This window comes from Rutidosis leptorrhynchoides, chromosome 8 (genome assembly GCF_046630445.1).
Source record: "Rutidosis leptorrhynchoides isolate AG116_Rl617_1_P2 chromosome 8, CSIRO_AGI_Rlap_v1, whole genome shotgun sequence".
NCBI lineage: Eukaryota > Viridiplantae > Streptophyta > Magnoliopsida > Asterales > Asteraceae > Rutidosis > Rutidosis leptorrhynchoides.
In genome coordinates this window covers 205,361,327-205,433,415 of record NC_092340.1, presented here as the reverse complement: position 1 = coordinate 205,433,415, position 72,089 = coordinate 205,361,327, and the positions used below count along the sequence as shown (strand labels likewise).

The following is a 72,089-nucleotide window of genomic DNA, read 5'->3' as shown; positions in this document are numbered from 1 at the left end:
AGTTGTATTCGTGTGGTGTAATATATGTAATATAGTGTTCTTATGCTTTATGATATATGTAAAAATTGCTTGTATTAATAAGTATTTTTTTATGAAACTAACTCTTGTCTATTTTACAGTTTAAAAACACAAAATGGATAGACAACCCAATATTTTAATAGACCTACCCGGAGACATGATTGATGAAATCTTGTCTAGAGTCGGCCAGAATTCTTCGGCACAACTATTTAAGGCGAGATCAGTTTGTAAGACATTCGAAGAACGTTCCAAGAATGTCTTGGTTTATAAGAGACTTTCGTTTGAAAGATGGGGGATATCACATTGGGAAACCCATAAGTTACGATGTGTTTACTTTGACGCATATATTGCGGGGAACCCAAATGCTATTTTACGCAACGGGTTAAGAAATTATTTTGACTCAATATATCCGAATATTGGACTTCGTGATTTAGAAAAAGCGGCTAACATGCAACATAAAGAAGCATGTTATTCTTACGGATTAGTAATGTTCGCTTCTCACCAAAGTGAGAACAAGAACATCGGGCTACAACTATTAAACAAAACGTTTCCACAAGTGACAGAGTCGGTAATTGGGGTAAGAAATGAGGTTTTTAGATTATTACGGGACTGTTGGACATTACGTAACCCTCGTCCCTTTGATGACGTTACAACACGCTGTCTTATCAACGGCCATAACGGTTATGTTGCACAAGACCAAGGATGGGAAGTAGTCCTAGTAAAACCAGAATGCATGACTTGTTTCTGGACGTATGAATTACGTGTCTTTATTGCCTTTGCTGAACGACTTGTGTACTAGCTAGAATTGTCTTCACAACTATCTTGTATCAAAGTTATTGTGTGCTATATTTCATGCTTTATGTAAAATAAGCGGTATTGTAAGTTTGTAAAATATTGTATAAAAGTTTGAACGCGAAATATTATTACAATCAGTTTTTCATATAGAATTGTAGTAGTTGAATTGTATATTAGCTACTAAGTATGAACTTAACGGGTAGGTACTACCCGAATTTAAACTTATAAAACGCTAATATGAAGAAAAAGCTTTTATAAATGAGTTCATATTATGCTACGAAATACTATTAACTACTCTTAATATTCTGTATGATTAACTTGTTCCATTTAACTATTTTGAAGGAAATGGCACCGACTACTCGACACACCGTGAATATGAATGAAGAGGAATTCCGTACTTTTCTAGCTTCAAACATAGCCGCAGTACAGGCTGCGCTACATACCAACAATAACCTTGGATCTAGCAGTACAGGAAATCGTGTAGGATGCACCTACAAAGAATTCACTGCCTGCAAACCTTTGGAATTTGATGGAACCGAAGGACCGATCGGATTGAAACGGTGGACCGAGAAGGTTGAATCGGTGTTTTCCATAAGTAAGTGTACTGAAGAGGACAAAGTGAAGTACGCTACGCATACCTTCACAGGTTCTGCGTTAACATGGTGGAATACCTATCTAGAGCAAGTGGGACAAGATGATGCGTACGCACTACCGTGGTCAGCATTCAAGCACTTGATGAACGAGAAGTACCGTCCCAGAACCGAGGTCAATAAGCTCAAGACAGAACTTAGAGGGTTACGAACCCAAGGATTTGATATTACCACGTACGAAAGACGATTCACAGAATTGTGCCTATTGTGTCCGGGAGCATTCGAAGATGAGAAAGAGAAGATCGACGCGTTTGTGAAAGGATTACCGGAAAGAATCCAAGAAGATATAAGTTCACACGAGCCCGCCTCCATACAACAGGCATGTAGAATGGCTCACAAACTAGTGAACCAGATTGAAGAAAGAATTAAAGAACAGACTGCTGAAGAGGCCAATGTGAAGCAAGTCAAAAGAAAGTGGGAGGAAAACGGTGATAAGAATCACCAATACAACAACAACAGCAATTACAACAATAATCGCAACAATTATCCCAACAATCTCAACATCAATCGCAACTACAACAAACGGCCCAACAACAACAACAACAACAGCAACTACAACAATCATCCCAACAACAATAATAACCGCAACAACAACAACAATCAGAAGCAGCTATGCCAAAGGTGTGAAAAGAATCACTCGGGGTTCTGCACCAAATTTTGCAACAAGTGTAAAAGAAATGGTCATAGCGCAGTGAAGTGTGAGGTCTACGGACCAGGGGTTTATAGAACGAAAGGAACAAATGGTGTCGGAACGAGTAATGGCGGAGCAAGTAGTGTCGGAGCAAGTTATGCCAATGTAGTTTGTTATAAATGTGGAAAACCAGGCCACATTATTAGAAATTGCCCGAACCAGGAGAACACGAATGGACAAGGCCGTGGAAGAGTTTTCAATATTAATGCGGTAGAGGCACAGGAAGACCCGGAGCTTGTTACGGGTACGTTTCTTATTGACAATAAATCTGCTTACGTTTTATTTGATTCGGGTGCGGATAGAAGCTATATGAGTAGAGATTTTTGTGCTAAATTAAGTTGTCCATTGACGCCTTTGGATAGTAGATTTTTACTCGAATTAGCAAATGGTAAATTAATTTCAGCAGATAATATATGTCGGAATCGAGAAATTAAACTGGTTAGCGAAACATTTAAGATTGATTTGATACCAGTAGAGTTAGGGAGTTTTGATGTGATAATCGGTATGGACTGGTTGAAAGAAGTGAAAGCGGAGATCGTTTGTTACAAAAATGTAATTCGCATTATACGAGAAAAAGGAAAACCCTTAATGGTGTACGGAGAAAAGGGCAAAACGAAGCTACATCTTATTAGTAATTTGAAGGCACAAAAACTAATAAGAAAAGGTTGCTATGCTGTTCTAGCATACGTCGAGAAAGTACAAACTGAAGAAAAGAGCATCAATGATGTTCCCATTGCAAAAGAATTTCCCGATGTATTTCCGAAAGAATTACCGGGATTACCCCCACATCGATCCGTTGAATTTCAAATAGATCTTGTACCAGGAGCTGCACCAATAGCTCGTGCTCCTTACAGACTCGCACCCAGCGAGATGAAAGAACTGCAAAGCCAATTACAAGAACTTTTAGAGCGTAGTTTCATTCGACCAAGCACATCACCGTGGGGAGCTCCTGTTTTGTTTGTCAAGAAGAAAGATGGTACATTCAGGTTGTGTATCGACTACCGAGAGTTGAACAAACTTACCATCAAGAACCGCTACCCACTACCGAGAATCGACGACTTATTTGATCAACTACAAGGCTCGTCTGTTTATTCAAAGATTGACTTACGTTCCGGGTATCATCAAATGCGGGTGAAAGAAGATGATATTCCAAAGACTGCTTTCAGAACACGTTACGGTCATTATGAGTTTATGGTCATGCCATTTGGTTTAACTAATGCACCAGCTGTGTTCATGGACCTTATGAACCGAGTGTGTGGACCATACCTTGACAAGTTTGTCATTGTTTTCATTGATGACATACTTATTTAATCAAAGAATGACCAAGAACACGGTGAACATTTGAAAAAGGTGTTAGAAGTATTGAGGAAGGAAGAATTGTACGCTAAGTTTTCAAAGTGTGCATTTTGGTTGGAAGAAGTTCAATTCCTCGGTCACATAGTGAACAAAGAAGGTATTAAGGTGGATCCGGCAAAGATAGAAACTGTTGAAAAGTGGGAAACCCCGAAAACTCCGAAACACATACGCCAGTTTTTAGGACTAGCTGGTTACTACAGAAGGTTCATCCAAGACTTTTCCAGAATAGCAAAACCCTTGACCGCATTAACGCATAAAGGGAAGAAATTTGAATGGAATGATGAACAAGAGAAAGCATTTCAGTTATTGAAGAAAAAGCTAACTACGGCACCTATATTGTCATTGCCTGAAGGGAATGATGATTTTGTGATTTATTGTGACGCATCAAAGCAAGGTCTCGGTTGTGTATTAATGCAACGAACGAAGGTGATTGCTTATGCGTCTAGACAATTGAAGATTCACGAACAAAATTATACAACGCATGATTTGGAATTAGGCGCGGTTGTTTTTGCATTAAAGACTTGGAGGCACTACTTATATGGGGTCAAAAGTATTATATATACCGACCACAAAAGTCTTCAACACATATTTAATCAGAAACAACTGAATATGAGGCAGCGTAGGTGGATTGAATTATTGAATGATTACGACTTTGAGATTCGTTACCACCCGGGGAAGGCAAATGTGGTAGCCGATGCCTTGAGCAGGAAGGACAGAGAACCCATTCGAGTAAAATCTATGAATATAATGATTCATAATAACCTTACTACTCAAATAAAGGAGGCGCAACAAGGAGTTTTAAAAGAGGGAAATTTAAAGGATGAAATACCCAAAGGATCGGAGAAGCATCTTAATATTCGGGAAGACGGAACCCGGTATAGGGCTGAAAGGATTTGAGTACCAAAATTTGGAGATATGAGAGAAATGGTACTTAGAGAAGCTCATAAAACCAGATACTCAATACATCCTGGAACGGGGAAGATGTACAAGGATCTCAAGAAACATTTTTGGTGGCCGGGTATGAAAGCCGATGTTGCTAAATACGTAGGAGAATGTTTGACGTGTTCTAAGGTCAAAGCTGAGCATCAAAAACCATCAGGTCTACTTCAACAACCCGAAATCCCGGAATGGAAATGGGAAAACATTACCATGGATTTCATCACTAAATTGCCAAGGACTGCAAGTGGTTTTGATACTATTTGGGTAATAGTTGATCGTCTCACCAAATCAGCACACTTCCTACCAATAAGAGAAGATGACAAGACGGAGAAGTTAGCACGACTGTATTTGAAGGAAGTCGTCTCCAGACATGGAATACCAATCTCTATTATCTCTGATAGGGATGGCAGATTTATTTCAAGATTCTGGCAGACATTACAGCAAGCATTAGGAACTCGTCTAGACATGAGTACTGCCTATCATCCACAAACTGATGGGCAGAGCGAAAGGACGATACAAACGCTTGAAGACATGCTACGAGCATGTGTTATTGATTTCGGAAACAGTTGGGATCGACATCTACCGTTAGCAGAATTTTCCTACAACAACAGCTACCATTCAAGCATTGAGATGGCGCCGTTTGAAGCACTTTATGGTAGAAAGTGCAGGTCTCCGATTTGTTGGAGTGAAGTGGGGGATAGACAGATTACGGGTCCGGAGATTATACAAGAAACTACCGAGAAGATCATCCAAATTCAACAACGGTTGAAAACCGCCCAAAGTCGACAAAAGAGCTACGCTGACATTAAAAGAAAAGATATAGAATTTGAAATTGGAGAGATGGTCATGCTTAAAGTTGCACCTTGGAAAGGCGTTGTTCGATTTGGTAAACGAGGGAAATTAAATCCAAGGTATATTGGACCATTCAAGATTATTGATCGTGTCGGACCAGTAGCTTACCGACTAGAGTTACCTCAACAACTCGCGGCTGTACATAACACTTTCCACGTCTCGAATTTAAAGAAATGTTTTGCTAAAGAAGATCTCACTATTCCGTTAGATGAAATCCAAATCAACGAAAAACTTCAATTCATCGAAGAACCCGTCGAAATAATGGATCGTGAGGTTAAAAGACTTAAGCAAAACAAGATACCAATTGTTAAGGTTCGATGGAATGCTCGTAGAGGACCCGAGTTCACCTGGGAGCGTGAAGATCAGATGAAGAAGAAATACCCGCATCTATTTCCAGAAGATTCGTCAACACCTTCAACAGCTTAAAATTTCGGGACGAAATTTATTTAACGGGTAGGTACGGTAGTGACCCGAACTTTTCCATGTTTATATATATTAATTTAGATTGATATTTACATGATTAAATGTTTCCAACATGTTAAGAAATCAAACTTGTTAAGACTTGATTAATTGAAATATGTTTCATATAGACAATTGACCACCCAAGTTGACCGGTGATTCACGAACGTTAAAACTTGTAAAAACTATATGATGACATATATATGGATATATATATAGTTAACATGATACTATGATAAGTAAACATATCATTAAGTATATTAACAATGAACTACATATGTAAAAACAAGACTACTAACTTAATGATTTTTAAACGAGACATATATGTAACGATTATCGTTGTAAAGACATTTAATGTATATATATCATATTAAGAGATATTCATACATGATAATATCATGATAATATAATAATTTAAAATCTCATTTGATATTATAAACATTGGGTTAACAACATTTAACAAGATCGTTAACCTAAAGGTTTCAAAACAACACTTACATGTAACGACTAACGATGACTTAACGACTCAGTTAAAATGTATATACATGTAGTGTTTTAATATGTATTTATACACTTTTGAAAGACTTCAATACACTTATCAAAATACTTCTACTTAACAAAAATGCTTACAATTACATCCTCGTTCAGTTTCATCAACAATTCTACTCGTATGCACCCGTATTCGTACTCGTACAATACACAGCTTTTAGATGTATGTACTATTGGTATATACACTCCAATGATCAGCTCTTAGCAGCCCATGTGAGTCACCTAACACATGTGGGAACCATCATTTGGCAACTAGCATGAAATATCTCATAAAATTACAAAAATATGAGTAATCATTCATGACTTATTTACATGAAAACAAAATTACATATCCTTTATATCAAATCCATACACCAACGACCAAAAACACCTACAAACACTTTCATTCTTCAATTTTCTTCATCTAATTGATCTCTCTCAAGTTCTATCTTCAAGTTCTAAGTGTTCTTCATAAATTCCAAAAGTTCTAGTTTCATAAAATCAAGAATACTTTCAAGTTTGCTAGCTCACTTCCAATCTTGTAAGGTGATCATCCAACCTCAATAAATCTTTGTTTCTTACAGTAGGTTATCATTCTAATACAAGGTAATAATCATATTCAAACTTTGGTTCAATTTCTATAACTATAACAATCTTATTTCAAGTGATGATCTTACTTGAACTTGTTTTCCTGTCATGATTCTGCTTCAAGAACTTCGAGCCATCCAAGGATCCATTGAAGCTAGATCCATTTTTATATTTTCCAGTAGGTTTATCCAAGGAACTTAAGGTAGTAATGATGTTCATAACATCATTCGATTCATACATATAAAGCTATCTTATTCGAAGGTTTAAACTTGTAATCACTAGAACATAGTTTAGTTAATTCTAAACTTGTTCGCAAACAAAAGTTAATCCTTCTAACTTGACTTTTAAAATCAACTAAACACATGTTCTATATATATATGATATGCTAACTTAATGATTTAAAACCTGGAAACACGAAAAACACCGTAAAACCGGATTTACGCCGTCGTAGTAACACCGCGGGCTGTTTTGGGTTAGTTAATTAAAAACTATGATAAACTTTGATTTAAAAGTTTTTATTCTGAGAAAATGATTTTTATTATGAACATGAAACTATATCCAAAAATTATGGTTAAACTCAAAGTGGAAGTATGTTTTCTAAAATGGTCATCTAGACGTCGTTCTTTCGACTGAAATGACTACCTTTACAAAAACGACTTGTAACTTATTTTTCTGACTATAAACCTATACTTTTTCTGTTTAGATTCATAAAATAGAGTTCAATATGAAATCATAGCAATTTGATTCACTCAAAACGGATTTAAAATGAAGAAGTTATGGGTAAAACAAGATTGGATAATTTTTCTCATTTTAGCTACGTGAAAATTGGTAACAAATCTATTCCAACCATAACTTAATCAACTTGTATTGTATATTATGTAATCTTGAGATACCATAGACACGTATACAATGTTTCGACCTATCATGTCGACACATCTATATATATTTCGGAACAACCATAGACACTCTATATGTGAATGTTGGAGTTAGCTATACAGGGTTGAGGTTGATTCCAAAATATATATAGTTTGAGTTGTGATCAATACTGAGATACGTATACACTGGGTCGTGGATTGATTCAAGATAATATTTATCGATTTATTTCTGTACATCTAACTGTGGACAACTAGTTATAGGTTACTAACGAGGACAGCTGACTTAATAAACTTAAAACATCAAAATATATTAAAAGTGTTGTAAATATATTTTGAACATACTTTAATATATATGTATATATTGTTATAGGTTCGTGAATCAACAGTGGCCAAGTCTTACTTCCCGACGAAGTAAAAATCTGTGAAAGTGAGTTATAGTCCCACTTTTAAAATCTAATATTTTTGGGATGAGAATACATGCAGGTTTTATAAATGATTTACAAAATAGACACAAGTACGTGAAACTACATTCTATGGTTGAATTATCGAAATCGAATATGCCCCTTTTTATTAAGTCTGGTAATCTAAGAATTAGGGAACAGACACCCTAATTGACGCGAATCCTAAAGATAGATCTATTGGGCCTAACAAACCCCATCCAAAGTACCGGATGCTTTAGTACTTCGAAATTTATATCATATCCGAAGGGTGTCCCGGAATGATGGGGATATTCTTATATATGCATCTTGTTATTGTCGGTTACCAGGTGTTCACCATATGAATGATTTTTATCTCTATGTATGGGATGTGTATTGAAATATGAAATCTTGTGGTCTATTGTTACGATTTGATATATATAGGTTAAACCTATAACTCACCAACATTTTTGTTGACGTTTAAAGCATGTTTATTCTCAGGTGAATATTAAGAGCTTCCGCTGTTGCATACTAAAATAAGGACAAGATTTGGAGTCCATGTTTGTATGATATTGTGTAAAAACTGCATTCAAGAAACTAATTTCGATGTAACATATTTGTATTGTAAACCATTATGTAATGGTCGTGTGTAAACAGGATATTTTAGATTATCATTATTTGATAATCTACGTAAAGCTTTTTAAACCTTTATTTATGAAATAAAGGTTATGGTTTGTTTTAAAAATGAATGCAGTCTTTGAAAAACGTCTCATATAGAGGTCAAAACCTCGCAACGAAATCAATTAATATGGAACGTTTTTAATCAATAAGAACGGGACATTTCAGCGGTGAACGGAGGTCGGAGGAGATCCTTGAAAGTGAAGGAGAGAAGGGCCTGAAAACGCCTGACCCAAACTTTACTCCATTCGATGAATCTGAGTTTCATGAAGATAGGCCGGAAGGCAACTCTGCTTATCATTCTCCTCCTCCTAATATCACTAACCCAGCTATCACATCCTCCAATGTGCAAGAGCCAACTCTTCCTGCTCATGTGAAGGCATTGCAGGCCATCATTGCAAACCCTGCCACTAAGGATAAAGAATTTGCAACTCTTCTTCAGGTATGAATGATAAGATCTTCTGCATGTATATGTTTGTAATTTATTGATGTGAGTTGCCTGAAAGTACTCATAAAATTTTTTTTCTTGTACAGGGTTATGTTATCCCTGAGCTGAAACCCCAATTCACTGCTCTCCATTCTGATCAACTCAGGGAATCAACTATGGCAGCTCATGTACTGCTAACCAATCATCTGGACTTTGTGCTGCAACTGCAGAAGCATCAAGAGTCTATTCTTGCTATAGCCCGTAAAGACATAACTGAAGGTGCAAATGCTCGTAAAAGAGCTGCTGATGCTGAGCGTGCCTTAAGTGATGTGCAGAAAATAATAAAGGCTAAAGAAGCTGAGCTAAAAAGTGCTCAAGATGCTGCTGTTGCTCTGCAAGGGGAAAGGGATGCTGAGAAGAATAGACTTGAAGAGGAGCAGGTGAAAGTGGGTGAGCTGGAGAAGCAGCTGAATGCAGAGAGAGAAAAGTCTGCTGAGCTTCTCCGGAGGGCGGAGAAAGGCGAAGGTAATTTTACTGAGCTTAAGAAGGGTATACCAGGTCTGATAGCTAAGGTGCTTGGATCCAGTCTTGTAGGGAATCCCTACAATGATTATGTTGATGCTGCCTGCACCCATGCTATTGCTGATGTGAACGGCAAGCTATTTAAACGCCTTGCTCCCAACCAGACCCCTTCTGCTGCTATTGCCAAACTTATGCCTCCTGGTACTCAGGAAAAAGTTGATGAGACTAAAGACAAATTGATAAATTTGAAGATAAACGTTTATGATGAAGTATGCAGCAAAGAAGATTCATCTGCTCAAGATGTGCTTAGCGTGCAGTTTGATTGATTTTTGTAAAAATGTCAAACAATGTTTTGTAATAAATTTCCTTCTGACCTTGACATTATATACATACTGACTTTATTGTGATGACTACGTGTGTTTACATGCTTGTTGCAAATATTTTGATGCTTAATGCTTTAAAACCAATCGATTATGCACCTGATCATAAAATTTCTATACACAATTGTGCAGTGTATAATTGAGCAAATCATTTTGAAAAGTGTATAAGGTAATTCATATGTAGACGCCTTGCAATATTAAGTTTTGCTAAATGAATATGATGTCTGAATTCTGTTACACGCTTTCCGTCATAAAATTAATGAGGAAGAATTATGAAGTGTTTTACAATAATGATTACAAATCAATAGACTCTCCGTCTTACGCCTTCCGTCATAAAGTATATGAGGAGGAATTGCTAATTATTTTGCCTTCATACATAAAATATAGAACTTCGTTCTGTGAAGTAAGTTTTTTATAATGTTTGTCATGACAAGTATCTGAGTTTTGTATCATGCCTCGGTGCGTTCTAGTAAAACTTAAACGTTTTCTAGCCGATCCCTTGTGCCTTTACTAGCCGGCACAAAAGCTTCCTCCCTCGGAGATATTTTAAAAATACACTCCTTCTATGGGCAGGTTATAAATGTAATGTTTTACATTTGTCACGGGCAGCACTTTGTTTAAGAAAAATATAAAATTTATTGTTCGGTACTGTGCAATACATAAACGATTGATGACGAATTTAGGTGGATCAAGCCTAATTAGTACGCCATGAATGTTTAATGTATGCAATTGCTAACATATGCACTGTAAACTAACCACAATGGTTCACAGTAAATTGATAAAAGTTGCTCTTCATATAATGCGAAAATATGTTCTTCAAATGCCAAACATGTGTATTTTGGCATGAATATAATGATTGTAAAAGGCAATGTCTTCATAAAAATGCTAAAAACTGCTCTGATAATAAACTTTTGTTCTTGATAACATGCTGAGATTTACTTCTTCACACGCCGAGCACCCAGCGCTATCCGGCCTATACACTTGATTATGGAATGAAAAACTCCTGAACTTCATCATCACTAAACAACCGATCATGCTTTCTCCAGTTTACGTTGCCTTTTGGTAAGTTCACAAATGTGGATCTCTCCCTAGCCGGTGCCACATACTGTGAATGTATGGCTGCTACTCCGTTAGGAGTTGGGAACCTGATCTCTGCATGAGCTATCGATGTTATTGCTCCAAATTTAGTCAACGCTGCCCTTCCAAAAAGGACGTTAAACCGAGAATTTCCATCTATGATTGTGAAATTAATTGTTTCTGTTCTCAACAATGGGAATGTGCCCATAACAACTTCCAAACGAATCTGCCCCATGGCATTTATCGGTGCTCCCGTTAATCCAAAAACTTTCAATCTCGTTTGCCTAGCTCTGTCCTGCACATGCCTTGGAAAAGTCTTCAAGCAATGCCAGTAAATGATGTCAGCTTCACTTCCCGTATCTGTGTAGATACAGTTGACAAACTTATTTGCTATTTCTGCTGAAATGATCACTGGCTGAATGGACAACGCCCAATTCTGAATTGGCTGAAAGATAATTGGAGCATATCTCCAGCTGTCCAAATTGCTATTTGATGATTCACCTTCTGCATAATAACTGTCGTTGATCCAAACCATCCTAATTACAACTTCTGGAGTTGTCTCACGCTCTGTGACCTGGTCTCCGTACTGCGGTTGGTTTCGATTATCTCTTCCGCCATGCTGCTCTCTTCTGTTCTCTCCACGGCGTCCTCTGTTACCATCATTCCTTTGCCACGCAAATTTCCTGCGAGGATCATTCCTCCTGTACTGTTTGCCAGGCAACAAATGATTCAATTCTCCTGCCTTGATTTTCGCTATGATTTCCCTCATCAAAGATTTGCAATTGTCCGTATCATGGCCCCATGCCTCATGGAAATTGCACCACAACTCACTTTTTGGACCCTCCCTTTCTTCCATAGGTGTTGGAGCATTGAATGTGGTCCGAATTAGTTCAGTGAAGAGGATCTCTTTCGGAGTTTTGGTAAGCGCCATAATCAACGGGTGCCTTTCTATTGGCTTTCTGTTGTGGTGAAAATCATTAGGGTGATTGTTTCCTCTCCATCCTCCATTTGAATTGTCATTCCTTCTCTGATTTCTGTCAAAATACCGTCCTCCGTTGTGCGGCTTGCTACTACTGCTAGTATCAATCTTGTTCAACCCACGCTCACCAGCTCGAACATGCCTCTGTGCAACCTCCAACGCTTGATGCAATGTTTTTGGCAAGTCATACCGTAATGCATGAACAAGTGCACTAAACCGTCGCTGGTCCAAACAGAAAATGAAGCCAGACACAAGCTGTGATTCTGGACAATCAGGAATCTTCTGTACTTCAAGTGTATAACGCTTCATAAAATTGCTCAAATATTCGTTATGATGCATTGTGATCTCGTGTGCATCAAGATGTGTCAGAGTACAGCTCCGTAGATTTTGGTATTGCATCACAAATTTTGCTCTCAAATCAAGAAAACTGGTAATACTCCTTGGCGGCAAACTAGCAAACCATTCGCGTGCCATTTTCTGCAATACCATAGGAACCATATGGCACGCAGTTTCATCCTCCTAATGCTGCAACCTCATAACACCTTCAAACATAGTTAGAAAATCTTCCAGATCCGTTGTGCCATCATAAACTCCAATTGCTGTTGTAGAAGATTTCTGGGCAATGGATAATTAGCAATTCGATCAATGAAACACTGTGTAGATTCTGCCATGGCCGGTGGCTTGGTGGCTTGCTCTCCAGTAATGAGGGCAAAGAAATTGTCCACGGCCACAGCACGGACGGCGGGCTGCGCTAAGCGTTGCTTATATTTTGCCGGAGCTGTCTGCTTAAGAATGTCATTCAAAAGCAACACTGCCTGCTTCTCTGACATGAACTCATCTTTGTCAGTTTCATCATCAGAGTCATTATTATCATAGCTCGGGTCGTTATCATCCCCAGAATCATCAATAAGACTGCCCAGCTTGTCGAGTAGCCTAGATAACTTGTATTTTGATATAGATTGCCTTTTCATTATTTTCTTGTCTCTCCCATCCGCCATCCGCCGAAGAGGTATAAATGATGGACATCGCCGTGGTTGCATCAATGGTCGTCGTTCTGGATTAGTAACAAAATTTGAAAGTCTTTCTGCACTTCTGGCTGTCGTTTCTTCGATTACTGGCCTTTTCTCCGAATTAGTTGCCAAATGTTTAAGCCTTTCTGCAGTTTCAGCAACTGTTTCTTCAATGGTACCATCTAGTGGCTGAACGGGTACATCTTCAACAGTTATCATGTCGTTAGTTGATGGATTGTTGACTGCTTCAAGTACAAATGGAGCTTCAGTTGTTTTTGTTCCTTTTCCGTTTCGTGTGTTCTTTGCATTAGTGGATGGCGCCATTGTTAACACCTATTTCCTTATGAAGTAAGACTTAGTGTGCCAACAAGATACTAGAAGTAATCTAGCTCTAGGAGGGTGGAGTGTTTTCGATTGATTTTTACCCTTGGAAAATAATCCCTGCAGACCCGGTTCACAAGTGTAGAAACTTTTGGGGTGGCTTAATCAATCTGTCATCCGTAAAGCGTAGAAATGCTAGCCGGATGACTTCTAGTGAGAGAAAGTAGAGAGAGAAAAGAGAAGTGAAGTCTCAGCTCTTAAAGTTGTCAGAATCTCTGAACTGTGTAAAATGACGACCCAAGGGGTCTATTTATAGTGTCAGATCCACCAGATTGCTTGGGGACACGTGACAGATGATGATACGTTCTGTTATTCGTGATCCAAAATTTATGCTGAAGGTGGCGTTCTCCGGCCAGGGCTTACGCGCTAGGCGGCCTTCAGGGCTTATGTGTGACGGAGCAGCCTGTACAGCGGGGAATGCTGGACGGACCACTCTACAGAACTGTTGTTTCCAGCCTTCTTGATGCTACTTTTATGCAACCATTATGCCTTTTATGCGTGTATACGATAGGATACACCATTAATAATATTTATCCTTTATCATAATATATTACAAATAGAAATTTATTTCAAGGTTTATATATGATAAGAATATATATTTATATTAATTAATATATTTTATATATAGCTTACTTAATGTCATAAAAATTTAGTAATATATAATATTAATATATTTGTAATGTATTTTTTTTAAAATAATATTAATTTGTAATAATAACAATAATAGTGATAATAAAAATGATACTTTTGAAAATGATAATTTTTAATATAAATGATATTAATAATAATTTCAATAATGATACTAATAACAATAACCTAAATGATAATAATAATGTTAATTCTAATATCAATGTTAGTAATAATAATAACAATAATTTTATTAATCATTTTAATACCAAGGATAATAATTTTTAATAGAAATGATAATAATAATAATAATAATAATAATAATAATAATAATAATAATAATAATAATAATAATAATAATAATAATAATAATAATAACACACCGCGTATTTAACATGTATCATTATTATTAAACTTTTTGGCCCAACTGCAAAAAGGATCCCGGCCCAACTGCAAAAATCATATACGGCCCAACTACTCACCCACCTCTTGGCCCAATCTTGTATAAACTAGTTCCCGTCCCAATAAAGAAAACAAAATTGCTGGGTTTGGATTTTGGTTCAACAACAAAAGGAACGGACCCATCTTTTTAATTCGTATGTATCAAACACGATCATCAATGTTACTTCCATCATTCTCGTTAAATTTTTGGTTGACACAAAAACCGTAAGTGAGAGTAACAGCGGCGGTAACAAAAATAACAGCTACAGCTAGAATCGAGTACAAGCCGTAACAGTCTTGATTAACAGCCCTTTGGGCTTTGTTCGTGAGCAGGAAGAAGAAAAAAAAGATATATATATATATATATATATATATATATATATATATATATATATATATATATAATATCAGCTGTAATTTGCAGCTGTAATAAAGTTCTATAGCTTCGGTTCAATGGTGGTTCTACAACTGTGGTAATGGAAACCTGAGGAAAGACAATAGTAGTCGAGTAATAATTGTTGTGGGTTGCAGATCATATGTGAACAATATGATGCAGTACCAGTCGAAAAAAAAAGTAATAAACGCAGAAGAGAAATAGCAGTAGCAACAATGGTTTTCATCTTCATTACTAATCTCCTCTCATCATCATTCTTCTTTTCGATGCACTGAACCAGAATAGAAAGTTGCAGCCATTATATATACTTCGAATAGTAATTCATAGTAGCATTTTCTGAGATGGAAAACAGGAATAATGGTTGGTTTGGTTTCGGCTTGCTGTTACATCTAATTTAAAACTGAAACAGGAAGGTGGTTGTTTGGGTTGTGATGTTCGAATAGGAAACTCAATAGGCAACCGTATGATCACATAGAGTATCAACAACAATAATTTGTTATTTTCAAGTTTTAAACTGTTACCAGTTTCATATCTTTTGCGAATGGACCTAGATTTAATTCGGCCCAACAAAAATAATAGGCTGGATCTTAGCCTACAATACAATCGGTACACTTTGCAAAGAAAAGAAAAAAATTACGGCCCAACTATATATAATAAACGATCGCATGAATATGTGTTTGTTAGATTTTAAATGTGGTGTATGATATCAATAAAAAGAAAAAGTCCTTCCACGTGCCTGTTGTTTTTCTTGTCCCCCATCACAATCATCAACAAATATAAATAAGATAAAATAAAAATCATTGCCTTCTTTATATCCCAATTTGCGGGATACCACCAATAATATCAACAATTATTAAATAATTGATTCTTAAAATTAACAATAGCAACATAAACGGTGAACTGAAACGGCCAGAGGTTTTGATGATAAGTGGGTCCATAGCCATGAAAACAATAGAGCTTAAGCTGTTTTGGCGATGGTGAAGGTGAAGCAGTCGGCGGTTAACAGAAAAAAATGAGGTTTGCTAAGATGAGTTCAACGAAAAACAAACACAGAAGCAGAAGCATGCAGTAGCAGCTGTTCGATACAGTGGTATTAACTGAAACAATTTGGTAGTGTTATGATGAAGGTAATGGTTGTTGTTTGATTTGGTTGTTAATCTTACTTTGAATCGAAATAGGAAATAGATAAGAGAGATAGAGAGGATGAGAGAGATGTAGGATGATGGTGGCGATGTTCTAAAGGAAACAGAAAACAGAATACACAATGGCAGCAGTTCACGATACCTTAGGTTCCTTGTCGACTGAAAAAAGAGAACATAAAGCAGTTGTAGCAGCAGGTTGTATCAGAGAGAGAGAGAGGAGAGAGTGAGATGGTTGCATCGTGATTTCCTGGTGATCTGAGGTGGTGGTCTTTTGGGTGTTTCAAATGGTGGTTTGCTACTGTTTGAAATGGAAAGACAGAAGTAGCAGCGATATTTGATGGGTGTAAGAAGATGATGAATATGGTGGGTTCATATGTTGAAGGTGATTCATGACTGAAACTGAACAGATAAAGAAAATAGTTAATGAGTAGCACAATTATTATGATGGTTTAAATGGGTGGTCGATGAAGGTGATTAAAATAGAACAGTAGAAAGTGGGTGTTGTTATATTTGAAAAGAAGAAGCCGAATAGAAACTCCATTGGGTTTTTAGTTCTCTTGTATGCACATATATGTATATATTATATGGCTAATAGATGGGTGAGATAGGATTCTGCATAAGAAGTTAGGAATAGACAATCCACTAGTGGGTACGAATCTATATGTGGATATGAAAACAAAAGAAAACAAAAATCTCAATTCCATAATATCAATTTAGTGCATTTACAGTTCACGGGTATACCTTCAACCAATGAGAATAAAATAATAATAACATAAAATAATAATAATTAGAATAGAATAATATTATAACAAGCCAATTAGATTAAACGTGTGATTTAAATTAGCCGTCGTCTTTTATGGACTGGATTTCGTACTTCGTTGTTAAACAGTTTCAAATAATAAGTTTGAATCACTTATTTAAATACCAACGAATCGACAAACGAGTATTCTATTATTTACTAATTATATTTGATGTACTTTATATATATATATATATATATATATATATATATATATATATATAAATTCTTAACAACTTTTATTATATTATATTATTTTAAATTACAATTCCAATTATTATTATTATTATTATTATTATTATTATATATATACATCTATTTACAAATAGCTGTTCGTGAATCGTCGGACACAGAAAAGGTTAAATGATTTTATGAAAACAGTTCAAAATTTTTGAGACTTCAACATTACTGACTTTCCTTATCGTGTCGGAAACATTAAATTATTTAAAGATAAAGTTTAAATTTGGTGGAAATTTCCGGGTCATCACAGTACCTACCCGTTAAAGAAATTTCGTCCCGAAATTTGATTGGGATGGTCATGGCTGACAATAAGTATGTTTTCATGACGCATACGAGCTGAAAATTAGAGTTTTATCATTAGCGAGTAATATGGATAAAACAATTCGATTATTCGAAGAGTACGAGTGAAGCTATCACAAAAGATTGGAATAAGGTAATAGATATTCGTCTTTACCTTTGATGTACTCACGTTTGAATTCCAGAATTCAAGGGATTAAAGAAAATCTTCAAAATCTAAAAGATATGATTCTTCGGTAAATGAGGAAATTAGGATCTCTTTAATTAAATGCGATGATCTGCCTCGATTGCTTTTATCTGATATTTCACTATAAATTGACTCCTTCTGTTTTATTATTTTCACCACTCCTATATTTTCTTCCTCAGTTCATACTTCCAAAAGATTTTGAAAATGCTAAATCCAGTTCTGATTCTTGATATTTTCCTGACTATCGCATCTGTCATTCTTCTTTTAGATTTACCACCGGAGGAATCTATTCACTTCTACTATTACCTTGGGGTTATAGTATTTCTAATTCTCTCGTGTCTTTATCTTGCTATTCGCATAGATATACACGATTTGTAATTTTCTTGTTTGATGCCGCTCCTATTCTTATTTATATTCAGAAGCACCATATTTTTGTTTTCTCTTCCCGACTTCAAGTCAAGCCAATAATGGTCCAGAATTCATAAGTATGAAGTTTTGATTGATCATAATGTTTTAAGCAAGAAGGAACGTAATAGCACGATTTATTAGCAACTGTTGGAATTACGGAAGAACAGAAACATCAAGGAAATATTTTCGTGATATGCTTAGGGATTAAGTAGAATGAAAGAGTCGTGTAACATGGTACATGATGACGGTATTGTCTGTTAACCATCATCACATTCCATTAGAAACTCAGCATGACTTACCGTAATATAACCACGTTGGCCTGACGTCATTATATTATACTAACTCTTGCTTCAATTCCCAACACTACTCCAGAAACATTCATAATTTAAACTCAAATTTTACAGAATGATAGAAACTAAAACAGTTTCTTTTATGATGTAACATAGATAGCACGAGGAGATAGATAATTTCGGATGAGAATGTTTATGAAAATATCTTCATAAATATCTAAGATATTTATGATGATATTTTGGAATTTCTAAGTTCAAAAGTTGATGAAGAAAAATTTTCCGCAAAATTTTAACATGACTTCGGAGCAAGATATTCTCTAAAGATTTCATCGGATCCATGATTACTTAGATTCTTTGAATATAAGGTTTGGTCCTTGTATTTGTCCTTGGTCTCCTTCATGGTTAGCTCAATCCATTTTTCAGTACCAAATTTTCTGTCGAGCGTTCTCAACATTCCATTTTTTTTATTATCAAACTTTTGGCTATTTAGACCATCTGCATTTTTTCTGTTTCCTCTGCATTTAATGCTACAATATCTAAATCATCAGTTATCAATCTGAGGTGGTTTCAAGAGAATTGTGTTTTTAGATGATTAAACGCTGATTGTAATCGTCAAGATACAAAGGATGTTTAAGATGAAATCAAGTGGCAAACTTGAAGAAATGTATAACTGTAGAAGATGTAACTTATTAACGATTATTTTAAATCAAAATGTGTTATAATTTATATTTCCTACTCTTTTAATACTTTTAATTGTCTAAGGTTAATAGTCCAATAGTCCAATAGTCCAATATATAAATTAATTAATCAAGATTATATTATATTGTTTCGGGATTAATTAGTATATTATGACAGTATTTAAATGACGATATTTAAAGTGCGTAAAATAAATAAAAGTATTTAAATGACGATAAATAAAATTGCGAGTATTAAAATTTGCAATAATTAATTGCGATAATGAGAATGACAATAAATAAAATGTAATAAGGAAATGGTCATAACGGATATAGGAACAGTTAGCTAGGGTTTGGTTTGTATAGATTTTAAATTTTTTGTAGTAAATTAATTGGTTACTAATCACTTTTATGTTGTCCATTATTTTTTTCATTATGCCACTTGTCAAATCTTGACTTGGATTCTGATCAGTCAAAATCCGAATATGAAATTGAATTTGAATGAAAATGGTTGTTCTTCGGTGAACGAATATATTTGTGGATGTAGGTAGGATAGTTCAATGACTGTTGAATCGGATTTGAAGGATGTACAGTATAACATGTTAATGTGAAATCTAAATATTCCTCGGGTATCACCTACCTGTTAAAATATTTTTATCATTAATAGTTTGTACACAAGAATCTTTGATGTAGAATGATACATAGAACGCATATTTTTAATGTAGAACGAATATTTTTGATGTAGAACGAAGATAATAAATCTTCACGAAAATAAATGGTGTAGAACGTCATGTAGAACAAGATTGTACTTGAGGTACAGATTGTGATATTGAGGCATGTGATGTTGAGACTTGTGTTGTTGGTGGTACTGGTGTGGATGTTGGTGTTGATGCTTGTAACAACCCAACCCGATAACCAACCAAAAACAGTCCCAAAAAAAAAAATTTAAACTGCTGCTCAGGTGTGGTGCGCGACGCGCTCCACTGAAAGTGCGCGGCGCGCACAAGGCGTTCCAGGCTCTGATCAAACTGTTTTTAACTCTTAAAAAGATGGACCACTTCCCGACATATTTAGACCGAACGCTTTTCACGACAAACTTATATATGTAAAACTAACACGAATCAAACATAAAACGATGTTTTACAAGCGGGGCCCACACGACCCAAAATACAAGTTTAATACAAGTTTAGAGTTTCGACCACCAAAAAGTTTAAGTTCCAAACTACACAATGAGCATGGCGTTTGGGATTAAACTACCCAACTATCAGTCAAACTCCAAGAGCTACTAAAGCCAAAAGCGTCCCCTAGCATCAAGCGGGATCTCTAGTCCGAACGAATGCCCTTACCCTTATCCACGCCGGAACCTATAAAATGGTAAACAATGAGAGGGTAAGCTAATGCTTAGTGAATGCAATACCTATACATATACATATGTAATTTACCTACACGCATCCACCTACAAAACCATTACATACAACGAACAAACGAGTTAGCATCAACAAACACACGACTAGCAACAACGTTAGTATATAATTCAACACGATAATATACTAAACATAAAAGGGCATAAACACGCTAACCGTTCACCGCTTACTACTACCGACTTGTAGCCGACCAAGATCATCGAGTCTCACTCGTACCATGTCACCGACTTGTGACTCGTCATATGGTGTCACCGACTTGTGAATCACCATGTAGCATCACCGACTTGTGAAGCCCCACCTAGTGTCACTGACTTGTGATCACTAAGAAATGTCACCAACTTGTGACTCATCATAAGGTGTCACCGACTTGTGAATCACCACTATTACTTATGGGTCACCGCCTCGTGAACGCCATGTGGCATCACCAACTTGTGAAGTACCACCAAGTGTCACCGACTTGTGAACACTATGGGGTGTCACCGATTAGTGCACCACCCGTCAATACATATGAGGTCACCGACTTGTAAACCTCCAAGAGGTGTCACCGACTCGTGAGACACCTAGCGAGATACTACCGACCCGTAGTTCTCTTCACCCGAATACCAAATAAGCCACCAACTTGTGACATAACGCCCAACACTCACGATGTGGCGCCAAAGGCCCACATCGCGTACGAGTAAATAAACCACATACATACATGTATAAATATTCCACTCACCTTGATTTCAAGTAAGGCAACTTCCGCTTGATCTCCTAATCGTTCGATGCAAATACCTAAGTAATTTACAACCGAATAAGCTAAATACACTAGCTTATACACAAAACACCATAAGTGCAATATCGACCCATTTGCACATGCATCACTTTGACTAAGTCAAAACTCGCCCAAAACACCCATAATCAAAATTAACTAATGATTATGTTCAAACACCCCCTTATGCTCAAGGTTCAACATCAAAACACTTACTTGCATTATTAGGACACAAAAATCCATTTTGACCCAAACTCAAGTCAACACCCATTTGCAAATTTACACTTCTAATCACTTATAATCTTAATTAACTAGTGATTCCAACAACCAAACATGATTAACAACTAATCATCTTCATTAACAAACCCAAACCAACCAACAATGGTTATTAACACCATTTACTAGCTCAAACATCCAATTAACAACTAATGGGTTTATTTCAAGAACACCCATTTCAAAACCCCAATTATGAACACTAAATCAAACTATGAAAACTCGGAGTTAGAGCTTACCAATACCACCACAACGTAGCCGTGAACAAGGTGAACAACTTTAACACTTGCAACTTCTTTTGATTCAAGCTCCTTCTTCTCCAAATGAAGCTTTCTCTCTCTAAGCTCTATTTCTCACTCTAGGGTTTGAGAGTGTGTGGAAGAGATGAAGATAAGATTGTGGACTTGAAAGAGTCCACCAATCTGCCTTTGTGGCCTAAAACCGACCCTCAAGTGAAAAGACCATAATGCCCTTCATTAAACTCAAAACAGAAAAACTGGGGTTCTGTCGTAGGGACAGTGCGCAGCGCGCACCATTACCCCTGCGCGGCGCACACGAAGGGCTGAACAGGTTCTGTCTTCGGTTTACTCACACAATTTTCCCCACACTTCATGCACTCTAATACACTTCTGTATAATAAATAATCGGGTCTTACAACTCTCCCCCACTTAAATTGGATCGCGTCCTCGCGATATAAACCTCATCGCGAACGAAAACAACTCATTTTCCACAAGTCTTCGAGTTCTCACACAATCTCGGAACCTTTGAGGCCACCATGCATCCTATCGATCACACTTTACCACCATGCAACGTTCAAATTGCACAATTAACCTTCATGATTTCCTTGGCATACTCCAACTCACGACTTAGAGTTCTAACGCCCATCGCCAATACTCTAGAGAGTTCATTCCCGAATGCACTCTATCCTAACACGCCCCTACATGAGACAGTCCAAACTAACACTCTACGTCTCTAGTTGGCCCTCAAAATGAGATAAATTACGGCAAATGGCTCAAACACGCCTACCAAACCAAAGAAGCATCGTACCCTCCGGGTACATACTCCCCCACTTAGGGTTTTAACCCTACCTTATCATCGTCAAGATGATAATACCTTGCGAAATTTCAACATTCCACAACATACATGACCGGTACCAACGTCGGTCATACTCAAAATTTTCCGCGGACTTACCACAAGATACTCGAACCTAGTCTTTCCGAATCGGCTAAATGTCAACGCCCGCTAGTCATCGCAATAAACCATGATCGTACCTTCGGGTTTCCTCACCGATACCCAAGTACAAAGTAATCACACCACCGGAGTGAAGCATTCCACTTGCAGGTATATGGAGGGTACCTGACGTAGTGTTATGCAACTCCCATTACTACCACCGAGTCTCATTCACTTGCCCCTTTCGGGGTCCATCCTCGGCGTTATATGACACTTGACTACTCGAAGTCACCCAAACCCAATGAACATTACGGCTTAACGCCACAACTCCCTAGCAATCAACTGCTAGTCGAGATCTACCTAGGACACAAAGCAGGCCTAGCAAACTTTCACTTACAATGGCGATGCTTGGTGCCACCAAGACTTATACCCTACCCGTACCGTCTCGACCGTTAACGCGGTCACTTACACATAAACAAAGATAGTCAACCACCATGACTATACTCGCACACATACAAAGTCAACGTGAACGCCTTTCGAACGGCATACCATTACTACGCTAAACCTTATGGAGCGCAATACAAGTAACCCTCTAATCAAATCACGGTTTCACCCGACTCAGTTAGGCCTCCAACTCGCCCGATCAACCTACCTCGGCCAACCCTTAACAAGAATTAATTAACCCGACCCGGTTAGTCAAATACGCTCGGTCAACTCGCCTCGATCAACACTTATCTCCAAATTGATTAACCCGACTCGGTTAAGTCGAACTCACTTGGTCAACCCGACTTGGTCAACACTCCCAACAACTTATTGATTAACCCGACTTGGTTAGTCAAACTATCTCGGTCAACCCGACTTGGTTAATCCCCTAAAACCAATTTGATTAACCCGGCTCGTCTAGTCAAATACCCTTAGTCAACCCGCCCCGGTCAACGCCTAACAACAATTGATTAACCAGACTTGGTTAAGTCAAACACACTAGGTCAACCTGACTCGGTCAACACTTATCATTTAATTGATTAACCCGACCCGGTTAGTCAAACTCACTTGGTTAACACGCCTCGGTCGACATCCAACATCCAATTGATTAACCCGACATGGCTAATCAAACCGCAATGGACTAACTCGACCTAGCTAGTCACTACAACACATGGATAAACTCAATCATTATCCAAAATCACCCGCATAAAGATAGTACTAAAATCGAATAGTACCTGAATCAAGCGTCGCTAGATTTTCGCGCTCCGTCACTATTCCACTCGGGACATTCCGACTTCCGGTGTCCCTCCTTCCGGCACTTAAAACATGTGACCTTACCCGACGGACAATCACGAGACTTATGCCCCCGTTTGCCCACAATTATAACACGCGAATTTAGAACCACCCGTGTCATTCATCTTTACGCTTCTGACACCTTCGGTAGCGCTTTTACTCTTCTTGTTCGAAAACGTCGCCGCTTTGAACTTCCATTTACTAACATCGGACACACTTGGCTTTGACACCTCCGGTTCGAAACCCCGCGCCAACTCAAACAACTCTTCAAAAGACTTAGCCATTCCCCGACTAATCTTACCCTTCAACTCGTCATTCATGGTACGGTAGAAATCTTTCATCAACTTGTGATCGTCACCAACATACTCAGGACAAAAACAAGTCTTTGCCAAGAAGGTAGACTTGAGAGTAACCAAGTCCATTGAACCTTGTCGCAAATTGTGTAACTCGTCCCGGATTCTATCAAGGTCGGAAGAAGTTCGGTATTCATCAAAGAACTCCTTTTTAACTCATCCCATGACAAGCTCATACATTGTTCCTCGCCATACAATTGAATCTTGTCATCCCACCACAACTTGGCTTCTTCACGTAACATACTAGAACCGTACCTCATTTTCTACTCGGGAGGACATTCACTAGTACGGAAAGCCCCCTCGATGTCTGAAACCCAACATGTACTCTTCAACGGATCCCTTACCCCATTAAAAATAGGAGGTTGTGCATCCTTGAAGTTTTTGTAATGGAAGTCCCGCCTCCCATTTCCTTCACTCCCTTCGCCTCGGGGATAAATATTTCTAGCATCAAGCGCTTCCTCGATTGCGACCTTCACCCTTTCATCAATTAGATCGGTTAATTGCCCATCAACCGATTCCCGAAAAACTTTTCTAACATCCTCGAGAAACTCTGCTTTTTGACGTTTAAAGATGGCCTCAACCTTAGCCATGAACTCAACGTCTTCGTCTTGATCTTCGTTGGCTTGTTTGCTCCTTGTAGTCATTCTAAGAAATGAACTCGGTTAGGAACACAACATGAATAACTTACACACACCACCACGATCAATCGTTCACAAACATATAATATGCCACAGTTCGTACATCCCATCTAGTTCAACACTTGTTGTACATCACTTGCATGACTTGGCTTGCAACCGTAATAATGGTCGCGAAGCATTATTACGCTCACACGCCATGCCGAGCTCATGAATACAACAACTATCTCGCAAGATATTCAACGCAAACAACACGATTAATAACAACATAATCAATACATAGCTAGTTCACCCATTCTCTAAGGCCCAACTGCAAAAATCATATACGGCCCAACTACTCACCCACCTCTCGGCCCAATCTTGTATAAACTAGTTCCCGACCCAATAAAGAAAACAAAATTGGTGGGTTTGGATTTTGGTTCAACAACAAAAGGAACAGACCCATCTTTTTAATTCGTATGTATCAAACACGATCATCACTGTTACTTCCATCATTCTCGTTAAATTATTGGTCGACACAAAAACCGTAAGTGACAGTAACAGCGGCAGTAACAAAAATAACAACTGCAACTGGAATGGAGTACAAGCTGTAACAGTCTTTTTTAACAGCCCTTTGGGCTTTGTTCGTGAGCAGGAAGAATATATATATATATATATATATATATATATATATATATATATATATATATATATATATATATATATATATATATATATATATATATATATATATATATATATATATATATATATATATATATATATATATATATATATATATATATATATATATAATAGCAGCTGTAATAAAGTTCTATAGCTTCGGTTCTATGGTGGTCCTACAACTGTGGTAATGGAAACAGGAGGAAAGACAATAGTAGTCGAGTAATAATTGTTGTGGGTTGCAGATCACATGCGAACAAGATGATGCAGTACCAGTCAAAAAAAAAGTAATAAACGTAGAAGAGAAATAGCAGTAGCAACAATGGTTTTCATCTTCATTACTAATCTCCTCTCATCATCATTCTTCTTTTCACTGCACTGAACCAGAATAGAAAGTTGCAGCCATTATATATACTTCGAATAGTAATTCATAGCAGCAGTTTCTAAGATGGAAAACAGGAATAATGGTTGGTTTGGTTTCGGCTTGTTGTTACATCGAATTTAAAACAGAAACAGGAAGGTGGTTGTTTGGGTTGTGATGTTCGAATAGGAAACTCAATAGGCAACCGTATGATCACATAGAGTAGCAACAACAATAATTTGTTACTTCCAAGTTTTAAACTGTTACCAGTTTCATATCTTTTGCGAATGGACCTAGATTTAATTCGGCCCAACAAAAATAATAGGCTGGATCTTGGCCTACAATACAATCGGTATACTTTGCAAAGAAAAGAAAAGAAAATACGGCCCAACTATATATAATAACCGATCGCATGAATGTGTTTGTTGGATTTTAAATGTGGTGTATGATATCAATAAAAAGAAAAAGTCCTTCCGCGTGCCTGTTGTTTTTCTTGTCCCCCATCACAATCATCGACAAATAAAAATAAGATAAAATAAAAATCATTGCCTTCTTTATATCCCAATTTGCGGGATACCACTAATAATGTCAACAATTATTAAATATTTGATTCTTAAAATTAACAATAGCAACATAAATGGTGAACTGAAACGGCCAAAGGTTTTGATGATAAGTGGGTCCATAGCCATGAAAACAATAGAGCTCAAGCAGTTTTGGCGATGGTGAAGGTGAAGCAGTCGACGGTTAACAGAAAAAAAAAATGAGGTTTGCTAAGATGAGTTCAACCGAAAACAAACACAGAAATAGAAGCATGCAGTAGCAGCTGTTCGATACAGTGGTATTAATTGAAACAATTTGGTAGTGTTATGATGAAGGTAATGGTTGTTGTTTGATTTGGTTGTTAATCTTACTTTGAATCGAAACAGGAAATAGATAGGAGAGATAGAGAGGATGAGAGAGATGTAGGATGATGGTGGCGATGTTCTAAAGGAAATAGAAAACAAAATACACAATGGCAGCAGTTCACGATACCTTAGGTTCCTTGTCGACTGAAAACAGAGAACATAAAGTAGTTGTAGCAGCAGGTTGTATCAGAGAGAGAGATGAGAGAGTGAGATGGTTGCATCGTGATTTCCTGGTGATCCGAGGTGGTGGTCTTTTGGGTGTTTCAAATGGTGGTTTGATACTGTTTGAAATGGAAAGACAGAAGTAGCAGCAATATTTGATGGGTGTAAGAAGATGATGAATATGGTGGGTTCATATGTTAAAGGTGATTCATGACTGAAACTGAACAGATAAAGAAAACAGTTAACGAGTAACACAATTATTATGATGGTTTAAATGGGTGGTCGATGGTGGTGATTAAAATAGAACAGTAGAAAGTGGGTGTTGTTGTATTTAAAAAGAAGAAGCCGAAGAGAAACTCCTTTGGGTTTTTAGTTCTCTTGTATGCACATATATGTATATATTATATGGTTAATAGATGGGTGAGATAGGATTCTGCATAAGAAGTTAGGAATAGACAATCCACTAGTGGGTACGAATCTATATGTGGATATGAAAACAAAAGAAAACAAAATTCTCAATTCCATAATATCAATTTAGTGCATTTACAGTTCACGGGTATACCTTCAACCAATGAGAATAAAATAATAATAACATAAAATAATAATAATTAGAATAGAATAATATTATAACAACCCAATTAGATTAAACGTGTGATTTAAATTAGCCGTTGTCTTTTATGGACTGGATTTCGTACTTCGTTGTTAAACAGTTTCAAATAATAAGTTTGAATCACTTATTTAAATACCAAGGAATCGACAAACGAGTATTCTATTATTTATAATTATATTTGATGTACTTTATATATATATATATATATATATATATATATATATATATATATATATATATATATATATATATATATAAATTCTTAACAACTTTTATTATATTATATTATTTTAAATTACAATTCCAATTATTATTATTATTATTATTATTATTATTATTATTATTATTATTATTATTATTATTATTATTATTATTATTATTATTATTATTATTATTATTATTATTATTATATATACATCTATTTACAAATAGTTGTTCGTGAATTTTCGGACACAGTCAAGGTTAAATGATTTTATGAAAATAGTTCAAAATTTTTGAGACTTCAACATTACACACTTTCCTTATCGTGTTGGAAACATTAAATTATTTAAAGATAAAGTTTAAATTCGGTCGGAAATTTTCGGTTCGTCACAGTTTCTATGCATATAACAACTAATCATGTTAATGTATAAGCACATAGAAACTAATCATGTTAATTATTTAAGCACATAGTAGCTACTAATGGCAATATCTAATTGTATAGCAGTTAAGCACATTTATATCTAATCACATTGCACACAATAGCTAGACACATAAATGTATAAGTGTACAATGATGTACAACTCATGTTTAGGCAAGAGCTTATCCTAATTGGGACTTGATGACAATTCTTTTGATGTCTAAGTAGATTTTAAGTTAATAAAAGTCATCAAACACTTACATGTTTATGTGATGATTAGTTTTAACTCGTATGGCTATCAATGGAGATAATAATGTTCAAATATGAATAAGATTGAACCTTGTAAATCATCTTTTGGAAACTCATGTAGTGTGAACTAGATGAAGTTTCCACCATTAATATTGTCAAACTGTTTTCGATAAATCGGTTTGTAAAGCATAGTTTGACCGGCCAAGACTATGATCGATATATGGCTTAGCCATGTTGTTGACCGTAATGTGAGCATATAGCATACTTATGAGGTATGGTATAACCATGGTATTTGACCATATACATGCTCTTTGTTAAAACAACACATTAAGATTTATATGTTATGTGATTTGGTCGTTTGATAGAGAAAAAGTATGTTCATGAACTTGCGTTTTTTACTTTAACATAAATATTATTACTCATTTTGGATGTCATCATTAAAACATAGATTAAAGTTTTAATATTAACGTTGAATCTTAAATCAACAGAGATTATTTTCACTCATCGTCGATTTGATGAAGATGATTGTAAGTTATGTTACCTATCGTCGATTTTTTGTCATCGACTCAGAAAGGGATAAGGTTTTAGAGAGTGTTTCCATGAAGGTTTTAAAAACTTGAACGTATTGTTGCTAATAAAAAGTTCAATGGAAGTTGTTGATGATTTTAAGTTGATGATGATGGTAAGTTGATGATGGGGGTAAGTAGTTGAAGATGCATAGAGGTGCGTGTTTTTTGTAAATAAAATGTTTGTTTGTAAATACGAGTAACATGCACCACGGACTGTGCGTGGTGTGTGGTGCATGTTCACATAAAAAAATGGTTGTTTCGCTGAATATTTCGATAATACGCATCACGCACGGGCTTGCAAACATCATGCGTGGTGCGTGATGCGTGGTAAGAGAGCATTTTCTGCTATTACGATTTTTTGAGGGCATATTGTTAAACACTTTTAAGAAATTTTCCTTAAAAAAGTCGGTCAGCAAATACGGGTAACCCGATTGCACATTCTTAATTCCGCCCCTATTTGTCATACCATGTTTCGATACGATTGAATATTTATACGATGATTTATCTAACGATTTTAGAAACTATTCTAAATAATTTATCTTTTAAAAGTTTATTTTCTAATAAAATATCTAATGATGACTTTATCACTGCTCCACATTATTGAAGACCGTTTGTTTTATGTAAAGAAGATGTGACCTAAAATTCTGTATGGTAAATAGTGAAGACTAATTGTTTTTTCTCTCCAAAACAACTTAATCATGTATGTAAAACTTATAAGCATATTTCTAAGTCTGGGTGTTTACCGACTAAATAAGATGTTATTTTATCTTATATCTATTTTTTATCTTATGTGTATAAAGTAAGGGCACAAAGAAATTTTATTACATTATTTTTATTCATTTATGTAAATAATTAATTTGAGATATTAGGAAAAAAAACCTACTGTAGTGTACAATAGAATTGTGACGGAATGAGTAGTTAGTAGTGTAAAATAATACATGGTATAAGCCATGGCCTAGGGGTGTGCCCCATTTAGTTTCAAATCGAATATCGAATGGAATAAAAAAAACAAATCGAATTTTTTAAACGGTTTATGGATGGATCGAAACCGAATTCGTAATTCGGTTTTTTTTTTGGAAAATTTAAAATTTGGTTAACCGAAAACCGAATTAAAAACCGAATTCAAATTAATAACATTTTAAAAATATATTTATAATTATAATATTTATATATTTATATTATATTTGATGTATTATTATTTTTTTATTAAAAAATAAACATGTTAGATATACCCTATATACTTAAATTAATTCCACAACCATTATTCCTAATTTATATGTAAATTTATGCTGGTTAGGATTTTTATTTTTAGTGATTTTCGGTTTTAACCGAAACCAAACTGAAATCAAATTCGGTTTTCGGCTGGGTTGTGGTTATGATTTTGATATTTAAATTTGGTTTCGGTTTGGTTTTTGGTTTTGATTTTATAAATTTCAAAACCGAAAAAATCAAACCGAATAAACCGAAAACCAAAAACCGAACCAATAAACACCCCTAGCCATAGGACATCGTAAATAAATAAAATATTTATAGTTGGTCAATGATCGTCTATTAACCTCTTAGAGCACACCGTATCCAAGTTAAATTTCAACCGTCCCCTCCAATTTCTTGACCGACGCCGACAACATGGACACAAGCACACCGTCGGTTTCTGTCGATATCAGTGTCGGTTGACGGTGTGAAACTTGATTATATATATATATATTTTTATTTTTTATTATTCTATATTTTTATTGGTGCACCTCATTTTTTTTTTCCTCACCTGAAGTTTGAAACAAGTACATCAAACCCCCAAAAAATCAATTTTTGGTCCGAACCCACTCATACCCACTTCCGCTATTTTTTAATCTGAATTCAATTGCATTTCGTTTACCCAAAAACCTCTAAATCCTTGTCTTTTTTTTTTTTTTCGCATCCGAATTGATCTGTGATTAATTGATTATATTTTTTACATCATATTGATATTCTAAAAGCTAATTCCGGCCAGGATTTGGTTAAACGCCGGCAGATTGGTTTATTCCTCAGGTACCAAGCGATTCTCTTTTACCTTGATTATTATATACCTTCGTGGGATCTCTAATCTTCGATCTGATGAATAAATTACTATTTTGTTTTTCAATGTTTTGGGCAATTGTCAAAAGGATCTGGTACGGCTGTTAACAATGGGTTTAATATCTGTTAGATCAACCTTTGTTTTTTGTTTTTTTTGTTTTTTGTTTTTTTTTTTTTTTTTTTTTTTTTTTTGTTTTCGTTACAGTTTCCTGTGCTGCTAGTGAGGTTTAATTCAGTTATGATATGCATCTTATCTTTAATATATTGTGTTATAATGTCATTGTAGCTTATATGTAGCTCAGTAGCTGTATCACTAGGACCTACCAAACATACTTGTTATGCATAGATAATAGAGTATCAGTATATGTGTGTATTAGATAATCCATGGATGGATCTTATTAATGACATTACTACTTGGTGGTTGTGGAACTTAAAAGGATGTTTTGATTAGCTTTTTTATCGGCTTAATAAGCAGCTGCTTATGTAGCATATCTTCTATAATCTATGTATGCAAGAAATGTATATATTTATACACACACTATATGGATGTTCAATATACTAGCTGATGAGTGTGTCTATACCTGGTGATTATTGATTCTGTTTGTTATTTGGTACTAATTAACATGAGTGAATACTTTCTCTTGATTCATACATAGTTGATGTTATAACTTACGCTCTTATCTCTATCAGCTTAAGTAATGGCAACCTTTACTACGGAGTAGTATCTACTGCTACTAACATTTTTCGCTACTAAATCTCTGAGTGTTTACATTTTACTTAATTTGTACTCCGTAATAAAGATTAAATGAGACAGTTGAACAAACACTTATATTCTTATTTAATTTGTGCCATAGAGTTAAAATCTGGTTATCAATATAAAAAAAAACTGATGGAACTTTTTACTTGCAGGTTCAAGTTATAAAGGGTGATGGTATTCCAATCTGGCAATAATCAGGACCCACCAACAAATTAAAAGGCACTAACGAACTACAGCTCGAGCATCGATTGTATTTTATAGCTAAAAAAATAAATCAAAGTAACTAAAAATGTCTGGACTGTTTTATCACATATTCACATCATCAGCATTGGTGTCATTAGGATTATACCACCTCATATGCGCCACATGGAGCCATCTAAAATCCCCACGAGACTACTTTACAAAACCATACCATCCCTTCACACAATTTACCAAACACCTTCAGCTTTACCTAATCATCGTATGTCTCCTAATTACCTTCATCCATCAAACTGCCATCTCGTTCGATTCCGACCCCCTTGTAAAAGGTCGGTCCCCTGTTCACCACTTCACGTCCCTTCAATCTGCAGGTGTCGTTTTCCTCTTCTTAATCCTTTCGTTAACTCTCCTCGTTTCTGAAACGACAACACTTCTCCCGTTCCCGTCAGATCTCTTCTTCGGGACCGCATCTGCAATATTCTTTCTGCAGTATTCGGTTTCTTCATCGTCAGCGTCCTTCCAAACATCTGACCTCGAAGCAAAATGTGATTCGGTTTCCGCCACAATTTCAGCTTTATCTGGTATATTATGTATCATACTCGCATGCAATCCGAGGTTCTTTGTCGCTGATGTTGGTCTCGGGGCCTCGTTATGTCTCCAGGGATTGTGGTCTCTTCAAACAGGTCTGTCTCTTTACGTTGATGCTTTTATACCCGATGGTTGCCATAAGCTGCTTGATGTTGTGAGTGGAGTTGAGGGATCAACCAAGTGCGATCTTGAAGATTCCAAGTTGAGGGCTACCGCTATTTTGGATCTCGTTTTTGTGGTTTATGTTTTATCTGTGATTATTATTGTGATTGTTATGTATGCTGTGATGTCTAAAGTTGTTGGAGTAAGGAGATTTGGGGCGTACGAGGCCATACCGACATCATCTGGTGTTGCTACTGATACTAATCACATTCAGATGAAGGCAATGAGTGGTACCCAGGCTTGATTGATAACTTACTTGTCTCCATTTTGTTCTTGCTAGAAGATGTCATGATAGCAGTAGAATTGTTACAGTTGTTGGTACAATTAAACTCACTAGTGAGCAGTTTTCTTTTTTGTTAGACAAAATTTTATTTTATGGGATGTTTAGTGTATACAAACTAATGAGTGATATTTTTTGGATGTTTAGCATCAACATATTATGTACTTCAGTTTTGTTATCCAAGTTGCCACATTTCTGTTGCCTTTGATTTATGTTACAGATTTGCCATCTTTCTACATATAATTTTGTATTAACATATATATGCTTGTTACAAATATTAGTGATTTTTCAAAGGAGCGTACTGGTCGGACTTAACACTTGCTTGAGTAGTTGAGACTGAGGGGTAACAAAGACGTTTTTTTGTGTGCTTATTGCTTTTGGGTTTGGGTGTGTTTTGTGCAATATCTCAAGGCACCAAAGAGCTAATGGCTTGGCGGTATCGAGGTCACCCTTACAACCTTGAAGTTGAGTGTTCAAGTCCTGTTTAAAACATTTCATGGTGTATATATTCGTATTAGTATTAGGGGGTGTGTGAGTTGCCTTTTAAAAAAATATATCTCAAGGCTCTTATTTATGTGCAAACTAAAACACGTAACGGTTGAGGCACTAAAACGTGATCAACACAAAAAGGAAGTGATTACAGAACTACAGAAGAATCAACACCTGATGAAAAAATTAATGTGATCTTGCGATTGACCAAAATTAAAATAAAAAGGAAATGGATTTAACGTAACTTACAAGTTAAGATGGGTCAAAACGGGTAGAAAAAAATCCACGAACGAGCCTAGATTTTAGGAGCTATATTCGTATCCGTTAGACCACTTGTACTGGTTGGGGGTGTGGGTTGAGGGAGTGAGTTGCTTTTTGATGACTAGGACGTATGGGTTGTTTGTGTGAAGTAGTGGTGGTGTGGGTTTTTGGTGTGAGTTAGGAGTATTGTTATAATGTGTTAAAATATAATTTGGTTAAATATTAAAAGGGGATAAAAATATGATTTTTAAAATAAAAAAATAAAAAAAAAGGGGGAAACCACCCCGTTGCTGGATCCGTTGCCAGGCCACGGCCAGGTCTAATTTTGTGATCTCCCATGCATCGATACCCCAAGAGTGGGGGCGTGGCCCCTTGTCACCTCATCTGCAACGGCGTGACCTATACACCGCTACAAGCGGTCTTAGTGGCTCGGACGTGCGTTGGTTCAGAGAAATATGAGGCTCAGACCTATTTTTTCCTATGTGCACACGAGTGGGAATAAAACACGTGATCAAAACTTAATATAACTTGAGTCAATCACTTACATATCAACTCTATGTTTGTTCCCACTCATGTGTGGGACGACGATGTACACTTACAAAATCCTTTAAATTTTAAAATAAACAAGAAACTTTAAAATTCGATATCTCATTAACTTTTAATCTATTTTAAACACGCTTTAATTCGTTATAAATGCCTTGTTACGAATTCCAACCCTTATTAAATAAAAGGTTAGATCTATAAATCGGTCATATACTTTCAGTTTTGTTACCATTTTATGTCATTAACTTTCAAAGTGTGTGTTAATGGACTGGTTACCTGCTGGTCTGGTAAAACTAATTATGTGAGATTTTTTGAATTTTATTTGGCGTTTATTCGATAACTGAGTTATGTTTTGCGCAGAGCTTTTAAGAGCTTTTAGTTTTTAGTTTTTATGAAAAAGCTCTTATGTAATAAAAAATTTCGTTTGGTTAAAGGAACTTAAAACTTTTAGACAAAGAGAAAAATTTAAAAGCTAAAAGTTACTATAACTAGCGTTTAGTTTCTAGTTTTTTATCATTTCACACTTTATTTAACAGATTAAGCTACTCTACGAAACACCAAGATATATCTAAAAAGTTAACAGCTACTAACTATCAGTTAAAACCTACCAATTACTAGTTAAAAGCTAAGCTACTAGCTACAAGCTAAAAGCTACCAACTACCAACTACCAAAACATACCTAAGACTAAGAGAATGTGGTGTTAATTTGGTTGTAGGTTTCAAGCGTTTGGCTTATAAACGACACCCTTTTTTTTCATGTATCCTTTAGCCCTTTCATCGTTTGTGATGAATTAGTCTCCTTTTTATATATTTTAAGTTTTTTGCCAAAGTAAAAAGGAATAAGAGATATTATATCTTGTAGAGATATTCACCGTGCGGGTTTTACTATGTTATGTAATGTTTCGGATATTGTTGCTGCTCAAGGATGGGCGTGGCCTCATGATTGGGTCATGAAGTATCCTGTTCTGCCAAGTATGGATGTAGTTCAATTTAGTGAAGGTTGTGACATTTTGCTATGGAGATCTAATGATGGCAGCCTCTCACCCTTTTCTGTTGCACGAATGTGGGATGTGTTGCGTCTAAGGGCTATTGAGGTTGAGTGGCATTCAATTGTTTGGTATTCGCAATGTATTCCTCGTCATTCTTTTATTGTTTCGCTTCTCATGGGGAGGAAATTGAAAACTCAAGATCGGCTAATGGCGTGGGAATTGAGGAGTGATTATGCTGTTGTGTGCCCTCTTTGTAGTTTGGTGATGGATAGTCATGACCATCTGTTTTTCTCATGTCCATTTTCAAAACAGGTATGGACTCATATGGTAGCTTTTACTTGCCTTTCTCCCAGTTGCAGTGCATGGGAAAATATCACTCAACAGCTGATTCAATTTGGCTCGAGAAGAATGGTTCGTTTTATTGTAGCTAAGCTCGTTTTTGCAGCTTGTCTTTATTTTATTTGGCAGGAGAGAAACTCGCGAATGTTTGGAAAAAGAGTTCGTTCTACGGATCAATTGTGTGAAGTTATTCGCTCTACTGTCAGGCTTAAGTTGATGTCTCTCAATTGGAAAGATTCGAGTCAAGTTCATAATACGAAGACTAAGTGGCATATTGCTTAGTGTTCGGTTTGGGTTTGGTTGTTGTGGGCTTTCATTTTTGTTAGTCTGTTGTGTTGGTACGATTTTTCGTATAGCGGCTGTAAGGTACCAGTACAAGACAATAGCTGCTCAGCGTGTGGCGTATACTGTTGATTGTTGTTTTCCCTCGAGAAATAATCTCTGTAGACCCGGAACACAGATGTAAGATTTTTGGGGTGGCCTCAATCAATCTGTGGATCAATCTGTAATGATCCGTCTAGCGTATTGCTGCTAAGCGGCTAATGTGCTTTTAGAGTGAGAAAGAACTGTGTGGGAGTGGGAGAGAAAGTGTACTTCTTTCTGACTGAAGTTCAGATCAAAATGATGTGAAATGTGGTGACCAAGGGCGTCTATTTATAGGCGTAGAATGTCCGAAATTCACGGGATACGCGTGTCAATCACTGAATGGTTCTGTTACGTGAAGTATCCGGAATGTCGGTGGTGTGTGCTGACGTGGCTGCGTGCCATTCACGCGCTGAGTAAAAGGGCTTATGAATAGAAGCTGCCTGCAGGGCTTACGCTTGACGCTGGGCGGCCTGCTTTACGCTGGGCGGCAAATACTGAAAACCGCCAAATTTAATTATCTTTTGTGCTTTTTGATCCATTTTCCTGTATGAAAATGATGTTTTTATGCGTGTATCTCCTAGGATACACCATTAAGTTCCCCCAGTTTAATGTCTTTATTTTTGTAAAAAATAAAGTCATTAAACTAAAAATAAAAGATGCCTTATTCCTCGAAGACACAAAACTGCTGTAGCCCTCTGATTTTCGGTTCTGACGTCACATTTCCAATTATGAAATTGCCCACAAAATCTTTTTGATTTATTTTCAAAATTTAAATTGTTTGCTCTATTGATCTGGCCCATACACGTGTTTCAATCTCATCCCTTTATTATCCATTTGCTTGACTATAAATAGCCCGACCTTTTACCTTTTTCCTCTTCCGAAAACTGATTATTTGCTATGAAGATATCTTGCAATTTATTCATTTTAGCAATCCGTGAAGTGCAAGGTCAGTGATTGTTCATCTTTTCTTCTGTTTGAATTTTCATTTTTCGTACTACCATGGCCGAATCCAGCAACACGTCTTCTCAGAGAGACAATCGTGACATCAGCACCATCCCTTCCAGTATTACTGAAGTCGATATAGAACAGTTATGTAAGAAGCACATATATTTTAGATTGTTGAATCCTATTGTGCCTTTGCCTAGCGATAGGGCCAATAAACCTCCGAAGAAGATGATTACCCTCTATATATTGCAATTAACTGTAGGAAATCTCCGTATTCCTCTTTCTTCCTTTCTTCAACATATTCTTGCCCACTATGGGATAGAGCATAGTCAAATTCATCCATTAGGTTTACAAAATATTATTCTTTTTAAAATGTACTGTAATGCTGTAGAAGAAATCCCCAATGTGAATATTTTCCATGAATTATTTAGAACTAGATTAGTTAGTAAATGCTGGTATACATTCGACTGTAAGTCGAATAAGGTTTTTACTGGGGTGAAGGAAAGTTCTTTAAAGAACTGGAAAGATCTCTATTTCTTTGTCAATGAAAGGGTTGTTCAGGATGCCTGGGCATGTGTTCGTGGTTGGAGAAAAACTACCATAGGAGTTAGCAAGTCCACCACATTATCTGAGGATGAAAGTTTTATTCTTGATACCTTAAAGACATTCAAATTTCCACAAAGGTCATATAATGATTATGAAGCCATATTGGTTCTCTGTAAAATGAGTAACAATTGGCGTGCTGGATATACACCGGTGCTGCGCTGGGAAGGCCATGGTAGGCACCTTTATTGATATATTCTGTTCTTTGTTATGTTGTCATGAGTTATATATGTTTTCTTAAATATGTTTCTGCTTGCTTGGTATGTTGCCTGTTTGCAGAAGGAGAGATGCAGATTTACAGGACCTTTAAGAAGACCAATCTAGATCCCCTAATTATTTCTGAACAGCCCAAAACTCCTGCTGAAATTGAGGCTGATAAAGCGAAAGATGCTACCTTTGAGCAACAGCTGAAGAGCCCAGAGCGGCCTGTTGAGGGTGGAGATGGTGGTACTGGTCAACCATCTCCTGATGTGGAGATTATTGAAAGTACTCCTGAACCGTCCAGCGCCAAGAAGGCTGGCAAGAGTTCAAAACGTGCTGAGAAGCGTCCAATGAGTGAGGCTACTGAAAAGCCAAAGAAGAGAAGTATGCTTCATATTTATATTGTTTGTTTATTTCACTTTTAAAGTTCATAGTATACTTATTTGTCTTTATTTATCACATGATTGATTCTTCAGAAGGAGCATGATGATGAAACCACTGCTGGTGGTAATATTAGTGAGTTTGCTGAGATTGAAGAAGATGATAATGATGAAGACAATGATGAAGAAACTGATGATATTGATTCTTCTGAGACTCCTCCTTTCAACACTCTGCATACCCCAGAGGAACTGACACAACACAATCTTCTGCATCTACCCAACCACCATCTGTACCGCTGGGCGATTTGCAGGCTTTTCTTGACAATCCTGCCAATAAATCTGATAGTTTTGCTGAATTTTTGAAGGTAATCCTTATAAGATTTATAATCTACGAACAACTTTTCACTAATAATTGTTTTCTTATCATAATTACTGTATTCATTGTAGGCAAGCATAATTACTAATTTGTCTTCCTCTCTGTCAATCATGACTCTTAAACAAAGCTACCAATCTACTGTTGCAGCATTAGTGCTTCTGAATCAACACGTGATTCATGATCTTAAGATGCAAAAGGCTTAAGAGATGATTGTTGCCAATGTTGTGCATAATGCTACCAAGGTAAAGAGGCTTGAGATTGACTTGGGGGATGCAATTTCAAAATTGAAGACTGCAGAGGAGGCTGTGAAGAAGAAGGATGACTTGTTGCAGATGGTGGAAGCAAAATATTTATCAGAGAGGGTGGAGAAAGAGAAATTTATGGAAGAAAATGATAAGCTTTTGAAGAATAATGAAGAGTTGAAGAAGTTGCTGGAGGAGAAAAATCAGTTGTTGGAGGAAAAGATTGCTGCTGCTGCTGATGTTGAAAAGAATTTCATTGATTTAAAAACTGGTGTCCCTGGTCTTGTGCATAGGGTGCTGAGTTCTGGGCTGGTTGGCCAAACTTTTCATAGATTTCTGGAGGCATCCACAGAAAGTGATCTTTCAGATACCACGTTGGAAATTTTGAATGCTCTTCCTGTGAGACCTGACCCCCTACCAGCTGCTATTGTAAAATTTATCAAACCAGATGCTAGTGCCAAACTGAAAGTGGCCATGGATGAAGTAAATTCTTTGAAGATTGATGTCGAACGAGGTGTATATAAAATAGCTATTATTTTTCTAGGAAATACTATTAAATACGATACAATTTTACACAAGATATTTATTTATTTATAGAATGGATATACTTAAACCTTGCTACAACACTTATAGGCAGTGTACCTAATCGTACAGTAGTGTAGTTTTTAGTAAGTCCGGTTCGTTCCACAGGGAGATCTTTAAGCAAAGCTCAACGCTATATTAGTTTACTTTTATAAAAATACAAATATGTATATAAGTAATATTATTATTATAAAGGGGGGTTTTTTTTTACCGTTTAATGACCGGTTTGTCGATTTTAAAACTTTAGTCGCAGTTAAAACCTAATGTAAAATATAAAATAAATACAAGACTTAAATTAAAGCTTAAAATAAATAACGATAATGAAATTGCGAATAATAAAAATGCGATAAAATAAAATTGCGATAATTAAAAAGTACGATAATTAAAAGTGCGATAAAATAAAATAACAATAAATAAAAGTGCGATAATTAGAAGTGCAATTAAATATAAAATAAAGGAAATTAAATATGAAATAAAAGAATTATGCTTATTTAAACTTCCGTAATCATGATGTTTGACGTGTTGATTTTAGTTTTATGCCCATGGGTTAATTGTCCTTTGTCCTGGATTATTCAATATGTCCGTCTGGTTTTTGTCCATAACAGTCCATCAGTCATAAATATAAATTGCAAGTGTCCTTGTCAAATTATTATTATACCCGAAGATAAATATTCCAACTAATTGGGGATTCGAATTGTAACAAGGTTTTAATACTTTGTTTAATGAATACACCAGGTTATCGACTGCGTGTAAACCAAGGTTTTACTACTTTGTTAACAATTACACCAATTACCCTTGAATGTAATTTCACCCCTGTTTTAATTATTCTAGTGGCTATTAATCCATTCCCGTGTCCGGTTAAATGAACGATTATTCGTACATATAAATACCCCGCCCATCGTGTCCGATCGAGTGTATATGGTAATTTATAGGGACGCCCAATTGTAAATCTTTATATTAACATTAACAAACTTTCATTTAGTTAAACAAATATAAAGCCCATTAATAGCCCATAGCCTAGTTTCCACAAGTGTCGTTCTTTTGTCCAAACCCCAATTATGGTACAAAGCCCAATTACCCAATTTTAGTAATTAGCCCAACATCATGATTACTTCGTTTTAAACAAGCATAATAATAACTTAGCTACGAGACATTAATATAAAAAGGTTGAACATAACTTACAATGATTAAAAATAGCGTAGCGTTACACGGACAGAATTTCGACTTACACCCTTACAACATTCGCTAACATACCCTTATTATTAGAATTATAATTAAAATTAAAATATAAATTATAAATATAAATATATATTACTTCGTATGAAGAGAAGAAAAAAATGATGATATTGATTTTGATCAGAATTCGGGTTGATTTATAGCCAGGAATGATTTTTGGGGCTCCGCGACTCGCGGCAAAATGGCCTTAAAACTCCGCGAGTCGCGGAGAGGTATTTTCAGTTTTCACCCTTGGAGTTTCCTGCTGCCGACGGTTTTAAATATATATATATATAATATATATATAATTAATATAATTAATTATATATTATATTATATTTATATACATAGTTAACTTGTAATTTTTAGTCCGTTGCGTCGAGCGTTAAGAGTTGACTCTAGTCCCGGTTCCGGATTTTCGAACGTCCTCGCGTACAATTTAATATCTTGTACTTTGCGTTTTGAATCTTGTACTCTTGTGATTTCGAGACGTTTCTTATCAATAATTGGAACCTTTTTGATTGTCTTTTGTTCTTTTGAGCTTTTTGGTCGTTTGCGTCTTCAAATCGTCGAATCTGTCTTTTGTCTTCACCTTTTATTATTTAAACGAATATCTCTTGTAAATAGAACAATTGCAACTAAAAGCTTGTCTTTCTTGAGGAATAATGCTATGAAATATATGTTCGTTTTTAGCATTATCAAATATTCCCACACTTGAGCGTTGCTTGTCCTCAAGCAATATTGTCTTGAAATACTAGAATCACTTCTTTATTCTTCACACTTTGTACATCAGTGATTTCTATACGGCGGTATAAACAATGGTAGTAACGATATGGTTTACAGTCCCACATGACTATAAAAATTTAGATCCATTAAGGAAATTGGATCTTTATGAAAACATTTGATCTTTTGAAAATTAAATCTAGTTTTTACCCTAGATTAGTTTTCCGGAATAACCCTTTACCGGTGTTTGCAAAATATTTTTGTGGGTTTGGTGGGTTTCAGATTTGAAAATTTTAGCTCAAAACTTGCGGTTTTGTGTCACCCACTTGCTAACCTTGTATTTGGAAAGCAACACGTCCAGTTTACTTGTTCCGTATATTACCTTTCGGCAAACTACCGTCCGGTTGTAAAGGAAAGCGTTGAACAAGCAACTGTTTAAGGCAATGTCCCGTGACATGCTTTTGATTATGGTCTATAACGTGTCGGACGCAATTACTATCCTTGGTAGGAGCAATAGTAAAGCTCACCCTTATAATTTGTCGGTCTGGCACAAGGTCCTGTCTTTGACCATGCTATGCAACCACCGTTCTTACGGTTGACACCCGATTTAGTTCAGGTGACCTAATGAATTCCAGGTGAATTCCTAGGATTTTACGTTCAATGGTAATGAACGCATTGAAAATAGGGTTTTCAGAAAACAAATCGGTTTGTATTTTTATCAAAATATTTTCTCGTTCAAGCTCGAGTTTAGATATCATTGAATTCCATGAGTTTGTAATTCTCAATCTTTAAGGTCAATCTCAAGGATTGAGTAATATCAGTCTTAAAAGCTGATTTTTAATCTTTAAGGAGATTATCCTTTCTGGGGATCTGATTCATTAGTCTTATCCAGCTAATTTGCACGGTGCCCCCCCATTGTACGAGATAAATCCTTCTCATGGTTAGGATAAATCTGACCACTTGACGACCCTGTTTTATGCTGAGGTCCGTGGATTTCCTGCTGATTTTAGTGATGACTTTTCTAGATTTTTCGTCAACCTACAGCTGGTCTGGACGACAACTTCATGACCTAAATCAAAAAGCGCGTGTCTTTTTCGGAAGACTTTACTTCCTTTTAATGATGGAATTGATTCATCGTGTAGATCCATCTCTTCTTTTCTTTCATCGGGTAAAACAGTTTAGTTTAGTCCAAAGCAAAAGTATTTTCAGTTATTTGTTACAAATATATGTGGCATATGTTAAAAATAACTTGGTAAATTTTCCCACACTTGGCTTTTTATTTTTCTTTTTATCGTCCTCTATTCCATTTTAAATGAATTTTAACATTTTAGTTTGTTTCTCAATTTATGTCCTTTCCGAGGTAACAATAATTTCGGTGTTTGAAACCTAGTTTTATCGTTCATAAATATGTATAAACATGATTTTGAATTCATTTAATTGAAAATTTTGAAAAATTTTACTAGAATTGGGTAGTCAGTATATAAGACTAGGGCTGTTCTTTTTTATCAGAGAGCACTAGATTCTAATACAACTACTGCTTTACTAGTATTTTTAATGGTAACCAAGTGTATAAAGTAAAAGTTTAAAAATCCGAAAGAATTTAACCCCTTCCCACACTTAAGATCTTGCAATGCCCTCATTTGCAAGAAATCAGTAACAATTTAAATTATTGAGGGTGATTTGTGTGAAAATGATTAAATTTTTACCAAAGTTTCCAAATATATTGGCGTTTGTTTGCTGAATGATAAATGGTGCACGTCATTTGTTCATTCCGTCTTGTTGTTATTTCACATACATTTTGCATCATTGTCGTCAAAATTACTTGCTTTTGCTGAACTTAATGCCAGTCTTTGAAAACGCGTTGTTTTACCCTGTTTTGTACATAAGATAAACTGCAAACATATATACATATTTTTGAAGTTTGGTTTATTACCCCACATTCACAAATTATTAAAATCTAAGAATAAAAGTTAGATAAATATAAAAATGATTACAATATTAACAAAAAATATTAAACATATCAATAATTACAAATTACAAAATAAAAATAAAAATAAGTAAACTAAGGATGATATTGGTACCAATAGGGGTTCCACGCATAACTATAAGTGCTATAGAATGCCTCGGCAGGGTCATACGTAGGATATGGTGGCTGCATTTCTATCGACCAAGGAGGGAAGACGGGTTTCGGTGTAGGAATATAGTTTCTACCTATGTGTTGGCAATGCGCTATGATCTGGTTCTGATGAACTTGCCAATCTTCAAATGCTCTCTGTCTAGCATTTTCGTATTCCTGAGAAGCTATAAACCTTTGCATTTCTTGCATCTGGTTCCCCCCCTCCTACATTACCTTGTTCCTGGTTTCTCTCTACCTGTGGATGTCTACCATTGTATCGTACTGCGGCGTTATTTCGCCGCTTCAACACTTTCGCACCATGGTATACATTTAAACCTATAGTGTCGCGGGGTTCCGGCTCTTCTACTAATAATCCCCCCCCGACTTATATCCACACCGAGATATTCACCAATCAAAGTAATAAAAATACCACCTCCTATTATGCTATGTGGACGCATCCCTCGAACCATAGCTGATAAATAATAACCCACACAATATGGTATACTTACAGCGCTGTGTGGGTCTCGAATACACATATGGTAAAACAAATCTTGTTCATTTACCTTTTCTTTGTTTTTACCCCTTTGTGTAATCGAGTTAGCTAAAAATCTATGTATTACTCTTAATTCGGCTCTATCTATATCCAAATAAGAGTAGTTTCCCCCTTTAAAACGGTGATGGCTTGTCATTTGACTCCACACACCGTGTGTATCAAAATTTTCATCTATTTTCCTACCGTTTAGTATCAATCCTCTACAATCGGCAGACGCTAATTCCTCAGGCGTATATATACGTAAAGCCTGAGCCATGTCCAGTAAAGACATGTGGCGCATCGAACCGCCTAACAAAAATCTAATAAAAGAACGATCGGTTAAACTGGCTACCCGATCATTCAACTCTATACTACATAACAACTCTTCACACCATACTTTATATACAGGTCTGCGTATGGTGAATAAACATATCCAGTCATTAAAAGAAGAATTACCATACCTCTGTACCAGTAATTCCCTAATTGGCCCGGCCAATTCTACAGCTTCCAAGGGTCCCCATTCTATGACCCTCGGTACCTCAACAACCTTAGAGTGAAGAGTATGCAAACCCCGTTGATATTTTGGATAATCTATCCAAAGTCTGTCAAATCGCAGGTTCGGGTGCAACTGTTCCAAGTGCATATCTGAAAAGGTCCTGACTGAATGAGGTACATCCTGCTTGTAGTAGTTATCTACCTCCTGTTGTTCCAAGTTCTCAGCAGGAGCATGGCGGGCTTGGGATGAAGATTCACCCCTTTCATTCTGCAAAACACATCAAACACAAATTTTGTGCATCCAAATATGCATTAGTGTCAGCAAAATCATCAATCAAAATAATTACAATGACATTATCGATTTATATCAAACTTAAGCTTATTTTTACATTTTTATCAATTCTACACTTTTTCAAATAAGCATATACGAAAATTTTCGCTAAGTTCATAAGCATTCAACTCAAATAACATGTCAAAATAATCATTACTAGCAAATAAACAAGTCTCAAATGGCATTATCTTTCAAAAATCAAGTTCATGAATTTTGACTTGAAAAAGTCCACTTTAATTCTCAAAATCATGTTTAGGCTCAAAGTTTGAATCATTTAACTACCTAGACATGTTACACTACTCAATTTAGCAACAATTCATGACAAAAATCGGCCATAACCTGTTTATATCAAAAAGCCCCAAATTGCTCAAGAACACAAACCCTAGATTCTAAAGATTTTGAAGTTTTTGGCTTCAAATCATGTTAACAAGCATCAATCTAGGTTATACATGCATAATATACTAACAATTTAACACTAATTACACTAAAAATTAACAAAATTCAAATTATGAAAATATGCTCAAGAACACACTAAAATTCGGATTTAAAGGTGATTTGGGGTGTAATTGTACCTGTTTTCTTGAGTAGTTCCTAGATATCATCCTTCTCAACATGATTGTAGTGAAAAATTTGAAGATTAACGGTGAAAAATCGAGTTTTTGGGATGATTTTCGTGGGTTTTCTCGAGCTCTTTTTCGCAGTTTTTTTTTTCTGTGTTTTTGTGTTTTGTGTGTACAGATCGTGCAGCTGGTTATATTTTTTTTTCTGTAATTTTGTCCCTCCGCGAGTCGCGGAGGTTTGTACTTAAAACTCCGCGAGTCGCGGAGTTATTTTTTTTTTTTTTTTTTTTTTTTTTTTTTTTTTTATAATCTTTAACTTATAAAACAATTAAGAAATTAATTTTAAAATTTTGTTTCCCTTGTTATTTAGGACGAGGTCGTTTCGGATCGATGTCCTAGTCCGTCCCTCGACAAAATTTTAAAATTTGTCTTTTTGTAGCGATTGTTTTAAAAGCTAAGATTTTTGGGTTTTTTAATGTTTTTGCATACTTTAAATCAATAAGATTAAAAATAATGATAATAAAAGTTCTCGTCCCTCCCTCGGGTAAAGCAATTTCGGTTCAGAGACCTAGTCTTCAACTTACGACGAATTTTAAAAATCATATTCTTAACTTAATGAGATAAAGTAAATTTTTGTTTTTAAATTCACACAACTTAAATATAAAATTCAAAATTAATATTAAAAATTCAAAATTCACACCAAACTTAAAATTTGAAATGCATAAAATTAAAATTTCATATTTTAAAACTTAAAAATTCACACCAAACTTAATTTAAAAATTCATAAATTCATACCAAACTTATATTAATTTTTCAAATATTTACAATTTTAAATATATTGTTTTTATAAAGTTTACAATATTAATTTAAGGTTTAAATATTAAGATTAAAAACATAATAAAATTAAAAATCTTTTTGTCTTTTTATCCCACTTTAATCAATCAAATATTATCAAAAATATGCGCCCCTCTTTTCGGTAAAGTAATTTCGGTTCCAAGACCTAATTTAACTCATGACGAATTTTTGAAATATTTTGGGTTGATTGATTAAAGATATTTATACCTTAAGAATAAACGTTAAATTTCGCAGTGATGTAATAAATTTTTGAATGATATCAATAATTTCGGTCGCCAAACCTAATTTTATTTAATACCAATTTAATACTTTTTAGCGAACAAATTAGCGTTTATTATCAAAAGGTTAAAAATGAAAATAAAAATAAAAACTGTACAGACATACCTGTGAAATAGATTTCTTAGTTATATGATCTATTATATTCATAAGATAGTCGGTTTAATTGGTCTTCCATGGCTGCATAGGCGTAACCTCGAGCATTCATTGTCTTTTCTTCTAAACATATGAACGGTCCGTCTCTGCATAAAGTAACAAATTCGGTATTTGAATAGGTTTGATTATTTGAACATTTACCTCCATGTGACCATTTTCCGCATTTGTGACATTTTTCTAGGTGTCGTGCTCTTCTTTTCGCTGCGGATTTTGATTTTCCTTTACCAAATTGTAACTTATTATCTTCGCATCTGGATCCTTTTCTAACTCCGTCCATTCTTTCTCTGATTACTGATACTATTTCACTCGGTAGTATGTCATTATTACGTTTAGTGATCAAAGCGTGTAGCATTAGACCATGGTTTAGTTCACAGGCAGTCTTCATTACGTAAAAACCTAAAAAAAATAAAAATTCAGAATGGGGGGAGAAGACTAGTTCTTTAGGGTCTGCTAGGGAAAGACCATACGTGTTCCATTTTCGAGAACTACACGAAAACAGACAATCTAACTCTAACAGAAATACATATTATCCTTTAAAGACTTGATTCTCCCCACACTTAGTTAGCTGTGGTGTCGAAATTGTGATTAACTTCGTTGTCGACTTCCATCGGACCATGTATGTAATGTTTAACTCTGTGACCATTAACTTTAAATTCAATCCCATTTGAATTTATCAATTCTATCGTTCCGTATGGGAAAACTCTTTTTACTATGAATGGTCCAGACCATCTTGATTTCAATTTTCCAGGAAATAGCTTGAATCGTGAATTGAAAAGAAGAACTCTGTCTCCTTCTTTAAATTCTTTTGAACTTCTGATTCTTTTATCATGCCATTTCTTCGTTCTTTCTTTATAGATTAACGAATTTTCGTATGCTTCATGTCTTAATTCTTCTAATTCGTTTAGTTGACTTAATCGTAGACGTCCGGCTTCATGTAAATCAAGATTACATGTCTTCAAAGCCCAAAATGCTTTGTGTTCAATTTCTACTGGAAGATGACATGCTTTTCCATAAACAAGTCTAAAAGGTGTGGTTCCAATTGGAGTTTTGTAGGCTGTTCTAAAAGCCCAGAGTGCATCCTCCAATTTAATGGACCATTCCTTCGGATTTGATCCTACGGTTTTCTCTAGAATACGTTTTAAAGCTCGGTTTGTATTTTCAACTTGTCCACTTGTTTGTGGATGATATGCGGTGGAGATTTTATGAGTTACTCCATATCTTTTAAGAACTTTCTCAAGTTGATTATTACAGAAATGAGTACCCCGATCACTTATTAAAGCTTTCGGTGTTCCAAACCTTGCAAAAAGACGTTTTAAAAAGTTGACTACAACTCGTGCATCGTTAGTTGGGAGAGCTTGTGCTTCCGCCCATTTAGATACATAATCAATGGCTACGAGTATATATAGATTATTATGAGATTTTGGAAATGGACCCATAAAGTCAATACCCCAAATGTCAAATACTTCACATACTTGGATGACATTTTGTGGCATTTCATCACGTTGACTTATTCTTCCGGCCCTTTGACATGCATCACAGGATTTGCAAAGAAGGTGTGCGTCTTTGTAAATTTTAGGCCAATAGAATCCAGCTTCATAAACTTTTCTTGCTGTTAGTTGAGGCCCATAATGCCCTCCTGTTGGTCCTGTGTGACAATGGTTTAAAATTTTACTAGCTTCATCTCCAAATACACATCGGCGTATTATTCCATCGGGACAACTTTTAAACAGATGTGGATCTTCCCAGAAATAGTGTTTTATATCACTGAAGAATTTCTTTCGTCTTTGGTACGATAATCCTTTTTCAAGGAATCCACAAACTAAGTAGTTTGCATAGTCTGCAAACCATGGGATTTCTTTATAATCTATCTTCAATAGATATTCATCAGGAAAGTTGTCTTGTATGGCTGATTCATTCAGAACTTCTAATTCGGGATTTTCAAGACGAGAAAGATGATCAGCGGCGAGATTTTCTGCTCCTTTTTTATCTCGGATTTCAATATCAAACTCTTGTAAGAGTAAGATCCAACGGATTAATCTTGGTTTAGCATCTTGTTTTGAAAATAGGTATTTAAGAGCAGAATGGTCGGTATAGACCACCGTTTTTGCTAGAACTAGATATGATCGAAATTTGTCAAAAGCAAAGACAATAGCAAGGAGTTCTTTTTCAGTAGTTGTATAGTTCGTTTGTGCTCCTTGTAATGTCTTACTAGCATAATATATAGGTTGAAATCTTTTTTCAATCCTTTGTCCTAAAACGGCTCCCATTGCAAAATCACTTGCATCGCACATTAGTTCAAATGGTAGATTCCAATTTGGTGTTATCATGATCGGTGCATTAGTGAGTTTTTCTTTAAGAATATTAAAAGATTTGATACATTCATCTGAAAAGATGAATGGCGCATCCTTTTCTAGGAGTTTATTCATAGGAGTGGCAATTTTAGAAAAATCTTTTATGAAACGTCGGTAAAAACCGGCATGCCCTAGAAAACTCCTAACTCCTCTAACATTGGTGGGATGTGGAAGTTTAGCAATTACATCTACTTTAGCTCTATCCACTTCAATTCCTTCTTTTGAAATTTTATGTCCAAGAACTATGCCTTCTTTAACCATGAAATGGCATTTCTCCCAATTAAGTACTAGATTTGATTTTTCGCATCTAATTAGCATTCGTTCCAGATTAACTAGACATGATTTAAATGTATTACCGAAGACTGAAAAGTCATCCATGAATACTTCCATGCATTCTTCTATCATGTCGTGAAAAATCGCCATCATACACCTTTGAAAGGTTGCAGGGGCGTTACAAAGTCCAAATGGCATGCGTTTGTAAGCAAAAGTACCATAAGGGCACGTGAATGTGGTTTTCTCTTGATCTTCAGGTGCTATTGGAATTTGAAAATATCCGGAAAATCCATCTAGAAAACAATAGTAACTATTTCCGGCTAATCTTTCCAACATTTGATCTATGAAAGGTAAGGGAAAGTGATCTTTTCTGGTGGCGTCATTTAATTTTCTATAATCAATACATACACGCCATCCTGTTACAGTCCTAGTAGGAATAAGCTCATTTTTCTCATTTGTAATGACAGTCATGCCACCCTTCTTCGGCACGCATTGAACTGGGCTTACCCATGGACTATCAGAAATTGGATATATCAAACCTGCATCTAGCAGTTTAATAATCTCTTTCTTAACTACATCTTGCATATTAGGATTTAGTCTTCGTTGGCGTTGCACATACGTTTTATGACCTTCTTCCATAAGGATTTTATGTGTGCAATACGAAGGACTTATTCCTTTAATATCATGAATCTTCCATGCAATGGCTGGTTTATGAGCTTTCAACACAGAAATGAGTTGTGATTTCTCATTTTCAGTAAGAGAAGACGATATTATTACAGGTAATTCAGATTCACCATGTAAATAAGCGTATTCCAAATGGTTTGGAAGTGGCTTTAACTCTAATTTCGGAGGTTCTTCTATCGATGATTTATATCGATATCTGTCTTCTTCTTTTAGCATTTGAATTTCTTCTGTTGTTGGTTCATATCCATTAGCTATAAGTGTAGCTAACATTTCAGCTTCATCAATTGGTTCATTTCCTTCTCCTAAAGAACATTCTCCTGTTCCTTGTAATTCTGGAAATTCTTCTAATAATTCTGCATGTGCATCTATAGTTTTAATATAATAACATGTATCATCTGCAGATTGTGGTTGTTGCATTGCTCTATCAACTGAAAAGGTAACACTCTCATCCTCTATACTTAGGGTCAGTTTCTTACCGAACACGTCTATCATTGCTTTAGCCGTGTTTAAGAATGGTCTTCCTAATATGAGAGGAACTTGAGAATCTTCTTCCATGTCTAAAACAACAAAATCTACTGGAAATACTAAAGTACCAACTTTAACTAGCATGTTCTCCATTATCCCTCTAGGATATTTTATTGATCTATCGGCTAGTTGTATGCTTATTCTGGTTGGTTTTAATTCTCCGAGGTCTAGTTTAGCGTATAGTGAATACGGCATTAGATTTATACTAGCACCTAAGTCTGCTAATGCTTCTATTGAACTAAGACTACCCAGAAAACATGGAATTGTGAAACTTCCTGGATCAGATAGTTTTTCTGGTATCTTATTCAACAGCACTGCTGAACAATTGGCATTCATAGTAACAGCCGAGAGTTCTTCCATTTTCTTTCTATTCGTGATTAGATCTTTCAAGAATTTAGCATATCTTGGCATTCCTGAAATCACATCAATGAAAGGAAGATTTACATTTATCTGTTTAAACATATCCAAGAATTTGGATTGCTCGGCTTCAAGTTTTTCTTTCTTCATTTTACTCGGGTAAGGAAGTGGTGGTTGATATGGTTTAACATAAGGTTTATCCTTAACTGTGTTATCTTCATTAACCTTTTCAACTACCTGTTCTTTTTCCTTATCTTGATCAGGTTGTGGTTCTTGTGGAGTAGGAATAGTTTCATCAGAAGTTACAGGTATTTCAGGTGGTTTAAGTGTTGTACCACTTCTTGTGGTAATAGCTTTAGCTGTTTCATTCCGGGGGTTAGCATTTGTATCGCTTGGTAGACTTCCCGGTTTTCTTTCACCTATTAACCTTGCTAGGTTACTTACTTCTTGTTCCAGATTTTGAATAGAAGCTTGTTGATTTCTAAATGCTTGAGCATTTTGTTCATTTGTTTGTTTTTGAGATGTGAAAAACTGCGTTTGAGTTTCAACTAGCTTCGTCATCATATCTTCTAAATTCGGCTTTTTATCATCGGTTTGTTGTGGTGGTTTGTTTTGAAAATTCGGTCTTTGCTGATTATAAGTATTATTGGATACTTGTTGATTGCTAGGACCTTGTTGGTTATTGTATGGAATATTTCGGTTATAATTCTGGTTTTGATTGTAAATTGGTCTTGGCGGTTGATAATTATTCTGATAATTATTTCCAGGCCTTTGGTTTATGTATGAAATATTCTCTCTTTGTTCCATTGTTAATTCAATACTTAGACAATCTTTTGTCAAATGTGGTCCTCCACACTGCTCACAACTAATTCGTATAGCATGAATATCTTTAGTCATCTTTTCCATTCGTCTCTCGAAAGCATCTATCTTTGCGGAAATGGAATCTAAGTCATGGCTAGAATCGGTTCTAGCTGCTTTAGATGATCTAATGATATCTTTTTCTTGGTGCCACTCATGCGAGTGGGAAGCAGTATTATCAATAATTTTGTAAGCATCAGTTTCGGTTTTCTTCATAATAGAACCACCAGCTGCTATATCTATGTCTTTTCTTGTAGTGATGTCGCATCCTTGGTAAAATATTTGTACTATTTGACAGGTGTCTAAACCATGTTGCGGACATCCTCTTAACAACTTTCCATATCTTGTCCACGCCTCATATAGAGTTTCATTTGGTTTCTGTGTGAACGTAACAATTTCTGCTTGAAGTCTTACGGCTTTAGATGCAGGAAAGAATTGTTTAAGAAATTTGTCAATTAAAACATCCCATGTATCGATCGCCCCTTCAGGTAACGATTCCAACCAATCTTTGGCTTCTCCCTTTAAAGTCCAGGGAAATAACATGAGATATATCTGTTCATCCTCCACTTCTCGTATTTTAAATAGTGTGCAGATCCTATTAAAGGTACGTAGATGTTCATTTGGATCTTCCTTCGGCGCACCACTAAATTGGCATTGATTAGTCACCATGTGTAGAATTTGTCCTTTGATTTCATAATCTGGCGCATTAATGTCTGGATGAGTAATTGCGTGACCTTGGCCAGTGCGTTTAGCTCTCATTCGGTCTTCCATACTTAAAGGTTCCAGATTCTCCATAATTGAATTTGTTGAATCGGTATCACTAAATGATTCTGATTTAATAGTTCGTTCCTCAACAATCTCTGTTTGAATGATTGGTGGTTCCGGAGGAAAGTTTAATGGTTCAGGATCTATGAACCGTTCCTGAATATTTTCTGGATTCTCAATTGTGAGGTTTGTTTCAAAAACTGGATTATCGGAAATTTGAACTGAAGTACTTGGTCGACTGGATGACGATTCTAAAGAAAAATCAACGGCGGTTATATTTGTTAAACGATGTCTTGATCGAGTTACAGGTGGTGAACGTACAAAAGGTGATGAACGTCTTGCTCGGTGCATTCACAGAATATCCTATTAGTTTTTAAAAGGAAAGAAAAATTATAATAAGTTATCCAATTAATAGACTTTTCTGATTTTGCCCACGTTTCGAATAGCCAAAAGATGCAGCAGAGGGGCAGGATTCGTTTGGTCTCAATATAATTGAGGACTGTTTGGCTCCAATAACCCGGTCCACGTACAAATCCAACTATTACTACGAACCAGAAAATTTTGATGTCTATCAATTTAACCACTTAAAATAAATTTTCGTAATTTTAAGAAATTTAGATAAGAAGTAGAATAAAATTCTAAGTCCTAAAAACTAGAATGGCGAGAAATAAGAAAAAAAAAAGAGTTCGTCGCAAAAGGTCGAAAAAGAAAAATGGTTAAAAAAAATAAAAGGTGACGGAAAAATAAAAGAAACTTATAAAAACTTAAAAATACTTAACTAATTTAACCTTATTACTACAACTAACTTAAAATTATAATCGCAAATTGAAATTACTAATTGGAATGATAATTGATACATAGTAAAAGGTCTAAAAATATTAAAGCTTACAGAGAAAAACTAAATCCCAAATGGAAATAACTTAAAAAGAAACTAAAACTTAAAAAGGCGTCGCAAAATTCTAAAGCACCTAAATCTTAGTCTAAAGAAAAAGCACTTAAGGAATTCTACGGCAAAGCCTAAAAATCTAGGAGTAAAAATAACTATAGCAAAAACTAAGTTTAAAATTAAATATGAGCTAAAAATACAAAAGTTACGCTACAACGATTAAAAAGGTACAAAATTATAAAAATATACAAAAAATTGTAAAAAGTACAATTTTTATAAAAATATTATTTTTATATTATTTATTTAATAAAACTACTAATTTTACAATTTAATTAAACTTATTTAAACTAAATACATAAATTAAATAAAAATAAAACTTAAAACTAATAATAATAATAATAATAATAATGTTTAAATAATAATAATAAATAATAACCCGTGATTAATGCGGTTTTAGGGTTTTTGTCCGTGTGTCAGAAGACCTCCGCGAGTTGCGGTGAATAAAGAGGAAAACCCCGCGAGTCGCGGGGTTCAGGAATTCAGTTGACAGGTTTTGTTTTTACGCGTTTTTTCTTTATTTTTTTTTTTTTTTTTTTTTTCTGTTTTTAGTTTAAATAAACGATTTTTAATAAAATTTATATTTTTATAAATTAAAATAAAGATAAAGAAACTTATAAAACTTAAATATTTAACAAAATCCTAAAAATACTTATATTTTTGTTTTTCTTTTTATATTTTTGAATGATTAAAACGTAATTTTTACAAAAACGACTTTTAATAAAAGTAAATAAAAATCTTTTTTTTTTTTTATTATTAGCGTTGCGCTTCCGGCTTTTAAGAGTAGTTCCCCGGCAGCGGCGCCAAAAATACTTGATGTCGAACGAGGTGTATATAAAATAGCTATTATTTTTCTAGGAAATACTATTAAATACGATACAATTTTACACAAGATATTTATTTATTTATAGAATGGATATACTTAAACCTTGCTACAACACTTATAGGCAGTGTACCTAATCGTACAGTAGTGTAGTTTTTAGTAAGTCCGGTTCGTTCCACAGGGAGATCTTTAAGCAAAGCTCAACGCTATATTAGTTTACTTTTATAAAAATACAAATATGTATATAAGTAATATTATTATTATAAAGGGGGGTTTTTTTTTACCGTTTAATGACCGGTTTGTCGATTTTAAAACTTTAGTCGCAGTTAAAACCTAATGTAAAATATAAAATAAATACAAGACTTAAATTAAAGCTTAAAATAAATAACGATAATGAAATTGCGAATAATAAAAATGCGATAAAATAAAATTGCGATAATTAAAAAGTACGATAATTAAAAGTGCGATAAAATAAAATAACAATAAATAAAAGTGCGATAATTAGAAGTGCAATTAAATATAAAATAAAGGAAATTAAATATGAAATAAAAGAATTATGCTTATTTAAACTTCCGTAATCATGATGTTTGACGTGTTGATTTTAGTTTTATGCCCATGGGTTAATTGTCCTTTGTCCTGGATTATTCAATATGTCCGTCTGGTTTTTGTCCATAACAGTCCATCAGTCATAAATATAAATTGCAAGTGTCCTTGTCAAATTATTATTATACCCGAAGATAAATATTCCAACTAATTGGGGATTCGAATTGTAACAAGGTTTTAATACTTTGTTTAATGAATACACCAGGTTATCGACTGCGTGTAAACCAAGGTTTTACTACTTTGTTAACAATTACACCAATTACCCTTGAATGTAATTTCACCCCTGTTTTAATTATTCTAGTGGCTATTAATCCATTCCCGTGTCCGGTTAAATGAACGATTATTCGTACATATAAATACCCCGCCCATCGTGTCCGATCGAGTGTATATGGTAATTTATAGGGACGCCCAATTGTAAATCTTTATATTAACATTAACAAACTTTCATTTAGTTAAACAAATATAAAGCCCATTAATAGCCCATAGCCTAGTTTCCACAAGTGTCGTTCTTTTGTCCAAACCCCAATTATGGTACAAAGCCCAATTACCCAATTTTAGTAATTAGCCCAACATCATGATTACTTCGTTTTAAACAAGCATAATAATAACTTAGCTACGAGACATTAATATAAAAAGGTTGAACATAACTTACAATGATTAAAAATAGCGTAGCGTTACACGGACAGAATTTCGACTTACACCCTTACAACATTCGCTAACATACCCTTATTATTAGAATTATAATTAAAATTAAAATATAAATTATAAATATAAATATATATTACTTCGTATGAAGAGAAGAAAAAAATGATGATATTGATTTTGATCAGAATTCGGGTTGATTTATAGCCAGGAATGATTTTTGGGGCTCCGCGACTCGCGGCAAAATGGCCTTAAAACTCCGCGAGTCGCGGAGAGGTATTTTCAGTTTTCACCCTTGGAGTTTCCTGCTGCCGACGGTTTTAAATATATATATATATAATATATATATAATTAATATAATTAATTATATATTATATTATATTTATATACATAGTTAACTTGTAATTTTTAGTCCGTTGCGTCGAGCGTTAAGAGTTGACTCTAGTCCCGGTTCCGGATTTTCGAACGTCCTCGCGTACAATTTAATATCTTGTACTTTGCGTTTTGAATCTTGTACTCTTGTGATTTCGAGACGTTTCTTATCAATAATTGGAACCTTTTTGATTGTCTTTTGTTCTTTTGAGCTTTTTGGTCGTTTGCGTCTTCAAATCGTCGAATCTGTCTTTTGTCTTCACCTTTTATTATTTAAACGAATATCTCTTGTAAATAGAACAATTGCAACTAAAAGCTTGTCTTTCTTGAGGAATAATGCTATGAAATATATGTTCGTTTTTAGCATTATCAAAGATTAACTCTGTGGAGGAGGTTTGTGCTAGGGAAGATGTGTCAGTTAAGGACATTTTAGATATGCCTATTTAAGATCATATATTGTAGTGATAACATGTATCGACTTTATTTTGATAATTTGTTTGTATATACTGTTGTTATGTTTAATGTTAGCATGCTTTGTTGCTTTCTATCATACCACTCTTATATGTGCCTAGACATTGCAAGTCTTCATGAAACTTAGATTTCATATAGCACATCATGTGAAATGATTTTTTGCCTTGAACTGATTTCTGATGTTGTATATGTATTGAACTGTTATCCGTCATCCGTTGTCCGTAATGCATAATTCCTCTTTATGAATCAGAGGTGTACTGCTATTTAAATTGTATTATGTATACAGGCTATTAAAATTGTATACCTGTTTTGTAGCTTCATTTAACAAAATATGTATAACTTTGCTATTGTTATGTAATGAATATTTCAAACAATTTATCCATTCTCCGTTCTGCAATGGAGCATTTGCTTTATAAAGAAACATTGAGAATTCTCAGACTACTTTGTGAAGTAGGATATGAATGAATCATAATGTTGTTATGCAATAAAAATTGATAAATCTGTTAGAGAAATTTCTGTTTATGGAATTAACGGTGTTCCGTTTAGCGTGTTGCGCTCAGGTTTTGTGCGGCTTACAAAATACACTTATATTTCAATTTTTTCTGTTTTCAAGATATAAATGGATTTATGCCGTTGTGATAAACCATTCTGTATGTCATGACATTATGAGATCTTTACTTTTGCCTCGGTGCCCTCTAGCGAAGTAAACACTTTACGCTAGCCGATCCCTTGTGTCTATAATGTTGACACAAAAGCCTCTACCATCGGTGGCATAAAAATGCCTTGCCTTATGTGGGTAGGTATGAATGCTATGCTTTGCATTCGTAACGCGTATTGCGTGAGGAAAAATAAAATTTTATTGATAATACTTTCACATATACAACATTTTGTGTAATATCTTCGTATGGGGTGATCAAGCCCCAATAAGAAAACTACAAAAAGTGTATTGTGTTTTTGTCTGAACTGATGGAAATTAGAAATGTGATAAAAACTGTTCTGTAAGATTCATGCTATGATACTGTCTTCCGTGCAGCGTGTTGCGTCCTCCTCTCAATGCCACCATACTTTAGGTGGTTTAAAGTACCCATTCACATCATTTCTTCTAAATAACTGTTTTGACGATCCTCCTCTAACAAAGTTATCATGAGCTTCAAAAACAACTGACTTTTCTCTTGCGGGTCCCACGTACTCAGAGTGTACTACTGCTACACCATTTGGTGTTGGGAATCGCAATTCTGCATGTGGCGTGGAAGTAATTGCTCCAAATTTGCGAAGAGTTCGCCTACCGAACAATGCATTGAATCTTGACCTGCCCTCAAGAACTGTAAAGTCCACAATTTCTATTCGGACTAAAGGGTATGTTCCCAATGTTACATCCAGCTTCACTCTACCAACTTCCTTCATTGATTCTCCCGTTAATTTTCACGGTCGTGTAGCGAAGCCTATCCTTCACGCTGAACGGATAATCGCTGAAGCAATGCAAATATAAAATATCTGCTTCACTACCTCTATCAGTATAGATTCGGGGAATGTTTCTGTTTGCAATTACAGCTGAGATAACCACAGGCTCCTCTGACAGACGCCAATTTGGAATGGTGTGAAATATGACTGGAGCATACATCTATTGCTCTGTCCTGCGCTCTCCGTCTGCATCATTTTCATCCACCATACTCCATATAACCTTGATATGCAATTCAGGAGTTGGATCCCTTTCATCATTTCTTTCTTCCTTTCTGTTCCAATCACGCCGTCCACCATGACGCATTTTTCCCTGCCAAGCAAAACATTTGTTTGGATCATTTCTCTGATACTTTTTTCCTGGTAAAAGATGATTTAACTCTTCAGCCTTGATCTTTGCAATGATCTCTCTCATCAACGACTTGCAATTATCGGTGTCATGTCCATATGCTTTCACACCATTTATCACTCTGTGGTCCATGACGCTCTTCCATTGGTGGTGGGGGGTGAAAGATTTCCTTAACAGGTTCTGTAAACAAGATTTCTTTTGGAGTTTTAGTTAATGCCATGATAAGTGGATGTCTGTCCAATGGTTTTCGATGGTGATAATTGTCATTCGGATGATTATTCCCCCTCCAACAGTGTTGTTGTTTCTGGTAATTATTATCATACCCCTGTTGCCTCTGGTAGTTATCATTCCTGTTCCGTTCTCCGCCTTGCGGTCTGAAATTCCTGTGATAATTATCCACTCTTAGATACCCCATCTCTCCTACTCTTAAGTGCTTCTGAGCAATACCCAATGCCTAATGCAATGTTTTTGGAATATCATAACCCAAAGCATGAATTAATCGTGCAAAACGTTGTTGATCAAGACAAAATATAAATCCTGAAACAAGCCGAGACTCTGGTATGTCTGGTATCTTCTGACATTCAATGGTATAACGCTTCATGAAATCACACAGTGATTCATTATGGTGCATTGTTATCTCATGTGCATCAAGATGTGACAACGTGCAGCTTCTCAAACTTTGATATTGCATCACAAACTTTGCCCTCAAATCGAGAAAACTGGTAATACTCCTTGGTGGAAACTAGCAAATTATTCCCTTGCCATTTTCTGTAGTACCATTGGAAACATATGGAACGCAGTTTCATCTTCCCAATGCTGTAACCTCATAACACCTTCAAACATAGTCAAAACATCTTCTGAATCTGTTGTACCATCATAAACACCGATAGATGGAATTCCCAAATTCCTTGGCAATGGATAATTTGCAATTCTAAGGATAAAACACTGTGTTGATTCTGCCATTGCTGGTGGTTTGATAGCTTCATCTCCAGTAATCAAAGCAAACAAATTATCTACAGCCGTTGCACGGATGGCTGGTTGTGCTAATTTCTGCTTATATCGTGATGGTGCCGTCTTGGTCAAAATTCCATCCAATAACTTTCCTACCATCTCCTCAGTCATAAAGAACTGCTCGTCTTCATCTCCAAAATTCCAATCATCTTCCATAAAACCTTCATCACTGTGTTGAGTTTCAGTTTCATCGACAAGAGTGTTTAATTGATTGAATAGCTTGAACAATTGTGATTTTGAGATTGTCTTTCCTCTGTTGTTGTGCTTAACATTCACATCAGCTGTCCTTTTAAAAGAAACATTATGTGTTCCTCGCCTGGCTTTCCACATTCCTCCACTAGAACTCCCCATTAATGGCTTCTTCTATCGTGGTATGGTTTCATGAACTTGATCATCGGTGTTACCAGTGTGCGGTTGGTCATCTTCTTCAATTGAAGTTTCTTCAAGAGTTAGCTGATCCACTAGTATGTTCTCAATGATGTTTTCATCAACTGGTTCAAGTGTTATTTTTGATGAGGTTATTTTGGTTGCCTTCGTGTTCTTGGTGGTTTTGGTGGTCCTCGAGATGGGTGGCGCCATTTGTTGGTACGATTTTCTGTATAGCAGCTGTAAGGTACCAGTACCAGACAATAGCTGCTCAGCGTGTGGCATATACTGTTGATTGTTGTTTGCCCTCGAGAAATAATCTCTGCAGACCCGGAACACAGATGTAAGATTTGTGGGGTGGCCTCAATCAATCTGTGGATCAATCTGTAATGATCCATCTAGTGTATTGCTGCTAAGCGGCTAATGTGCTTTTAGAGTGAGAAAGAACTGTGTGAGAGAGAAAGTGTACTCCTCTCTGACTGAAGTTCAGATCAAAATGATGTGAAATGTGATGACCCAGTGGGTCTATTTATAGGTGTAGAATGTCGGAAATTCACGGGATACACGTGTCAATCACTGAATGATTCTGTTACATGAAGTATCCGGAATGTCGGTGGCGTGTGTTGACGTGGCTGCGTGCCGTTCATGAGCTGAGTACAAGGGCTTATGCATAGAAGCTGCCTGCAGGTCTTACGCTTGACGCTGGGCGGCCTGCTTTACGTTGGCCGGCAAATACTGAAAACCGCCAAATTTAATTATCTTTTGTGCTTTTTGATACATTTTCCTGTATGAAAATGATGTTTTTATGCGTGTATCTCCTAGGATACACCATTATGTTGGTTGTTAGGTTTCGGGGTATGCCTCGTTGCCTATTTACTTTGCGAAATCACTTGCATCCATAAATTTGCTTGAAAACAAAGGGACCAATGAGAACGCGACATGTGGCGCGAAAATCACATGTGATTGAAAAAAAAATTCGAAATTTTTTTTTTTTGAAATTTTGTTTTCGAAAATTTTTTTTTCGAATTTTTTTTTCGGAAATTTTAAAAAAAAAATCATATGTGATTATGCATGTCAATCACATGTGATTGTAAACCCAATCACATGTGATTATGCTTGGCAAATCCAATCACATGTGATTGTACAATTCAATCACATGTGATTGTGCAGGTAAATCACATGTGATTGTAAAAAAAAAATTAAAAAAAAAAATTTTTGAAAAATTTCGAAAAAGAAAATTTAAAATTTTTTTATTTAAAAAAAAAATTGAATTTTTTTATTCAATCACATGTGATTTTCGCGACACATGTCGCGCTCTCATTGGTCCCTTAAATCTCAACTTAATTTATGGACTCAAATGAATATTCCTCAAGTATATTTCTTTTTAGTAATATTTACCGGGTACGTCCCTTTACCCCCAAAAGGAATAAGAGAAATAATAATTAAAAATAAATGATTTGTTAAAAATAAATGAAACCATTCAATGTCAAAAACTTACTTATACCGAGTTGTCTAATGATACACACCACCCGGGTTCAATTTGTGGCTATGTCAAATTGTTCAAAAAGAGAGTGTGACTAGAAGGTGTGTATAATGCGCAATTCACCCAGTACCAGGTCTCGCGCTCGTGGGGCTTGATTACCCGAGGTTTTACCTTCTATAGGGGAGCCCATGTGCTTGTTTATAGGAGAGTTTTCTCGCTTACCTAAAAAAACTTACTTATAACTTAATTAAAGAAAGTATTAAATTTTAATTTTAATTTATTAAAATTATATATTGCTCATGAGAAGTGATCCGTATACAACCAACTTTTAGCCGTGCACTACTAAATATGCTTCATGATGTTGCTGATCATATATATAGGCATATATATGTATATTTTAAGTACAAAAGGCAACTCAAATACAAAAGCAAATAGAACTGCAGAAGTAAACAAGTAATTATGCGATGTGCTTAAACTCTGCGGAGCAGCGCACAAAGTGTGTCTGCGAAAGTATCCCACAGAAATATTGCGGATATGTCGGTGCTGCGCGGTTGTCAGCTCCGCGGAAATCCGAAACCTATAAATAGGGAGCTTGGCCTCTCATTTTAGGTTGTTGATTCTGTGCAATTGCTAAGGTTTTTATGGTTCGCTTATGAACACGCCCAAGCCTTAATCATAATCAAACCAAGGTAATTCGATCAAGACCGGGACATGGTGATTGATCACTTGAATCTAAGTGAAAGACGATCATAAGGTCCCAAAAACATTATCAACACCACCATCCACCCCTCATTGCACTCAACTCCTAAATTAGATCTTAGAATCTAATTTAGGATTGATCAATTGACGCCATCCGTAGGACATGAATTAAAATTGAATTCAATAAATCTATTATGTGTAATTAAATGATTTAATTGCGAATTCAATTATAGTCATGTTCTTGTTTCATGATTTGCAGGACAATTCACTTACAATATCTGATAATTTCATTGGAGAAGAAAATGAAAAAGTTAAATGACAAGGCAGTCGCTAAGAGAACTGCAAAGTTGTTGAAGCTTCAATACAGGCGAAATAACAGATTTTAAAATGATTCAGAGATTAGCAATTTGGCAAAAATAAAGCGAAATCGACTAGAAGAGCTACAAATGTGCAATAATAAATTAGTGTGTGCAAATAATAAACAAACGAAAGCTTATAAGCGAAAAGCTGCAGAAACACTTGAAAAATGGCAGCTCACGCCAATAATGTTCCCGCCAATGCAAAATTATGGCATGATTGATTCGCCAGTAGTTATATCTTGCAAAATTACAAATACTGGGATTACAATTATGAGGTACATGTGGACACAGGAAGCAGTGTAGATATCTTATATGAGCAATGCTTTCGCAAATTGCCAGAAAGCATTAGTGCAGACTTGATACCTACTGCAGTTTCGCTATCTGGTTTTGCAGGCGAATTCGCATGGCCGGTTGGGCAATTACCGCTCAAAATTGAGCTTGTTGATGAAACGGATGCAAAATTGATGTGCCAAGCATGGCTAGATCTATATGTTATGCGATCTGCTTCGCGCCATAATATGTTGTTGGGACGTTCTGCGTTATCAAAATTTGGCATAATCCCTTCAACTATACATGGAATGATAAAATTTGCAACATATAAAGTAGTTGCAACGATGAATTCCGCAACCATACAACCAATTTGTGCAAAAGTAATCTAGATGCACATGTCAAACAGAAATTAGTGCAACTGCTAATTGCAAACATGGATGTCTTTGCATGGTGTGAGCAAGACATGACCGGTGTTCCGTGAAAGATTGCGGAACATAGACTAAACGCAAATCCCGTGCTAAAACCAATAATTCAAAAGCGCAGAGGTATGGCTCCAGACCGCTTGCAGTGGCTATCTGGAGAAGTCGCTAAGCTTGTAAAAGCAGGTATTTTGCGAGAGGTAAAATATTAAACATGGGTTGCGAACCCAGTGCTTGTTAAAAAGCCCGATGGATCGTGGCGAATGTGTATTGATTTCAAGAATATCAATAAAGCGTGCCCTAAAGATAACTATTCGCTGCCAGAAATTGACTGGAAAGTTGAATCTTTGAATGAATATCCTTTTAAGTGCTTTCTTGATGCTTACAAAGGATATCATCAAATTCTGATGGCGGAAGAAGATGAAGGCAAAAATGCGTTTCATACAGGCAAAGGCATATATTACTATATCAAAATGCCATTTGGATTTAAGAATGCTGGCGCGACATATCAGCGTTTGATAGATAGCGCATTTGAAAGTCAAATTGGACGCAATCTTGAAACATATGTAGATGATCTGGTCATCAAGAGCAAAACGCAGGATGAAATGTTGGAGGATATCGTAGAAACATTTCAAAATCTGCGCAGAATAAATATGAAATTAAATCCGTCCAAATGTAGTTTTGGCAAAAAAGAGGGCAAATTTTTGGGATATTACATCACTGAACAAGGCATTAAGGCTAATCCCAAAAATATTGTCGCAATTGAAAATATGACTGCGCCAAAAACAATAAAAGAAGTGCAAAGTTTAGCAGGCAAGTTAGCGGCTTTGACCAGATTTTTGTCAAAGGCCGCGGAAAGACAACTGCCATTTTTTAAAACACTTAAAGGATGTTTAAATCAGAAGAATTTTGTCTGGATTGCGGAAGCAGAAAGTGCATTTCAAGAAATAAAGCAATTATTGGCGACATTACCAACATTAACTGCACCAATAAAAGGCGAAATTTTGTATCTTTATGTCTCTATTGCAAATGAAGCTTTTGACTCAGTATTGGTTGCAGAGTGTGAAAAAACGTAGAAACTGATTTATTTTGTAAGTAAGGCACTTAAAGGAAGTGAAATTAACTATGCGCCAATGGAAAAATTTGTATACGCACTACTCCTAACATCAAGAAGATTGCGAAGGTACTTTTAAGGACATCCTATTCATGTTCTAACTGATTTGCCGGTTAAACATGTTCTCAACAAACCTGAAATATCTGGAAGGCTTGCTAAGTGGTCATTGAATTAGGATCTTAAGAAATCACTTACCTTCCACGAACTTCTGTGAAGGGACAGGTTTTAGCAGATTATCTTGCAGAAATGACTGGTGAATTGGAAGTAATTCATGAGCAAACACAATTGCAATCAGTGCGAGGTGAAACATTAGACTTATTTACTGATGGCGCATCATGCGCAGAAGGTGCAGGTGCGAGTTTGATTCTGACAAGCCTAAATGGTGAAGAACACACATATGCGCTACGATTCAATTTTGATGTTACAAATAATGAAGCTGAATATGAGGTGCTGCTTGCTGGATTGAACATTGCGCTTAAACTAAACATCACTGGGTTACGCGTATATGTTGATTCACAGTTAGTTTCCAATTAGTTTAATGGATCCTTTGAGGCACATGAGCTTTCTATGCAAAAGTATTTAAAGTTACTAAAAGAAACTGCGGAAAAATTTAAGCATTTTGAGCTCGCACAAGTTTCAAGGAGTCAAAACAAAAAGGCAGATGCATTAAGCAAACTTGCGGCCTTAACTTTTTCACATTTTCAAAAGCAAGTTTGGGTAGAAGAGGTGCCCAGCAAAGTAATTGATGGCAGTTTGGTTGTTGCGGCAATTGAAGAGGAATGCCCAAATTGGATGAGTCCAATTATTGAAAATCTGCGCAATAATATACTGCCAGAGAATAAAGATGATGCAAGATTAGTGCGTATAAGATCGCCTATGTATACCATTGAAAATGGCATCTTATATCGTAAATCTTATTATGGGCCATTAATGCGCTGTGTTGGTCCCGCAGAAGCAGAAGTGATCATTGAAGAAGTGCATAGCGGCTCTTGTGCATTGCATTCTGGCTATAAGACTATTGCATCAAAAATTATGCGGATGGGTTACTTTTGGCCAACTCTATATCGCGATGTTGCAAAAATAGTTAAAAGGTGTAAAAGTTGCCAAAGGCATGCGCCGTAAAACAGAAAGTCGAGACATGATATGATTCCTGTTAATTCACCATGGCCGTTTTATAAATGGGCAATTGATATTGTCGGGCCATTTCCTGTAGGTGCAGGAAATGTGAAGTTTTTAATTGTTGTAATTAATTATTTTACAAAATGGGTAGAGGCAAAAGCATTGCACAATCACAGGAGTGCAAGTGCGAAATTTTGTTTGGGAGCACATTGTTAGTCGATTTGGGATTCCTCATGAAATTGTAAGTGACAACGGGGCGCAAATAGCAAAAGATCCCTTTAAAAGTTGGTGTGAATGTGACGACCCGGAAAAATTCGACTAATTTTAAATCAAACTCTTGATACGATTTAATATTTTTGACACGATAGGCAAAGTCTGTAATGTTGAGTCTCAAAAATTTTGAACTGTTTCATATGTTCAATTGACCTTCGACCATTCCCGACGATTCACGAACAACTATTTGTAAATAGGTGCATATATATATATATATATATATATATATATATATATATATATATATATATATATATATATATATATATATATATATATATATATAAATAATAATAATAATAATAACAATTTGAATTGTAATTTGAAATAATATAAAATATAATAAAAGTTATTAGGAATCTATATATATATATATAAAGTATATTAAATATAATTATTAAATAATAGTAATACTCGTTTGTCGATTCGTTGGTATTTAAATAAGTGATTCAAACTTATGTGATTTTAAAATAAACAAAAGCTCATTAATAGACTACGTAAACTTCAGACTAGTTGAAGATACATTTACTCTTATTTTGAATTTTTTATATTTTAGTTGGGATTGAGCTCAAATGACAGGTCAATTTTTATGATCGATATGAAATGAGTTTAAACTCGAAATTATGAGAAGTTGAAATTAAACATTGGTCCAGAATTAAGTTTTATCAATTTTAAGTTTGTTAAAAATATAATTAAATACCCTGAGTTAAGTTTTAATATTCCGAAATAAAACTGTCGGTAAAATGAAACAAATTGTGGGCTTCTTAACTCTGGTTTAATTCTCACATGTTTTCTTTAAACCATTGCTTTATGTGATGATAATTACATTTATAATAATTAATTCTCCTATATAATACTCCGTTGTTATCCTCTCTTTACGCAACTCAAACTCAACCCACTAACTTGATTGAATTGTTTAATCAATCACAACCATAACTTTTGATATTAACCCGATCATTACGTCCATGTCTCTTTCATATTTTTTTTTATTCAAGTAGTATTAAATCAATTCATCACCCACTCACATCTTATTCCGTTTCATGTCATTTTCTCTGTCCCTTTCTATACTAGTGTTCAAGTAATTTATCTTAAAGGAATTAATGAAAATTATTATATTACTATCCACAAAATAAGTGTCGGCAGATAAACAGTCTAAATGCTCCCGTGCATGAATTATTAACTAGGGGCACTGTTTTTCTTTTGTTTCAATCATCTTCAAAGTTGTATATATGTACATATATTACACATAGATATGGGGAACATTAAAAAAACAAACACCATTGCTCATAGTCACCACCAATAACCACCTACACCATTAACGACCACCTTCATCAAGCTCGATCACCACTTCCAACCGACAACCACAACCATCGGCTTCCACCTACTGTAACGACCCAGATTTTTCCGATCGTTTTATACTTATGAGATTAATATTTACATAAAATAAACCTTACCAACATGATAAGCAATCCAAACTGTTGAGACTTATGTTTTTGAAAAGAGTTTCACACAACGTTTGACCGTCCAATTTGACCGATGATATCACGAACTATATAACACACGATAATTATACGATTATGTATATGTACATATCTATACATATTTAACATGATTTAAGGATGGTTTAACATTTCCGTGTGAACTAACAACAATGAGTTATAAGTATACTTTGAGACCACTAACTTAAGTTTTCAAAACGATAACTATATGTAACGTTCTTTGACATATATACTTACGATTATGTGGAGTGCACACTTGTTTGAACTTATCTTGATTATGACGGGGGTTCGGGGGCAACGCCCCCGATAAGCAAGGTCCAAGGGGTGGCAACCCCTGGCGGGGTCCAAGGGGTGGCAACCCCTGGCGGGGTCCAAGGGGCTAACATTGCTTTATTAAAAATTTCTTAAAATTTTATTTTGGTCCGGTTTGACCCAAAAATAAAAGCCCAGTTTTGAGCCTCTTTTACAGTTATAAACCCATCCATATTTGAATTCTCGTTCCGATTCCTCAAAATTTCTACAAGTATATCTAGGGTATATGTAACCGTATCATACCTAGTTTCTATACGTATTTACTATTGGTATATACCAACAATAAACTTCAATTATCAGCCACTAGACATGATGTTACACGTGGGATCCAGCCATTTAACCTCATGTGTGACTTTTGTGCAAGAAAACAAACTATATCTCCTATATATCCATCCCATAATCATGCTATTTTGCACACACACACACATATACAATTTCATTTCCAATTTTCTTTCAAGTTAATTCGCTCCCTAATCTCTCTTCATTTACCTACTCAAGAACGTATCAATATAGTCATCCGATTTCAAGGAGATTACTTCCAATCTTTCAATCCCACTCCACCACTCTTTTGATTCCAAGATTTTTCTTACCTTTTCCAGTAGCTTTGTCCAAGTAACTTGAGGTAGTAACCTTATTCATAACCTTATTCGATTCATATTTATAGATCTATCTTATTTTGTGTTGTAAAATTTTAACAACAAGAACATAGTTTGAGTGATTTCAAACTTGTTCGCAAACTAAATAGATCCTTCTAATTTGATTTTTAAAAACACTTCAAGACCTGTAATATATCATATTATGACAAAATCGGATTAATCATATCTTGGCTAATTAACATAATATTTAATATATATTTACTTATGATTTGATTTTATATATTTCAGGACCACCCGTAAACAACACGAGAAGATTAATCATAAGACCATGGGTCAAGATTAATTCTGATCAATACGAATACGATGGGGTCTTTATTTATTTTATTTAAGCAACTAATTGTGGACCACTAACATCGGACTGCTAACTACGGACTAAGAAAATATTAAAAGTATTAAAAGTATATATATATATATATATATATATATATATATATATATATATATATATATATATATATATATATATATATATATATATATATATATATGTAACGATTACTTGAAAAGAAAATATATTGATATATTATATATATGGTTAGGTTTGTGATATCAATCGGAGACCAAGTCGTGATAAATACCTTCAAGGCAAAAGTGAGTATATAGTCCCACTTTTAAACTCTAAATATTTCGGGATGAGAATACATGCATTTTATGATTTACGTTATGGCCACAAGTGATTAAAAATATATATTCTACGTTGAGTTGTACCACTGGCATACTTCCCTGTAACTTGGTAACTATTATTTACATGAGGTATTGTAAACGCGAATCCTGTTGATAGATCTATCGGGCCAGACAACCCCAACCGGACTGGACGACCAGTATTCAACGGTTGCACAGTACTTCGTTTCGGTGACTACACTTGGTACGGTGTAGTAAGATTTCATAATAAAGGGAATATGCGACGTTGATTAAATGTTAAGTATGGTTATCAAGTGCTCAACAACTTAGAATATTTTTATTAAAACGTTTATATATGAAATCTTGTGGTCTATATTTATAACGCTGCTGGCATTAAACCTATATCTCACCAACTTTATGTTGACCATTTAAGCATGTTTATTCTCAGGTGATAACTAAAAGCTTCCGCTGCAACATGTTGAATTTAAGCAAGATCTTGAGTATGCATATTTGTGTCAAAAATAAAACTGCATATCGGAGGATTTGTAATGTAAAATATGTTGGAAGTCGTATTGTTATTATCACATGTAAAGTTTGTAAGTCTAAGATTATCGCTAAACGATAATCATTATTAAGTTGTTTAAACCTTGTATTTGTAATAAAAGCTATGGTTTGTAATGTAAAAACGAATGCAGTTTTTGAAAAATGTCGCATATAGAGGTCAATACCTCGCGATGAAATCATATGTTATTGTATTCGTCCTTATGGTAAGGTCGGGTTATGACATGTGGTATCAGAGCGTTGGTCTTAGAGAACCAGAAAATTTACATTAGTGTGTCTTATCGAGTTTGTCAGGATGCATTAGTGAGTCTGGACTTTGACCGTGTTTGATTTCGAAAACTATTGCTTATCCTTGTTGGTTAAAAATTAATATGTAAATATTATGTGGTATTAACGTGCTAGTTGTTATGTGATAGATGTCTGGCTTAAAACTTATTATCACATTCAGTGACTCCGAACCAGAATCTTCAGATGGTGTTCCAGTCATTAACCTATCCGATGATGAAAACGACACCTTTGGGGAAGACTCACAAGTTCCGGATGAATCAATTGAAGAGGAACCAGAAAGTGATCATGAGGAGGAAGAAATACAGGAAATTACGAAAGACAAGTTCGAACGAGGAAAGAAACGAAAGGCTACTGAAATGGAAAATCTAAATCCCGAGTCTAGGGAGAATGTTGTCGCACTAACTCCACCAGATACTTCTACACCTATTCCCGCTATTCCTATTAGTTCTATCCCGACATCCAGTTCTTCGGTTCCTCAGCCAAAACGCAGGGAGACAACCAGGATAACCTTTAAGCGATTTCTTTGAACACAAACGCTTTGGGTTAAATGATGCGCTGTTGTTTTAAACCATGAGATCATATAATGTTTTGTATAATATTACTAGTGTGGTTTGCTTAATGTTTGATGTAAGATAAGCATATGTAAAATAGTGAAGTGTGAAATGAAATAATTTTCCATGGTTAAGTATTATTTGGGTGGTAGTAATTGATTTTCGTACTAAGCTATTAAGTATGAACTTTAACGGGTAGGTACTACCCTAGATATAATTATAAAACGCTAATAAGAAGAAAAGGCTTTTATAATGATAACTGGTTCATATTATTAATAAGCTACGATGTACTGTAAATACATACTACATCTATAATATTCCATGTGAATAATTATTTTTTTCATTCTTGTTGAAGATTATGGCGCGATTGAACCGAATGACGGAACAAGAAATCCAGGAACTCATCAATCAGCGAGTGAACGACAGAATGTTATGGGTCGAGGCTGCAAGAGGTGCTGCAGTTAACCCAAATCCTCGTGTAGGGTGCACTTACAAAACTTTTCAAGGTTGCAAGCCCTCATCATTCAGTGGAACAGAAGGACCGGTTGGTTTAACCCGGTGGATCGAAAAGATTGAGTCTGTGTTTAAAATCAGTGGTTGTATTGAGAAGGACATGACCAAGTATGCATCGTGCACCCTACAAGATAGTGCACTCACATGGTGGAAAAACTATGTGAAGGCCGTAGGAGGAGATGTAGCTTATGATACTCCTTGGGAAGAATTCAAAACAATGCTAATCAACGAATATTGTTGAAAGGACCCATTCATATACATTATAAATGATTCACAATAGTTGATTACATCGCGAGGTATTTGACCTCTATATGATACATTTTACAAACATTGCATTCATTTTTAAAAGACAAACTTTCTTTACAACAAAAGTTGACGGCATGCACACCATTTCATAATACATCCAACTATAATTGGCTTAATAATAATCTTGATGAACTCAATGACTCGAATGCAACGTCTTTCAAAATATGCCATGAATGACTCCAAGTAATATTCTTAAAATGAGCAAATGCACAGCGGAAGATTTCTTTAATACCTGAGAATAAACATGCTTTAAAGTGTCAACCAAAAGGTTGGTGAGTTCATAAGTTTATCATAACAATCATTTCAATATATTAATAGACCACAAGATTTCCGTTTATAAATATATGTACACTCGCAAGTGTATAAAAGTATTCTATAAGTTGTAGGCACCCGGTAACAAGCCTTAACGTTCATGTTTTACCCTCTGAAGTACACCAGATCAGGTGTGTTTAAAATAACCTCGAAGTACTAAAGCATCCCATAGTCAGGATGGGGTTTGTCAGGCCCAATAGATCTATCTTTAGGATTCGCGCCTACCGTACATAGACAAGTAATTTAATGTTACCAAGCTAAGGGTATATTTCTGGTTTAAACCCACGTAGAATTAGTTTTAGTACTTGTGCCTATTTCGTAAAACATTTATAAAAACAGTGCATGTATTCTCAGTCCCAAAAATATATATAAAAGGGAGCAAATGAAACTCACCATACTGTATTTCATAGTAAAAATACATATAACGTCATTTAACAAGTGCAAGGTTGGCCTCGAATTCACGAACGTATCAATATTGAGATTCAATATTGCAGGAAAGTACGTAGATGCAACGGAGATGATAAACACTAGATTGAACTCACGAGCATACCCATGAACCATACCCATCACCTCCATAGCTATAACCCATAATTTCCTTAGCTTCGACTCATTAAAAAAAACTATTTTGAAATCACTCGGACAGCACTCCGTCGTAATATTTTATGTATACTAATAATATCTTGAAATAATACAGAGCAAATATATATATATATATATATATATATATATATATATATATATATATATATATATATATATATATAAATCGATTGAGAGAGTTTAGAGAAATATATTTTCAAGTTTCTATGAAATAATGAAACCTATTGAATTCTATTTATAATAGATTTTTGAATTATTAAAGTGAATTATTAAAGTATGAATTATTAAAGTGAATTATTAAAGTTAAAGTAAAGTAAAAGTAAAGTAATTGTAAAGTTAAAGTATAGTAAAAGTATAAAAACTAAGTATGTATAATACGCGTATAAATATATATAATATTAATTTAAATCGTTATATATTTAATGAAATAAAATATATATATCATTATATTTATTATACTGGTTAAGTAATGAGTTGTCAAAAGTGATTCCAGATATTTATAAAAGTTATATACGTTTTAATAATAAAGTTC

At 35.3% G+C, this 72,089-nt stretch overlaps 3 protein-coding genes across 3 annotated transcripts; all 3 read left to right on the top strand.

Annotated features, from left to right (window-relative positions):
• Positions 1-30,959: 30,959 nt before the first annotated feature.
• On the top strand, positions 30,960-33,388 carry LOC139862854 (uncharacterized). Its single transcript, XM_071851484.1, has 2 exons — positions 30,960-31,164; positions 32,101-33,388. The coding sequence occupies exon 2, from the start codon at positions 32,238-32,240 to the stop codon at positions 33,138-33,140; it is 903 nt and encodes a 300-aa protein (XP_071707585.1). The 5' UTR covers positions 30,960-31,164; positions 32,101-32,237; the 3' UTR covers positions 33,141-33,388.
• A 1,968-nt stretch (positions 33,389-35,356) lies between these two features.
• LOC139864008 (uncharacterized) lies at positions 35,357-36,079 on the top strand. The gene has a single exon (XM_071852601.1). It carries the CDS (start codon positions 35,357-35,359, stop codon positions 36,077-36,079), a length of 723 nt encoding a protein of 240 aa, XP_071708702.1.
• A 28,434-nt stretch (positions 36,080-64,513) lies between these two features.
• LOC139864007 (uncharacterized) lies at positions 64,514-65,068 on the top strand. Its single transcript, XM_071852600.1, has one exon. It carries the CDS (start codon positions 64,514-64,516, stop codon positions 65,066-65,068), a length of 555 nt encoding a protein of 184 aa, XP_071708701.1.
• The last annotated feature ends 7,021 nt before the right edge of the window (positions 65,069-72,089 follow it).

Excerpts from the sequence above, each read along its gene's own strand:
- LOC139864007 (XM_071852600.1), top strand. The coding sequence starts at position 64,514 with ATGCAAAAGTATTTAAAGTTACTAAAAGAAACTGCGGAAAAATTTAAG.
- LOC139864008 (XM_071852601.1), top strand. The coding sequence starts at position 35,357 with ATGTTATGTAATGTTTCGGATATTGTTGCTGCTCAAGGATGGGCGTGG.
- LOC139862854 (XM_071851484.1), top strand. The coding sequence starts at position 32,238 with ATGTCTGGACTGTTTTATCACATATTCACATCATCAGCATTGGTGTCA.